This window comes from Diaphorina citri, unplaced genomic scaffold, assembly GCF_000475195.1.
Source record: "Diaphorina citri unplaced genomic scaffold, Diaci psyllid genome assembly version 1.1 scaffold894, whole genome shotgun sequence".
NCBI classification, from domain to species: Eukaryota; Metazoa; Arthropoda; class Insecta; order Hemiptera; family Psyllidae; genus Diaphorina; species Diaphorina citri.
The window spans coordinates 1-71444 of record NW_007378325.1 but is presented as its reverse complement, the minus strand read 5'-3'; the positions used below and the strand labels follow the sequence as shown (position 1 = coordinate 71444).

The window sequence follows — 71444 nt, the reverse complement described above, 5'->3', positions numbered from 1 at the left end:
TGGATGCTACTAAAGACTTGCTAATGTCCTGATCCACACTTCGAGATGAAAGTTAGTGTGTCCCCGAGCATAAGCAATTCACATCTCATAGAATTACTTAGCATTTTTATTACCGTTCTGAATTTTTACCTCCACCTAGGCAAATGCTGAATCTCTGTAGCAAATACTTTGCAGGTTTTGCTTGTCTTCCTGTGGAATAGAACCGAAATAGCAAAGTATTTACTACAGAGACTAATAATAAGCAATGCACATCTCATAGAATTACTTAGCATTTTTATTACCGTTCTGAATTTTTACCTCCACCTAGGCAAATGCTGAATCTCTGTAGCAAATACTTTGCAGGTTTTGCTTGTCTTCCTGTGGAATAGAACCGAAAAAGCAAAGTATTTACTACAGAGACTAATGTTGTTATAATTAAACATGTCATAAACTTCTAGGTTTGTTGTGTAGTGTTGTAAAGCCACATTCAAGCAAAGTATTTACTACAGAGACTAATGTTGTTATAATTAAACATGTCATAAACTTCTAGGTTTGTTGTGTAGTGTTGTAAAGCCACTTTCTCACGGTTTAACTTTTTGTTAAACAAACTCATATCTTTAAGTTTGTATTATAATTTTAATATGGTGTATTTTAAATTAATAAAATACCTTGAATTGTCTCGTATTGATTCAAAAACAATTTACACATAGGCCCACTTCTATTTTATCTGAACATAGATATTCTCTTTTTATAGCTCTTCCGTGGACAATGTTTACCAAGCACATAATTGTAGATAAAGGCTGCGGGGTCATTGACCTCAAGATAACGAATGGGCTGTTGCACGGATTTCAATCGAGAGCCTGAAAGGAAAGGATCCATTTTTTCATAGTTACCCTATTATGTGTCAGCTCCCATGGCGTAGTGGTCACTGCGCTCGCCTCGCACGCAGGATTGGACCCGGGTTCGATTCCCGGCGGGGTCAAGAAATTTGTATCATCCAAATGATTGATTCCGTGACTGGCTGTTGCGGGGCCACTCGATGGCGGGGTCAAGAAATTTGTATCATGCAAATGATTGATTCCGTGACTGGCTGTTGCGGGGCCCACTCAGCCTCGTGAAGAAAATGAGTTGCTATGACATATAAATGGACATAGCGACCGGTGCCAGCATGGTAGGTAAACATTGGTTGTTAGGATTATTGAGATGTTGCAATGTTGCAGTGTTGCAGTGAGCACCAAAGTTGTGATATAATAACACAACTGTCTGGCTAGGGGGCGTTAAACAGAGAGAAGACTAGCGTCTGGCTGTGGGACTATAAACAGGGAGGAGAACAGCTAACCCTAACCAGCCTAGCAAGCTGGCAGTTCCTCAAAGGGTTCTCTCTGCTTTTAAAGACCAAGCACAAGTCCTCACGATGGTTGACTGCGGTTCAGGACAGACAGTTGATAATTACCAGAGTCAATACATGTCCTGTATGCTACTTGTGCTGCTTGTATGTCTCTGGTTTGTTCCCGGTCAGGTTCTGCCTCCAAGATTTCTGAAATTAAAACAAAACCTTATTAGTTTTTTTTTTCTTCTAATTTTGATAAAGGTTTGATTGTTTTAATTTTGTTATGAATTTGATATAGGAAAGTCGTTTGTTATCAAAATTATTCAAACTACATACCCTCATACAATGTGGGTAAGTTTGGTTAACTGGGAATCCATGAATACTCGTATGAAGATACTAAAGTGTAGGAACACTACTTGTGCTGCTTGTACTGGTAGAGGATCACTAGGGTCAGGTTCTGCCTCCAAGATTTCTGAAATTAAAACAAAACCTTATTAGTTTTTTTTCTTCTAATTTTGATATAGGTTTGATTGTTTTATTTAGTTATGAATTTGATATAGGAAAGTCTTTTGTTATCAAAATTATTCAAACTACATACCCTCATACAATGTGGGTAAGTTTGGTTGACTGCGAATCCATGAATACTCATATGAAGATACTAAAGTGTAGGAACACTACAAAACAGTTCCAAGGGTGAAAGATATTTATAAACATAAGAAAATTGGCTTTGAGATTAAGGTGTAGTACATACGAGTATATGTGGTTTTTCATCGTATATTCTATTCTACGTGACTCTACGTCCCTTTATCCAGTGATTTTCCCTGGGAAGCATTATCCATTCCCCCTTCAGCCCTATTCGTTTAGAAAAAACACTCTTACCTTTCAACTGTTGTTTGAGTTTCTTCGAGACCAATAAAAACTGGGTCGTGATGTCCTCTTGATTAGTGTTGATCCAACCTCCACATGCAAACTCGTAGAAATCTTCACACGGGTCTACAGACTGATTCAGGTTAGATCGGACAATAAGGCCTAGAATTAATAATGGAACCATTGTAGGAATGTTCCGTGTTTTACTCTGATGGTAAGGTTATGTAACTACAGACTGATTCAGGTTAGATCGGACAATAAGGCCTAGAATTAATAATGGAACCATTGTAGGAATGTTCCGTGTTTTACTCTGATGTTACCTTACGGTTATGTAGGAAAAATTAAAATCTTACTCAGGGAAGAATATACGAAATAATACGCGGAGGCTTGTGGCTCGTTTACACGCCCGAGCCATTTGCACAATCTGGCTTGCGCATGCCGGTTTTTTCGGTTTGCACAAATTTGTGAGAGGGACCTAGAACCAGATTTTCTGGCTTGTGCAAACTTCAAGCCTGCGTTCACACGCTACGATTCAATTGTGCAAACCATTTTTCGCAAGCAAGTTTGTGCAAATGGCTTGAGCGTGTAAACGGGTCGTTAGGTACACAAATCATAAAGACCTGGTTGCAGAATATACTTGGTTGGATCACTGTATCCTTCCTATACCCGGTCTTGAGTTTCACTAATTCATTGCAATTTAAAACGAAACCAGTAGGTATATTTACGTATTTTCACCGCGATTTTTTTACACCTTCAGTACCAAAATATGTACAAGCTAGGTTATCCGCGTCAGAATACAGGATACTGAATTACTGATCACAAACATTACATTATCAGAACATCAATGAATGGTCCACAGTACCAAAATATGTACAAGCTAGGTTATCCGCGTCAGAATACAGGATACTGAATTACTGATCACAAACATTACATTATCAGAACATCGAAATGAATGGTCCATTGAGTACACTGTGACATATTGATGTCAAATAACATGTGCAACGGAAGTACAGCGTGAAGATCATTTAATAAAATAACTGCGCAGATTTTTTTTTCCCAATCTTTTTGTTTACCTATTTTTATATTTCCATTATTTTTCCGTGTTAGAAGCAGACCTTTAACTACCAAGGTCTATTGTAATTGGGTGTATAAATATATGTCTTGCATTTTTGATGGGTTTTCAATTTCAATCAACTGTCTTCACGAGGCTGAGAGCACCCCGGAACAGCCAGCAGCACGGTCACCTGTCAAGATACCAACCACCTTATCTTCAGCGATCCATTGGGAACTATCGTACCTACATACGTAGAACGTACTATTGTAATTCAAAATGGACATTATTTGTAGAGGAAAATTGGCGGCCCTACACCTGTGCTATTGGGAACTATCGTACCTACATACGTAGAACGTACTATTGTAATTCAAAATGGACATTATTTGTAGAGGAAAATTGGTTTTCACTCACCTGTGCTTGGTACTGGGCTTTGAACGCGGCCTTCATCGCTGCCAGCCGCCCCTGACCGGGCCCCATCTTGCTCATGTTGCCCAATGAGCCCATCACATCCCCCGAGGCCGCCCCTGATGAGCCCCTACTGCTTGGTTCCTCTATATCGTCACTGCCCAGCCCTGGTCTATCCCGTTCCCGGAATCCGAACCCCTTACCCCCTAATGGTCCATTGAGTACACTGTGACATATTGATGTCAAATAACATGTGCAACGGAAGTACCGCGTGAAGATCATTTATCAAACTCCATTTATTATTGGGCGTTAACTTGATTTGTAAAGATCACAATACAAGTATTATAATGATTTTCTGTTAGTTAATTATTTATCATTACATATTATTATTAGCTCAAACCATTAAAATACACAAGTGGCCTGTGGCAGATCATTTATCAAACTCCATTTATTATTGGGCGTTAACTTGATTTGTAAAGATCACAATACAAGTATTATAATGATTTTCTGTTAGTTAGGTAATTATTTTATATTATTACATATTATTATTAGCTCAAACCATTAAAATACACAAGTGGCCTGTGGCCCCTTACCCCCTGTATTGGCGGACTTGCCCTTACCTCCCTTGAACCGGGACTTACGGAACCAGGAACTCTGCAAACACACACAGGCCATATAACATTATAGCTATCCTATTGAATATGATTCGAATTGGTCACTAAAAACGTGCAGCACACTTACAGCCTGTGGCAGCAAGTGTGGACGTCCAAAGCGGAATCTCTGGTGGAATCAAAAGTAGCATAATGCAATACAGCTTAACTTACCAGCTTCAATGCACTGCTTCGTTTTACACACATTCTTCGCCGGGTACTTTACTTTGAACGGAAACTTGGCCCTTGTTTTCATGTCCACTTCAGTTTCGTACGGATTTTTCTCAATTTCTCCAACCTTGTTCAAATATTTCTTTCCAATAGGGAACCAAGATTTTAGCAACTGGTTGTCCTTCACCTGAGGGTCTTTCTTCTTTTCGAGAGCTTCGAAGATGTCTTTGATTTCGTCATGCCGACGGTGGTGCTTCATTTCCAACTGGGCCTGACACTGTCCAACACTGAACGCTAAACAGAGTAAACTGAAATCGGCGCTAATGAGCAGTGTTTTCGTTTCTATCTTAGGCCGACCAGTCAAGTTCAGTTTTGCCTGTGACAGACATAAGCCTGTCGGGAAAAACTGTCATGCATAACCTGATGTGTGTGGCCGGCTTTAGAAATACAGTGAGAAAATACTGTATGTAAAGAAAATGTCATAAGGAGAGCGGTAGCACTCCGCCCCGCCAAGTCACGAAAGTTTGACCGCGCTACTAGAGATATTATACGCCACAGAGAAAGTAGCCGTTTCATAGTTCATACTACCTCCTGTCTTGGTATCTTGATAATAAATAGTTGAAGCGCTCGCCTGGTAAGTAAGCAGAGGGGCGCGGGTTCGAATCCCAACGAGGCATGAAATTCTATCCTTATTTATTTCAGGAGTTTACCTTAATTAACAGTAGTAGATTTTACTACATACTACTGTAAGCTGAACCAACAGAACCGGCAAAAGAGAATTTATTGTTTCGAGTTTAAAAAATGAGCAGAAATACTGGAATAGATTTATAATATACGTACCCAACAAGATAAATGAAAAACATTGTTCCGGGAAGATGTAAACAGAGACTAGATTCAAACCCTGACTTACCCCCTGTATTGGCGGACTTGCCCTTACCTCCCTTGAACCGGGACTTACGGAACCAGGAACTCTGCAAACACACACAGGCCATAAAACATTATAGCTATCCTATTGAATATGATTCGAATTGTTCACTAGAAACGTGCAGCACACTTACAATACCTCGGTACATTAAGAAAAGTTACAGTATCTCGGCACCGCTTTTGCATTACTTCTACATTTACTTCTACATCCATGCTTATCCAAGAACGGAAAATTTTGGTTAGAAAATTTCCGCTCTGGTTGGATTTCGAACCTAGCACCTCCAGGTCGAGAGGTAGTGCTTTTGACCACTTGGCCACAGAGGTGGGCAAAAAAAAAGAACATGATTGAAAATTTGTAGGGTAATTCAATAAGAAGCCTCCGGTGCTCTCAACTACTTGTATATTACTTGCTCATTCTTTGGACGCATCTTTCACAATGAACTGCACATAGTTCCGCATGAAATGACACACTTTCTTCGGCTTATCTGACAAGTCCCGCGTTCTTGTCCGATGTCTCTTCAGCAAATCTCTGGCCGTAGCACTTTTCTGGCCTTTGCAGCCATTGGCCTTCGTTTCCTCCAGTCGATCGCTGGGTGCTGTATTCATTTTTCTCAGCATCATTCGTTTTTTCACCACAAAGGAACTTGTGTGTTTGTCTATCTCGGACTTTTTCCCTTTGGGTTTATTTCGCATGAGCATCGAGTTGGTTGTAATACTGGCTCGCTTCACGGTTTTCGTCGACCCGTTTACTTTCATTGCATTGTTCGGTTTACTCATAGGAAGATTCCCGCTCTTCTTGAGATTACTTACGAGAATTTGGTTTTGTTTTGCCGCCAAATGAGGCGATGTTTCTTCAACTACTGTGTTTATGTCGTCGCAGATGCCATTTTCTTTACTTTTGTCGTGAGTATTTATAATGTCATTTTTTTCATTATTGATATTAGCCAAGACTTGTGAATTCTTCTCCCCACCCATCATACTTGTAGTGTTATTTATACTTTCGTTACCGGTGACGCTAATAGTAGTATTGATGAAGTTGTCATTCAATTTACCACCCGTGTTAGCCCTCTTTATAGTTTTGTCAGAATCCTGACTCATAGCACAACTAGTACAAACATCAGTTTCCTTCAAATCACAATGATCAATAGCTTCATCAATATGTTCACTAACATCTCTAATGCTTTCATCAGGCTTCACGTTATCTCGCTCAGTTTTACAAGCACGCACTTTAAAAAAAGACGATGGTATGTCGTCATTGGAGATTGCTGTGGAGAACTCTTCTTCAGAGCTACTTTCAAGAATATCATCACGTTATCTCGCTCAGTTTTACAAGCACGCACTTTAAAAAAAGACGATGGTATGTCGTCATTGGAGATTGCTGTGGAGAACTCTTCCTCAGAGCTACTTTCAAGAATATCGGATTCTTTGCCACGGATATGCTCTTTATTCAGCGAACATTGAACACCAGAATGTTGACAGGGTGCTCTGAGTTTATTCTCTATTCTAGCAGACACAGCTTGATCTATTCGTAATGGTTGATTCCCAGAATATTCGTTGGCTCCATGATTCCCGGAATATTCATTGGCTCCATTATTCCCGGAACATTCATTGACGCCATGATTCCCGGCACATTCATTGCCTCCACGATTCCCGCCACAATATCTGCCCTCATAATTCTTGGAACATTCATTGCGGCCACGATTTCCGGTACATTTATTGCTTCTATAATTCCCGGAATATTCATTGGGTTCATAATTCCAGGTATATTCATTGCCTCGATAATTCCAGGTACATTTATTGCCTCCACAATTCCCGGCACATTCTCTGCTTCTATAATTCCCGGCACATTCATTGGCTCCACGATTCCTGGGAAAATCAAAGACTGCACAATTCCCGGCACATTCATTGACTAAACGATTCCTGGCACATTCGTCGACTCCACAATTCCCGGCACATTCATTGCTTTCATAATTCCCGGCACATTCATTGCTTTCATAATTCCCGGCACATTCATTGACTCCGTAATTCCCCGCAATTCCCGGCACATTCATTGACTAAACGATTCCTGGCACATTCGTCGACTCCACAATTCCCGGCACATTCATTGCTTTCATAATTCCTGGCACATTCATTGCTTTCATAATTCCCGGCACATTCATTGACTCCGTAATTCCCCATCTTTGTCCTTGTCAGTGACCAGAGTGTAAGCTACTCCTTTGTTACCGGCTCGACCTGAGAAATGAAAATCAATCAATTATGAATTGTAAGGTAGAGAGGCTTTTCATAAGTTTTGCAGATATCATAGTATTAATAAGTGCCTCCTCTGCATTACTAAGTGCCTCGTGAGTTGGCAGATCTCAGCACTTTACCTTTAGCCTCAGGATTCTCAATTTTTGCAGAGAGGTTCGGAGGCTTTTCATAAGTTTTGCAGATATCATAGTATTAATAAGTGCCTCCTCTGCATTACTAAGTGCCTCGTGAGTTGGCAGATCTCAGGACTTTACCTTTAGCCTCAGGCTTCTCAATTTTTGCAGAGAGGTTCGATAAATAATTTATGTAGATCAAAAGTGTCCCTTGGCCGGGACTCGAGAGATGAACGGTTCGACCGCTACGGCCGTTATTCAAGGCCATAATTCCGCTATTTATTAGGCCTACTCGAGGAAAAGGCTCAAACGGTTCGAGGCCATTTTTTTTCCCCCCCGACCAAATTAAATCAAAAGTTGTATAAGTGTTCAAGACTTAACAAACAATGAAGAAAACCGGGAAAACAAATACAAAATCGCCCAGTTAAAACAGACCTCACTTTCTCCCTGGATTCTCACACAAGTGAGCTTTTCCTTTTCCACCCAACCCGTGAAGAAAACCGGGAAAACAAATACAATATCGCCCAGTTAAAACAGACCTCACTTTCTCCCTGGATTCTCACACAAGTGAGCTTTTCCACCCAACCCATCTACACTCGGTTCGGTTTAAATATTCTCTTACCAGTTCGTCCTATCCTATGCGTGTGAGTGTCAATGTCGCGGGCCAAGTCATAATTGACCACGGTCCGAATGTGAGGGATGTCCAAACCGCGGGCCGCTACGTCCGTGGCCACCAGAATGCGACACTCTTGTCGTTTGAACTTGGTGATGACTGAGTTACGTTCCGACTGATCCATGTCTCCATGCAGGAGCAAAACGTCGTACTCTTTCACCGTCAGACTGTTAGCGAGCTCCTCCGCGTTTAACTGCGCAGACGGGACGATAGGTCAGTTTGCCTCAGCAATCAAAGTTCGCAAAAGATAGAAGGGATTAAAGAGGAAGAAGGGAGGAAAAAGATACTCATCGATTCTGACGTGACTTTGTGAAGATTAATCTTGAAAAGAAGAACACAAGTAACTTTTACTCATCACAGGTAGTGAAGGGTAAAAGTTACTTATGTTCCTCTTTTGAAGGACGGGAAGATAGGTCAGTTTGCCTCAGCAATCAAAGTTCGCAAAAGATAGAAGGGATTAAAGAGGAAGAAGGGAGGAAAAAGATACTCATCGATTCTGACGTGACTTTGTGAAGATTAATCTTGAAAAGAAGAACACAAGTAACTTTTACTCATCACACGTAGTGAAGGGTGAAAGTTACTTATGTTCCTCTTTTGAAAGACGGGAAGATAGGTCAGTTTGCCTCAGCAATCAAAGTTCGCAAAAGATAGAAGGGATTAAAGAGGAAGAAGGGAGGAAAAAGATACTGACCGATTCTGACGTGACTTTGTGAAGATTATCTTGAAAAGAAGAACATAAGTAACTTTTACTCATCACAGGTAGTGAAGGGTAAAAGTTACTTATGTTCCTCTTTTGAAGGAAAAAGAGGTAATAGTCATTAAGTGGGAATAATTTTTCATAGTCGACGAAATTTTCATGCTTCTGAAGAGACATGCTAAGGGACGAGCATGCTATGACAAATACTCGTAATGACAAATATGTATAGCAGAAAGAGCTGAATCATTACATCAACAGATTGAATGTTCACACGAGGTTTGAAGATTGGTTTCTTCTTAACATGGTTCTTCAATATTGCCGTCTGTTTATGTAACTTTTCTGACTTGCCAGGTTCTGTATGTTGTTCTTTTGGTAGTGTTGTAACATGTTTTGTGTTCCCGAGTACCTGTGGTAAAACTAGAGAATGATCGAGCACCATTCTGCTAGTACCTGGGCCCTGTATTTTATGTATGAAAAATTTTAGTGTGAGAAATACAAACACTATTACACTGAAAATTTTAATTTCATCGAATAGATTTTCCATTTGGCTTAATCCTTGGAATGTAACTGTCACATTCCGCCTTCCTCTATGCAGCCAATGTGGGTATTTCCATTTACCACTGAATCGAGGTTTTCATATTAAATTACCTAAGTACTTGATAACAAACCGAAATTTTACAAAAATAAGAGGATACTTAATAAGGTGCAAAATCTGGACTCATGTTTAAATTTAGTCTAGATCTAAATATGAGACAACCTATACCATTCAACCTCAATATTCTTACCTGCATAGCTAAGTTCATCAAAGCAGGGGGCACCTCCTGATTAGCGCCTTCTAGATTTCGAACCAAATGTCCGGCGAATTCTTTGTCCTTGTCAGTGACCAGAGTGTAAGCTACTCCTTTGTTACCGGCTCGACCTGAGAAATGAAAATCAATCAATTATGAATTGTAAGGTAGAGAGGCTTTTCATAAGTTTTGCAGATATCATAGTATTAATAAGTGCCTCCTCTGCATTACTAAGTGCCTCGTGAGTTGGCAGATCTCAGGACTTTACCTTTAGCCTCAGGCTTCTCAATTTTTGCAGAGAGGTTCGATAAATAATTTATGTAGATCAAAAGTGTCCCTTGGCCGGGACTCGAGAGATGAACGGTTCGACCGCTACGGCCGTTATTCAAGGCCATAATTCCGCTATTGATTAGGCCTAAGGCTCAAACGGTTCGAGGCCTTTTTTTCCACTCAATTTTGATTCAACCATTGCAGGTACTTTGATGAAGAAGATGAACCTTCCTCAATGTCCAAGCTGGAATACATCCCTGCCCCAGGTAGTCCTTCCTATAAAGGCAACAATGCCTCGGCTGACACTGATTCTGATGAAGATCCACTAGATGCCTTCATGAAAGGAATCGACAAAGAGGTAAGTTCAGCCCTCCCTTTCCCCCCATTTGAAGGGACTAACTTTTCACCATCTGTATGTACCTATGGGGTTTATTTTATTTGACATTTGGTCTGACATGCAAGATGAAGTATATGACCTGTCACTGTACATAAAAAAAGTAACAGGAACTAACTAGGTTCTATTGGGAACTGTTAAAGGTAGAGAAAAATTGGAATTGGGCAGAAGAGTTAGTGCTAAAGAAAGATGTAGGTATTGATTTACATACTTGTTTATTTTGGTGATTTCAGGTGAAACAAGAGGCCAAAGGAGTGAAAACAAAGAAAATAGAAGAAGTGAAAGGGATTCGAGATGACATTGACCATGAGGATGATGAGGAGTCATACTACAGGTGAGACATGCTATGACATACCTAAATGGGTCATGCTATCAAAAAAAAGAAAAAAAAAAAAACAAGATTTCCCCCCCATAAAACCACATTAAAATGAATAATTGTTTAGATTTGTTTTGGGCTATAACCTGAATATGTCCAAGACTATATGCTCATTGTATCTTAGAATCCAATGAAATGAGAATAACAAATAAATTTAAAAAGCAGTGCTCCCCTTTCGAGTTTTCTGCTGCCATCCTACATTGTGAAGAAACTTGATGATAGAGGTTGGGTTGGGGGCCACAAAGCAAGTTTAAACTCTGTTTAAGTTTAATCCGAGAGTTAAACTTAAACCAAGTTTAAACTTGCTTTGCCCCTGGCCTGAATTAGCAAAATCCTAAATGTATTTGATTCTACTGGAACAGGTACATGGAAGAGAATCCTAATGCAGGACTTCAAGATAACGACTCCGATGTAGACTTGGAATATGATGAAGATGGAAACCCAATTGCACCTAAGAAGTCCAAGGTAAGAAAATCGAGTTCCAGGTTTTTTTTAGAAGTTTGATAGAGGGAACTGTGACTACTGAGGTCTTATTGCCCCGAAATCGTAGAAAGAATTAGGACAAGTTATAAGAAAACCGGCCGTTCCGAGAACGAACCTAATCTGTTTAGGATATAGTCCGCCCCGGGCGTTATTCAAACGCTAACTAGGCTGTTCACTTTTTACAGATCTCTAATTGATCATACATTTTACGAATATTAACCCCCTCTTGTCCTATGTTCCAGTACATCGACCCTCTCCCTCCCATCGATCACTCGACCATCGTCTATGAAGAAGTGGAGAAAAACTTCTACCAACCTCACGAGGACATAGCGCGCCTAACTCCCCAAGAAGCGCAAGAGTTACGCGCCAAGTCAGGAATCACAGTGTCCGGGGCAGATCCTCCTTATCCGGTGTCTAGTTTTGGACATTTTGGGTTTGATGAGGTCCTGATGAAGGCATTAAGGAAATGCGAATACACCTCACCCACTCCTATTCAAGCACAGGCTGTGCCCGCTGCTCTGTCTGGTCGAGATATTATAGGTAAGAGAATCTATTTTTTGATATTCTATCTAGTTTTCAAGTTTTGATAGAGGAAACTGTAACAGCAAAGGTCTTATCGTTTGGTAATCGAAGAGTGAAGGAGGGCAGGATAGTAGAAAGCTTGCCGTTCCGAGAACGAACTTATGTGTTGAGGATAAAGTTCGCCCCGGGTGGGAATCAAACCCGCGACCTAGTGCTTACAAGACAAGAGCTAGTGCGGAATTTTGGCCCTGAATAACGGCCGTTCCTCTTCAAGCCAACTAGACTGGCCTTATACATAAGAGGAAACTGATAGTGACCAAACGATATCGTTTGGGAATCGAAGAGTGAAGGAGGGCAGGATAGTAGAAAGCTTGTCCTTCCGAGAACGAACCTATGTGTTGAGGATAAAGTTCGCCCCGGGTGGGAATCAAACCCGCGACCTAGTGCTTACAAGACAAGACAAGAGCTAGTGCGGAATTTTGGCCCTGAATAACGGTCGTTTCTCTTCAAGCCAACTAGACTGGCCTTATACATAAGTTCACAAGTTCACTTATTTCCTCAGATCTTCAGGTGACTAGGCTAGCCAGGTGCTAAAGTTTAGCTCGTTATAATGTTGTTTTAATTGTTTCAGGGGTGGCCAAAACGGGTAGTGGCAAGACAGGGGCGTTTATTTGGCCCATGCTGGTTCACATTATGGACCAGAAGGAATTGGAGCCAGGGGATGGACCTATGGGTCTCATACTGGCACCTACCCGCGAATTATCACAACAGGTAAGTGAATTATGTGTAGTTAGCGACGATTCACCACTCCCCAATGGATTTGTGTTATTATATCACAACTTTGGTGCTCACCACAGCATTGTAGGATTTTACTTTTCTTTTTCCTCTCGTTTCCTCACGAGGCTGAGTGGGCCCCGCAACAGCCAGTGACGGAATCAATCATTTGCATGATACAATTTTTTTCACTCCGCCGGGAATCGAACCCGGGTCTCCCGCGTGCAAGGTGAGCGCAGTGACCACTACACCATGGGAGCTGACTTATGGGATTAAAGCATAGTACATATAACATACTTACTGGAATGAGACTAATGATAGGTATTAAGTAATGTAGTGTCAATATTCCCCTCCCCCAGATTTACAACGAGGCCAAGCGGTTTGGTAAAGGCTACAACTCAACAGGTAAGTGAATTATGTGTAGTTAGCGACGATTCACCACTCCCCAATGGATTTGTGTTATTATATCACAACTTTGGTGCTCACCGCAGCATTGTAGGATTTTACTTTTCTTTTTCCTCTCGTTTCCTCACGAGGGGCTGAGTGGGCCCCGCAACAGCCAGTGACGGAATCAGTCATTTGCATGATGCAAATTTTTTCACTCCGCCGGGAATCGAACGCGGGTCTCCCGCGTCCAAGGCGAGCGCAGTGACCACTACACCATGGGAGCTGACTTATGGGATTAAAGCATAGTACATATAATATACTTACTGGAATGAGACTAATGATAGGTATTAAGTAATGTAGTGTCAATATTCCCTTCCCCCAGATTTACAACGAGGCTAAGCGGTTCGGTAAAGGCTACAACCTGAGTGTGGTATGTTGCTATGGAGGAGGCAGCAAGTGGGATCAATCGAAAGCTTTGGAGCTGGGGGCTGAAATCGTTGTGGGTACGCCAGGTAGAATTATAGACATGGTGAAGATGGGAGCCACCAAACTCAATAGGGTAACCTTCCTAGTGCTGGATGAAGCTGATCGGATGTTCGATATGGGATTTGGTAAGCAAGCATTTTGTTATCTACCTATCTACTTCATTATTTTTCGTTATTATATTTTTTTAAAAGAGGTTTGACAGAGGGAATTGGTTCTTATCGTCCCGAAATCGAAGGGAGAAGGAAGACAGGATAGGAGAAAGCCAGCTGTTCCGAGAACCAAACTTATCTGTGTAATATAAAACCCACTCCAGGTAGTATTTTAATGGAATTCGTGACCTAGAGCTTACAAGGAGCTCTACCCTTGAAGCTAACTACTCTAATTAGGCTGGATACTTTCATTCTTTATTATTAAATGAATAAAAGCTATCAGTGGAAACATGATACCCTAATGTTACCTACATGAAAGTCGAGGAACCTCTGGATTGCTAAGGTAGACGATTGGTGAGTTCCTACTTTGGTTTTAGTTTTAGGCATTATTTAGACCAAAAATGAGACCAACTAAAGGATGACACAAAGTTTTGTTAGACATGATCCACGGCTGTAAAACCAAGTTAAAATCTTTACAAGGCCAAAGCAGAGTGGAGTTGATGGCATAGAGCTTCTTGCTCTCAGCTTTATGCAGTTTGAATTTGTTGCTTCCGTCAGTTGTCACGTCCCTCTCTGTGCTTGATGTCCTATGTGTTATTCCCTGCTTAACCTCTTACAAATGTTCAATACAAGTGTATTAGCTATCTGATTTTGATATGCTTTTACTCTTTTACAAAAGTGCCAATGCATGTAAAACACCCAAGTATTGAGTTAAGAAGTCAACATGAGACCATTAGCTTGGGGACTAGTGAATACATCCAAATGGTGCCTTCTTTAATCATAACTTTATATTGAAAAGGTGTACCTAGAGTAAACGTTCAACGTCAATTTAACAGAATAGCTGCAAGATTTAGGGTTCCCTAGAGAAAAGGACTCATCAGTTGGCATATCCCTTTGCGAAATCGATACCAATTCAACTTTAAAAAAGCAGAGAAAAAAGTATGTAATCGAACTTTTCCTCTTTATTATCATCTCTTTGGTTTTCTCCAGGTAGTTTATCCTTAACTTTCTATGATTAGTATACGTATACCATCACCTGATGAGTGTTTAGCCTTAACTATGTATGATGAGGATACATCCCTGATGAGTTCTCATATCCTAGGGTACTTTTGCACATTGGTTGTTTCGTTGTAAGTCTGTAAGGCAGTCTTTTTAATACATATTTCCCCACTTCTTGTAGTTAGTACAATTTTCACTTCCGACCAAGTTCCATTCTCAAAGAATTGAAATATGTACTTTATAATCATGTATATTTATGTCTACTCTCCCAGTCCTAGATTACATACATTTTAATCTTAAAATGGGTGATGATAGATTACCTATTATAAGTATGATAGATTACCTATTATAAGTACCGAACTCTCAGGACTAAAGTTTATCTTTTACTCCATTTCTGAGTCTTCTTTTAAGCCTTAGTTTCACCCAGACTTAGTGTTTAGAATGAAATGGAACTTGGTCTTACTAATATTTAAATTTACAACGCATGTCACCGATTTTGGGGAGTGTTGTTTTTTTATACGTTTATCTTTTACTCCATTTCTGAGTCTTCTTTTAAGCCTTAGTTTCACCCAGACTTAGTGTTTAGAATGAAATGGAACTTGGTCTTAATAATATTTAAATTTACAACGCATGTCACCGATTTTGGGGAGTGTTGTTTTTTTATACTTAATTCCCCGCACAATCATAAACCTCCGGGTATTCGTCAACCACGTCCTTCTGTGTTACACTGAGAAACAACTTGATGTGATTCTTTCTATTTGGGTCTTCCTCGGTGTCGTCATTATTTCCATCTGTTTCAGACGTGACTTGTGCTGACTCGGGCGTAACTTGTGCTGATTCGGGTAAGACTTGGGCTGAATGATGCGTAACTTTTACAGACTGAGGCGTAACTTGGGCTGACTGATGTGTGAATTGTGCTGACTCGGGCGTAACCTGGCATGACTCGGGCGTAACTATTACTGATTCGGGCGTAATTTGGGCTGAATGATGCGTGACTCTTGCTGAATGATGTGTGACTTGTACTGGCTGATATGTGACTTGTTCTGACTCAAGCGTAACTTGTGCTGACTGAGTTGTTAACTCTGTTGACTCAGACATGACTTGTGCTGATTCAGACGGGGCTTGTGCCGGTTCATAAGGATGTTCAGGTTCTGTTCTACATTCCACTACATCACTGTTATCCACCACATCTTCAGCATGGTGATCATGCGTCAGCATCAAGTGTCTTGCTGAATGCACGGTGAATGCTGATAGGTCACCCCCTGCCTCTTCATCGCCCGGTACATCGTAGGGACTTCGTACTAGCAGTGAAGGGGGTTCTATGCCACTACTGTCGTCTATTTGGACCGAATCTATTTCGCTCACATCACCAGCACCTGTTGGTCAAATGTGTATCGGTCTTAGTAAATTAGAAAGTTTCGTTCATTGTGTGGTCTAAGAGTCTAAGTGGTTTGTGTCCGACGATGTGTTAGATATCTAGAGACTAGGGGTTGCCTCTTCTAATATAAATATGTATCCCAAAAGGTAATAGTGTAAAAATCATGAGAGTAAACATGTACTAAAATTGTCCTATCAGCCTGAGAAAATTTTCAACGTAAGCAAGGGATTTTTCCTTTCTTAAACACGAACAATCTGATTAAAATTCAATAAAAACCTCCCAAGTCCCGTGATTCTTTCAGAAACGTCCCCAGTCCTGTGATTGTACCTGAAGTTTCAGTCGTATTGAACAGTTCAATCAGCCACCTAGGAAAGAAGAATTGGACTTGATCGCGTTCTTCAATGCGAAGCAGACTGGCTGTAGACATAACACTGGGGGTGTTATCCAGACACGTATTTCCCTCGTAGAGAACTGTCAGACTGTCCGCCGTGGAAGTTTGAACTGAAGAGAAACGGCGGAAAACCCGCAACTTTAACTTTAATAGCAGGCGAAACCCCAAACTTTTACTTTAATAGAAGACGAAATCTCCAAACTTTTACTTTAATAAAACAGAATATACAATTATACATTGTTTGTACTGTAGTCTAGATCCCGATGTATCTAGTTTGTTTCTCATAAGATTTCTAAAGCCTTTTATGGATCAAAATGTTGGTCAGTTAGTTGACCTCCTCAACAAGTGGTTCTGTGAACTGTAGACCTCACTCAGATTCTTTTGCCTAAGCTGAGACTTTAACAATAACGTCCTTTCATATCGACAATATTGTTGTTTAACTTGGTACCTATTTGAATTTTGGACAAATTTACGATTTAGAAAAATCTCCTGCTTTGAAAAAATGTCTTCTGGGTACTGACCTCCTTAAAAAAAAAAAAAAAATTCTTAGTTGGACTTGGAAAAAAAAGGTTCGGCTTCTATCATAGTAAAAGATTTTTATGGATTAATAGAAGTAAGACTCAATTTCAAACTCAGCTGTATATCTATGTGTTTGTGTAGTCTACATAGGAAAAGACATCATATTATATGGAACAAAGTTCGCATTATGAGGACCAAACATTTTTAGCCTTATATCACTTTGTCTCTCTCTTCTTTCACTCTCACCTGTGTTATCAAGTTCAGATGAACTGGTGGAGCCAGGGATTGAAACAGAGTCTACATTTGATGAGTCTACATTTGATGAGTCTACATTTGATGTTTCATTACCACTATCATCCACTATTTCACTCTCACCTGTGTTATCAAGTTCAGATGAACTGGTGGAGCCAGGGATTGAAACAGAGTCTACATTTGATGAGTCTACATTTGATGTTTCATTACCACTATCATCCACTGTAAACATTCTGTTCCATGCTTCCTGGCTTTCCTTACAACGCGCACAGGCTTCTTCATTTCTCTCGCCATCCACCTCATAAGTTAGTGTTAAATTCTTATATTTCCTGTTAATAGAATCCATCTTCACCTCAGCTTTATCTTCTTCCTTTTTTTCAACTTCATCAGAAATCCTTTTTTCCTGATGCTTCGTGAACATGATTTTAACATTTCGAAGTCCTTCTTCAAACGCCAAAGTACTTTTGAGGCCAGGTTTGATTGGTTGTCGATTAACAATGCGAACATCTGTGCTCGCAATACATTCTTCTACAACTTTGGTTGCCAAGGGTAGATGGATGCTTGAATGACAACCAGATGTTGAATCATTTATTTTTGAATCAGAACTTGTTTCGTTAACGATTGAATCATAGCTAGGTTTATCAGTTTTAGCTCCGTCAGTTCTGAAATCAGGATTGATTCCTTCATCTGGTGTACAAATGGTTTCGTCAGTGTTTGAATTAAATCTGGTTTCACCCGTCTTCGTTTCATCGGGATTCGTGCTAGTTTCTTCATCTTTATAGTCAGGACTTGGCTTTTCATAAGTTTTTGAACCAGTCGGTTTCAAAGGTGGGTCACTACTAGGTTTTAATAGTTTATCTTTATATTTTTCCATATCTGTTCCATTATCATTGACAATCTCATCGTTCTCCTTCTTTGCATTCATTACACTACTAGGTTTTAATAGTTTATCTTTATATTTTTCCATATCTGTTCCATTATCATTGACAATCTCATCGTTCTCCTTCTTTGCATTTATTACATCTTTCTTAAATGAAGAGAATTCTACTTTGGACGAGCTCTCTTCTTTTTCTTTTACTTTCTCAGCAATATCTATTAGTTTCTCCTGTAGTTGAGCAATGAATGAATCTCTCGGGTTTGGTATGAGCGTTTTTTCTGAACTTTGTGTTCCGATAGACACCGTAGTATGTTCAGATAAGTTGTGTGTTATTCCTGTGCAATTCGTTTGGTCACTATCATTCATGACTGCTCGATTTCCATCAAGAGGTGGAAATTGTTTACGATCAATGCCAGATCCTTTTGGCTTTGGAGTGACTACTTTTCTCAAACGCTTGTACACGGGGGTTTTCCATTTTTTCTTCACAGGAGAACATTTCTTCGGTTTGTTTACTTTCACATCAAGTTGCTCATCTTGATGATTATTCTGAGCTTGTTGACTCATCGTATTCATTAAGTTAGCTCTACTTGCATTAGGTGTGTCTTTGACAGTTGAGAAAGCAACAACCATAAAGTTCGGATTATTGAGTGGTTCTGTCGGAGGTATACTCCGAGCGATTGCTTTGAACACAGGTATATTACTCTGAACTTCTGAAGAGCGGCGGCTTGTTTTACTCTTTGTTTTATTTCTGGACAGTACTTTAAGAAGCTTCTTGCCTTTCTGTTTAGTGAGCGATGGTTTCTGCAAAGCATGATTAGGTTTGGCATTAGATTTAAGTACTTTAAGAAGCTTCTTGCCTTTCTGTTTAGTGAGCGATGGTTTCTGCAAAGCATGATTAGGTTTGGCATTAGATTTATGTTGTTGTTCTTCTTCGTCATGTGGAACACATTGCTTCTCCAAGGTTCGATATAATTTGGAATATTCTTTCACAGTAGAACTTTGGGTTTCAGATTCTATAATCGAGATGGAAGCCTCTTGCTTTTTAGTACTTCTCGACTGACAAGGTAATTTACTGCACACTCTTCGGACGAGTTCGATTTTTTCTGTCGTTTTATTTGATGTGATGTTTCCATTTTGGGTATCTCTGTGTGGTGGTTCTGGTGGAAGGACTTTTGTTACTTTAGGTTTCACTTCATTTATATCAACAGATTGAATGTTCACACGAGGTTTGAAGATTGGTTTCTTCTTAACATGGTTCTTCAATATTGCCGTCTGTTTATGTAACTTTTCTGACTTGCCAGGTTCTGTATGTTGTTCTTTTGGTAGTGTTGTAACATGTTTTGTGTTCCCGAGTACCTGTGGTAAAACTAGAGAATGATCGAGCACCATTCTGCTAGTACCTGGGCCCTGTATTTTATGTATGAAAAATTTTAGTGTGAGAAATACAAACACTATTACACTGAAAATTTTAATTTCATCGAATAGATTTTCCATTTGGCTTAATCCTTGGAATGTAACTGTCACATTCCGCCGTCTACATCAGAGTCGTTATCTTGAAGTCCTGCATTAGGATTCTCTTCCATGTACCTGTTCAAGTAGAATCAAATACATTTAGGATTTTGCTAATTCAGGCCAGGGGCAAAGTGAGTTTAAACTTGGTTTAAGTTTAACTTCCGGATTAAACTTAAACAGAGTTTAAACTTGCTTTGTGGCCCCCAACCTCTATCATCAAGTTTCTTCACAATGTAGGATGGCAGCAGAAAACATTCCGCCTTCCTCTATGCAGCCAATGTGGGTATTTCCATTTACCACTGAATCGAGGTTTTCATATTAAATTACCTAAGTACTTGATAACAAACCGAAATTTTACAAAAATAAGAGGATACTGCATATAGTTTTGGACATATTCAGGTTATAGCCCAAAACAAATCTAACAATTATTCATTTTAATGTGGTTTTATGGGGGGAAAATCTTGTTTTTTTTTTCTTTTTTTTGATAGCATGACCCATTTAGGTATGTCATAGCATGTCTCACCTGTAGTATGACTCCTCATCATCCTCATGGTCAATGTCATCTCGAATCCCTTTCACTTCTTCTATTTTCTTTGTTTTCACTCCTTTGGCCTCTTGTTTCACCTGAAATCACCAAAATAAACAAGTATGTAAATCAATACATCTTTCTTTAGCACTAACTCTTCTGCCCAATTCCACTTTTTCCTGTTACTTTTTTTTATGTACAGTGACAGGTCATATACTTCATCTTGCATGTCAGGCCGAATGTCAAATAAAATAAAATAAACCCGGTAGGTACATACAGATAGTGAAAAGTTTGTCCCTTCAAATGGGGGGGAAAGGTAGGGCTGAACTTACCTCCTTGTCTATTCCTTTCATGAAGGCATCTAGCGGATCTTCATCAGAATCAGTGTCAGCCGAGGCATTGTTGCCTTTATAGGAAGGACTGCCTGGGGCAGGGATGTATTCCAGCTTGGACATTGAGGAAGGTTCATCTTCTTCATCAAAGTACCTGCAATGGTTGAATCAAAATTGAGATGTCAGGTGGATAGAAAAGGATGGGGATTTTTTTTTGTTTTGTTTTTTGTTTTTTTGACATTCCCATACCTTCACACAGAGAAAGGGACCATCTAGGCCACAGAATTAAAAGATAATTACCTATCAGACCAAATAAACCATACAGAGAATGAGAAGCAGTGATTTCCAAGAACAGGGCCCTAATAAAATTAACACAATGTCAATTTCTGAGAAAGGAAACTTGGTTTCTCCCCCCTGAGTACATGTAACTTACTCTTCCTCAGTCCTTGTGACCGAATACCTATCAGACCAAATAAACCATACAGAGAATGAGAAGCAGTGATTTCCAAGAACAGGGCCCTAATAAAATTAACACAATATCAACTTCTGAGAAAGGAAACTTGTTTTCTCCCCCCTGAGTACATGTAACTTACTCTTCCTCAGTCCTTGTTCGTTTCTTTGGAATACCCCAGGATGCTGACAGTGCATTCTGAGTGATGGCTGTCATGGTAGAGTAGCCTTGCTTGCTTACTCCCACATTGGGTGGAGGAGGGGGGATAGCAGCACCTCGGGAGCCACTTCCAGCATTTTTGAAGGAGAACCCGGAAAAATTTAATCCACTGCCTCCTCGTTTGCTCATGGTGTCACTATCTTGAACCTGGGGAATGAGAATAGGTAATCATTGAAAAATAAATCTGTATATTTATGTACTTACAAGGATACTGAAATCTGATAATATGAAAATTAATGTAACTATGATTTCTACACTGTCTCTAGGTACACCTTTTCAATATAAAGTTATGATTAAAGAAGGCACCATTTGGATGTATACACTAGTCCCCAAGCTAATGGTCTCATGTTGACTTCATAACTCAATACTTGGGTGTTTTATACATTGGCACTTTTGTAAAAGAGTAAAAGCCTATCAAAATCAGATAGCTAATACACTTGTATTGAACATTTGTAAGAGGTTAAGCAGGGAATATAACACATAGGACATCAAGCACAGAGAGGGACGTGACAACTGACGGAAGCAACAAATTCAAACTGTATAAAGCTGAGAGCAAGAAGCTCTATGCCATCAACTCCTCTGCTTTGGCCTTCTAAAGATTTTAACTTGGTTTTACAGCCGTGGAACATGTCTAACAAAACTTTGTGTCATCCTCTAGTACTTTAGTTGGTCTCATTTTTGGTCTAAATAATGCCTAAAACCAAAACCAAAGTAGGAACTCAGAACTCACCAATCGTCTACCTTAGCAATCCAGAGGTTCCTCGACTTTTATGTAGGTAAGATTAGGGTATCATAGTGACAACTGACGGAAGCAACAAATTCAAACTGCATAAAGCTGAGAGCAAGAAGCTCTATGCCATCAACTCCACTCTGCTTTGGCCTTATAAAGATTTTAACTTGGTTTTACAGCCGTGGAAGTGACAACTGACGGAAGCAACAAATTCAAACTGCATAAAGCTGAGAGCAAGAAGCTCTATGCCATCAACTCCACTCTGCTTTGGCCTTGTAAAGATTTTAACTTGGTTTTACAGCCGTGGATCATGTCTAACAAAACTTTGTGTCATCCTTTAGTTGGTCTCATTTTTGGTCTAAATAATGCCTAAAACTAAAACCAAAGTAGGAACTCACCAATCGTCTACCTTAGCAATCCAGAGGTTCCTCGACTTTCATGTAGGTAACATTAGGGTATCATGTTTCCACTGATAGCTTTTCAACTGTCAGAATCCAAACTGATAACTTGTACGCACTATGCAGGGATACTGGAATAAGGTTCTCCTCACTATTTCACTGATGGCTAGAGAGAATACAGCTTTAAAAGCTTATTTTTTAAAGGAAACACCTGCAACCAAAAGCGCAGGGATACTGGAATAAGGTTCTCCTCACTATTTCACTGATGGCTAGAGAGAATACAGCTTTAAAAGCTTATTTTTTAAAGGAAACAAACACCTGCAACCAAAAGTTCTTCAGGAAAAGTTTTCCATTTCTTGAAAATTTTGCGGCTTTTGATTTTTGACAAAAAGCTCAGGCAGTGTTGCCAGTTGCCTCAACTGTGGCACACGAAAATCCGTACAAAAAATTACCGTACGTCCGTACCGTATTTCCTCCCTATAGGCCGGGGCTTACCATTTCGATCTAGAATCTCTGTAGAGGAGATTGTAGATGTATTTTATCGCGGATTTATGTCTCTGTTGGGATTCGAACCCGTGTCTACCTCTTTGTTGTACACCGGTTAAGAACGCAAGAGTTAACTAACATCGGGCATGGCGTAAAGTTGGATGAGTGGCTGAGCTCATTTTCTAGTGCCGGCGACTGTTCAACAAAAATAAATGGAAAGTAAAAAGACACAAACTAAGTATCTTGAAAATTTTGCGGCTTTTGATTTTTGACAAAAAGCTCAGGCAGTGTTGCCAGTTGCCTCAACTGTGGCACACGAAAATCCGTACCTACAAAAAATTACCGCACGTCCGTACCGTATTTCCTCCCTATAGGCCGGGGCTTACCATTTCGATCTAGAATCTATGTAGAGGAGATTGTAGATGTATTTTATCGCGGATTTATGTCTCTGTTGGGATTCGAACCCGTGTCTACCTTTGTTGTACATCGGTTAAGAACGCAAGAGTTAACTAACATCGGGCATGGCGTATAGTTGGATGAGTGATATTCGAACCCGTGTCTACCTTTGTTGTACATCGGTTAAGAACGCAAGAGTTAACTAACATCGGGCATGGCGTATAGTTGGATGAGTGACAAGTATAGGTACTGTAGTGAAAATAATAGATGACCAAGTTTTATTGTTCGTTAATTAACTTTACAATTATTTATAATTCACCAAATCATCATATGGTTCAAAGAAAGCTTAAATTGAACATGTCAACCTTACTGCTCGAAGAAATAGGGTGAATGCACCAGTTCTGACACACTAGATTTGTAGAAGCTTAACCCATCCTTAAGGCTGTTTGCCCCTACATCTAAGCCTCGGAGTGGGCTTTTTATGTATGAAACTTTTAACACACTACTCTATTATCCATTGACAAAGACGGGAAAAATAGATTGAGTTGAAGCCTCCAGTTTAGTAGCACTACGAGGTTAATTCCAAGTCGCACGTCTACGCTTGCAATGTGCGACAAACCTCGAGGGGAAACCTATGTTTCTTCTAGTCACGCTACCAGAAGTCTCCTTCCGACACTTACAATATGCGAGGTTAGTCGCGCGACTAGGTAGTACACAGTAAAACCAAGTAGCGCTACTAAAAGTCGCTGGTCTACGCGACGACCCTGCGAGAGAGACCTCATTCCTCAAATACTTAGGTATTTGGAGCTTGTGGCTTGCAGAGAAACGACGAACACATACCCGCCCATTTATTAGTACTTATTAGGTATGTCTTTAAGAACACGGGATTATTATAGCTCATTTCTTTTTCCTAAACGGGATGCTCCTTTTAATCAGCGCTCATACGTCCCGTTTCCGTCCCGACTAGGTTGTTTCAAATTAATCATGCTTCCATCTCGATTCGGAAACGGACTGCATACGTTCTGTATCAGTGTTTGCCTATTCGCTCGTGTATTTGATCAAATGATAAGTAGGTAATAAACCTACCTAGTCGGGACGGAAATGGCCCTAAACTAGACTTAGACGGGACGGAGATTTGGGACACATGAGTATGCCCACTGCTTGAATAAGCCAATAATTCTTAGCGATCAGGTTGACAAGTTCAAAACACTAGAAAACACATAAGTCAAAAAATATCCAAGTTTGTTTTTCATATGTAAAAAAAATGTCAAAAAATATCCTCACCTTCTTTTTCTGTTCTCGCGAAAATTGAGACAGGATGAGGGGGCCTTAGAATCGACAGCAGAGTACAGACTTGAAACTTAACATCTAATAAAAGCAAAGCCCCAAACCACAGTTACTGTACTGCTCAAGCAAAGTTACAAAGTTGTTCAAATGAAACATCCCTCATTGATCGAGGAACTCTAACAAAGGAGGTCTTACCGTCTTGAAATCCTCGCGAAAATTGAGACAGGATGAGGGGGCCTTAGAATCGACAGCAGAGTACAGACTTGAAACTTAACATCTAATAAAAGCAAAGCCCGAAACCACAGTTACTGTACTGCTAAAGATTAGTTGTTCAAATAAAACATACCTCATTGATCGAGGAACTATAACAACGGAGTGTTATCGTCCCAAAATCGAAGAGGATAGGATAGGAGAAAGCCAGCCGTTCCGAGAACGAACCTTATTTGTTCAGGATAAAGTTCACCCCAGGCAGGAATCGAACCCGCGAACCAGCGCCCACAAGGTGCTACGTTCCAAGCTAACTAGGCTGGCCTCCTTTCATTTGAACCTACATAAAATAGTAATAATAATAATAGTGCTTACTTATTTATACTGCTCGCATAGGACTGAAAAGTCCCTTTATTCCAGCAGCACTACTATTATTGTGGTCAAATTCTCAAATTATATTGAGGATAAAATTCCATACCTCGGCTAGGATTGAACCCACGCCTTCCTGTTTACCAGGCGAGCGCCTTGACCACTACACCACCGAGGCAGTAATACTGTGCTCCCGGACCTTTACAACCCGAATAACTTAAATTCCGTAAACTTTAAGGCAAACTCTTGTAAATATGTAGAAAGTTTCAAAGCCGTGCAATGTGCAAAGTCATGCAAAGTGTCAGACACCACCGAGGCAGGCTGCAAGCTAAGAGCTATCATTTTGTACTACACCAACTAGACTACAGTCGCTACACTATTCAGTAAATCAGTACCAAACTCTTGTAAATATGTAGAAAGTTTCAAAGCCGTGCAATGTGCAAAGTCATGCAAAGTGTCAGGCGTAGCATAAATTACAGCGTGAAGGAAAATGCGACAGGTAGGATAAAAGCGATTCAAATATAGGCAGTGGAACCAAAGAAACGCAAAGGCTTCTTCAAAAAAGTAAAATGATTAGATAGGTAATATTGCAAACATAATATTTTAATTAATAATTCAGAGAGGATTGAGTGATCACCTGATCACACTAGAAACCAGAGGATAAAATAGGGGTTGATCTTTAACCACGAATTTTAACTAGCTTGAGTTAAGGCGTGAGGTTCTTCACTAAACCTGTAGCTTGACATGCTTATCAGGAGAAATGTCAAAACCAATTTTAATTCGTAACAACCTTAAGACTAGAAACTAGAAATACAAATTATGATGTCCGTAAAAATGGTCGTAGATCACAACCGAAACAAAGTTCGCGAAAAATTTGATATAGGTATAGGTAGACAATCAAGCACCCTATGAAAACCTGTTAGGTATGTAGGTACCTAGTTCCTAAAAAACTTACGGTTTTGGGTCTTTCATAGCTTCCATTTATTCTTGAAGACAGGAGACATGCTAAGGGACGAGCATGCTATGACAAATACTCGTAATGACAAATATGTATAGCAGAAAGAGCTGAATCATTACAGAATAAAAAAGTCAATGAAACCCTAACCCTAAATCCTTTAAAATGAAATAACAAAATGAAAATAAATAAATAGAACATGACAGACACCGAGGCGAATACAATAGTCCGTCCCTTATACCTTTTTATTACTATTGTAATAGTAAAGGGAGGACGGACTAAAAAGTCAATGAAACCCTAAATCCTTTAAAATGAAATAACAAAATGAAAATAAATAAATAGAACAAAAAACCTCACCTTTTTGGTAACAAAAATGAGCAAGCTTCCCGTCGAAAGAAACTCAACCAGGTTGTGAGTGAGCCAAGTCAATTTTTGAGTCTGGGGTAGATTGATCACGACCTGCGTTATGTCTGTATTGGCCTCGCCTATATCGCCCTGAACTATTTTGATCGGATCAGTTAGCACATCTCGTGCCAACTTCTCGATTCGTTTTTTGAACGTGGCGGAAAACAGAAGGGTTTGACGGTTCGGCCGCACGTGATCACAGATCGATCTGACTTGAGGTTCTGTAGGAAAAATCAGAAATAATATAAGGAATTTTAATTGTGCTAAGTGTTGTTCCTCGCTAAATACAATATCGCAGGGGAATGGTGCAAGTATTCTTGGAGCTCTTCCCTCAGAGGGAAACCTTGATTCAGTTTTTAATCAGTTTTTTTAAATAAAGTTTATTAGCTTCCTTTTTACATGATTTTTTATTTTGTAATATGCTAAATTTTATGACTTGGACTTGAACCACCAACCTCCAGAAAGTCGACCGCGCTAACCAGTACACCACTGAGGTTGGATATTACAATCGAATATGCCTTCTTCAAACGGACAGCACAGGGCTGAAAGGTGTCTAAACAAGCATGAATAGTTGTCACAAATGTCGTTTCTCAAGGCATACACTGGGCTAATTTTTGTGACTTGACTTGTGCTCGAACCACCAACTTTTAGATCAAAAAAATAATAATAATAATAATAAAAATCCACCCCTGTAACCAATGTAACTACTACACAATCAAGGTTGGCAATTATTCATTGAATAATAAAGAATGAAAGTATCCAGCCTAATTAGAGTAGTTACCTTCAAGGGTAGAGCTCCTTGTAAGCTCTCGGTCACGAATTCCATTAAAATACTACCTGGAGCGGGTTTTATATTACACAGATAAGTTTGGTTCTCGAAACAGCTGGCTTTCTCCTATCCTGTCTTCCTTCTCCCTTCGATTTCGGGACGATAAGAACTTAGCAAATACAATTCCCTCTATCAAACCTCTTTGAAAAAATTATAATAATGAAAAATAGATGAGTGATTGAGCTCATTTTCTAGTGCCGGCGATTTTGGAGCATCAGCTAGGCAGGAGAGGGTAACGGTTTAGCAATACCTAAATACCTACCTGCTAGCACGTTACAATATTGAAACACCTCTGCCAAATTGAGACCGATCCATTCACCGGAATCCTAGGAAGGTATACCTAATAGCCTAATACGAAACAAAACGTGTTCCCACGGTCCCACCCCACTGTTCAACAAAAATAAACGGAAAGTAAAAAGACACAAACTAAGTAGGTACTGTAGTGAAAATAATAGATGACCAAGTTTTATTGTTCGTTAATTAACTTTACAATTATTTATAATTCACCAAATCACCTCTTGGTTAAATGAAAGCTTAAATAATTGAAAATGTCAACCTTACTGCTCGAAGAGATGGGGTGAATGCACCAGTTTCTGACACACTAGAGTCGTAGAAGCTTAACCCATCCTTAAGGCTGTTTGCCCCTACATCTAAGCCTCGGAGTGGGCTTTTTATGTATGAAACGTTTAACACACTATACTCTATTATCCATTGCCAAAGACGGGAAAAATAGATTGAGTTGAAGCCTCCAATTTAGTAGCACTACTAGGTTATTACCAACTTGCGCGTTTATGATTGCAAATGTACAACAAACCTCGAGAGGAAACCTATGTTTCTTCAAATGGCGCTACCAGAAGTCGCCTTCCGAAGCCCTAAAAGTACACATAAAGAAAAACTGTAAAGGAAATTCTGAATGTTAACAATAAATTTATAATTATTAGGTATATAAAAATAAATATGCGGGGTCAGTCGCGCGACTATGTAGTAGGTACGTATGTACATAGTACAACCAAGTAGTGTGACTAGAAGTTGCGTCACTTCCACTATGTGGGATACCACTATTCTTTAAATAGGTATTTGGAACTTGCGAATTGCAGAAAAAATACATAGCCACCCCATCTATTAGTACTTATTAGGTATGTCTTTAAGAACACGGGATTATTATCGCTCATTTCTTTTTCCTAAACGGGATGCTCCTTTTAATCAGCGCTCATACATCCCGTTTCCGTCCCGACTAGGTTGTTTCAAATTAATCATGCTTCCATCTCGATTCGGAAACGGACTGCATACGTTCTTTATCAGTGTTCGCCTATTCGCTCGTGTATTTGATCAAATGATAAGTAGGTAATACACCTACCTAGTCGGGATGGAAATGGCCCCCCTAAACTAGACTAGACGGGACGGAGATTTGGGACGCATGAGTATGCCCACTGCTTGAATAAGCCAATAATTCTTAGCGATCAGGTTGACAAGTTCAAAACACTAGAAAACACATGAGTAAAAAAATATCCAAGTTTGTTTTTAATATGTAAAAAAATTGTCAAAAAATATCCTCACCTTCCTTTTAAACACAAAACAAATAGAGGTTCCTAACAACCTACGGTATAAAATTCCGAAAGCTAAACATTTCAAAAATGTTGACGTTTGTCTTGAAATAAATAGGTGAACTTTTTCCAATTCGATAAGGAATCACCAGGCTTTTTGAAAAAAATTAGATAACAAATTTTCATACATCTCTGGGATTTGAACCCATGTTTTTCCGCTGTCTAATTAATAGGTGGCGCGCGGCGTTTGGATTAAGTACACCTAGAAGTTCATAGACTCTGTTAAAAAATATTAAAGCAGTGATATGCATTACAAACTTTTGCAAAAGCGACGAAATAGATATAAAAGGGGGGAAAATTTTGAGATTCCAAATCTGAGAATCTAACAAAAGACGTGTGTCAACAATAATTCAACTTCAACACATTTATGTTTACATAGTACATGAGCAGATATTTAGGATTTACCATTTTTTTTTCTTTCATTAAATGTAGATCTTGTGCAAGATTCCAAGTTGCAAAAAATTAACTTCACACTTTGCAAGTTCCTAATACTGGCCTACCTCGAACAATAGATATTGTTTTCTTTCCTAATTAGTCCTAATACAATTAGTATGAAGGTGTGACAATATCTGGAATGTATACAGGGGTAAACAAAATATATAAAATATATATTCAAGTGCAAATAAACAAGAGTAAAAATAAGCAAAAATATGTACAGTACAAAATAGAGGCTACCTAAAAATACTTGTCTTCATTTAATAATTCATAGGCTGATTACCTAGGAGTCAAAGACAAAATACTACTCAATTCTCTTTTTGAGGACGAAATCATTTAATTTTAGGCATCGAATTTACTTTTTTTGTTTTCAAAAAGGTCGAAATTTAGTCATTTAAAATTTGATTAAAATTGAAAAATTCAGCATTGACACCTAAAATAAATTCATGTCCTCAAAAAGACAAAAAGATTCACTATCTTCTGGGCTCCGATAAACACTTTCAGTGCATACAAAATTAAATAGTAAAAATATTTACAGTCGATAAGGAATACAAAAAAAAAAAAATCTATGTAAAAATAATGAGATTAATCATACCTATAACTAGTTATTTTATCACTAAACATACAATAAATAAGATGTCGAATTTGAGTGAGCATTGCTAAGTTTGTACTCACGAGAGTGACGGAAAACTCCGTAGAAAACATACCAAGTGGTAGAGTCGATATTCTTGAAGTATTATTGTGGTCAAATTCTCAAATTATATTGAGGATAAAATTCCATACCTCGGCTAGGATTGAACCCACGCCTTCCTGTTTACCAGGCGAGCGCCTTGACCACTACACCACCGAGGCAGTAATACTGTGCTCCCGGACCTTTACAACCCGAATAACTTAAATTCCGTAAACTTTAAGGCAAACTCTTGTAAATATGTAGAAAGTTTCAAAGCCGTGCAATGTGCAAAGTCATGCAAAGTGTCAGGCGTAGCATAAATTACAGCGTGGAGAAAAATGCGACAGGTAGGATAAAAGCGATTGAAATATAGGCAGTGGAACCAAAGAAACGAAAGGCTTCTTCAAAAAAGTAAAATGATTAGATAGGTAATATTGCAAACACAATATTTTAATTAATAATTCAGAGAGGATTGAGTGATCACTTGATCACACTAGAAACCAGAGGATAAAATAGGGGTTGATCTTTAACCATGAATTTTAACTAGCTTGAGTTGAGGCGTGAGGTTCTTCACTAAACCTGTAGCTTGACATGCTTATCAGGAGAAATGTGAAAGCTAATTTAATTTTTAACAATCTTAAGACTCCGCGAATACCGCGAACAATCCGCGAATACCGCGAACAAATCGCGGATACCGCGAACAAATCGCGGATACCGCGAACAATCCGCGAATACCGCGAGCCAACCGGGAATAGGTGACTTATCACAAAAGAATCGATGATGACCTTCCACTTATGAAAATGAAGGGGAAATGAGTAAATTAAGTCCAAACTTCAAACCTATGGTCAAAATGTAGGAGAAGACTAGAAACTAGAAATACAAATTATGATGTCAGTAAAAATGGTCGTAGATCACAACCGAAACAAAGTTCGCGAAAAATTTGATATGGGTATAGGGAGACAATCAAGCACCCTATGAAAACCTGTTAGGTATGTAGGTACCTAGTTCCTAAAAAACTTGCGGTTTTGGGTCTTTCATAGCTTTCATTTATTCTTGAAGACAGTTAACATCTTGGTAACAATTCCATATCGAAATGAAAATCAAAATTTGAAAGAAAAAAAAAACAACAAGGGGCAACAACTTGTCCTTAAAAGCAGGATAAAACGAAGCAAAATAGAGAATCTAACAAAAGACGTGTGTCAACAATAATTCAACTTCAACACATTTATGTTTACATAGTACATGAGCAGATATTTAGGATTTAACATGTTTTTCTTTCATTAAAAAATGTAGATCTTGTGCAAGATTCCAAGTTGCAAAAAATTAACTTCACACTTTGCAAGTTCCTAATACTGGCCTACCTCGAACAATAGATACTGTTTTCTTTCCTAATTAGTCCTAATACAATTAGTATGAAGGTGTGACAATATCTGGAATGTATACAGGGGTAAACAAAATATATAAAATATATATTCAAGTGCAAATAAACAAGAGTAAAAATAAGCAAAAATATGTACAGTACAAAATAGAGGCTACCTAAAAATACTTGTCTTCATTTAATAATTCATAGGCTGATTACCTAGGAGTCAAAGACAAAATACTACTCAATTCTCTTTTTGAGGACGAAATCATTTAATTTTAGGCATCGAATTTACTTTTTTTGTTTTCAAAAAGGTCGAAATTTAGTCATTTAAAATTTGATTAAAATTGAAAAATTCAGCATTGACACCTAAAATAAATTCATGTCCTCAAAAAGACAAAAAGATTCACTATCTTCTGGGCTCCGATAAACACTTTCAGTGCATACAAAATTAAATAGTAAAAATATTTACAGTCGATAAGGAATACAAAAAAAAAAAAATCTATGTAAAAATAATGAGATTAATCATACCTATAACTAGTTATTTTATCACTAAACATACAATAAATAAGATGTCGAATTTGAGTGAGCATTGCTAAGTTTGTACTCACGAGAGTGACGGAAAACTCCGTAGAAAACATACCAAGTGGTAGAGTCGATATTCTTGAAGGCTATATCAACTTTATGTAGCACGAAAAAAAATCGTATAGCCTTATTAAAAGTTTTTTTTTTATTATTATACCACATATTCGAGAAAATACGTCTAACTAATGTGCATATGCTAGAAATACTGAGATTTGTATAACAAATTGCACTAAAATTACATTCATTCAGTGATAGTACATAATAAAATTGATCGACTTCGAGAAGGAAGACAGGATAGGAGAAAGCCAGACGTTCTGAGAACGAACATTATCCCTTCAGGATAAAATCCGGCCAGGGTGGAAATCGAACTCGCGGACTAGCGCCTACAAGCAGACGTACTACCAACTAAGCTAACTAGGCTGGCAATGTGATTTTTTTATTTCTCAATTCGTTTTTAATATTGAGGTATCGATAGTAGATTAACGTTCAAAACACTACAATATCTTATACATGGACACACTTTAATACTTACTTGTAAACTTAAAAACATATTTGAGACTGAGTGGGCCCTCAATTTCAAACAAAGCTTACACTTACTAGCTGAAAGTAAATTGCGTACCTAATTATCCCACTCAGACTGACTAAACAATATATCATTCCATTCCTAATTTTTCTTAGAATAGGCAATTCGTTTTGAGACTGTGAGACTCAAAAACTAAGCAGAGGATGTCCCAAAGAAAGAATGAGGCCTCTATAAGAGTTTCTTGAAATTTCAAAGAGAAAATAAGGCCCCAACAAGAGATTCGTGAAATTCCAAAGAAAAACTAAGGCCCCTATGAGAGCCATTTTGGGACACCCTCTTTTTAAGCAAAGACAAAAATAATGGAAAGGAAATAGGCGACAGAACAGAACTCAAGGAATATTAGTGGATAGGTTTAGCACAACGTTATCTCGTTTCACAATTTCAACCCGAGTACACAGAAGAAAACGTATTAGAAATCAGCGTGATTGTATTTTTGCAAGGTCGAATTTTGCTAAAACTATCCAACTAATGTTTTGAAAGTGAAAAGTCAATAAGTACGGAGATACTCTCTAAATCACAGATGAACATTTTTTTTTTTTTTTTTAGCCTTCGTAGACTAATATGAGCAGACCACAAAATGTGACGTTCTATTCGACAAAGAAATCCAAGTGTTACATTACGTTTGAGAGTAAATTAAGTCATGTTATTCAAATAGTCACACTTGGGTTAGAGAATTCTTTCTTCTACTCTTAAATGAAAATCACTCGATATACTGAAGAGGCAAAAACTAGCAAAACAGCTGCGTACAATTCCAGATACAAGTAGCTGGGCCCTATTCCATGACTCTGCACTCCCCACTATTTACTCCAAGCACAGAAAAAACGTCGCTGAGTTCGTCAATATTTTCTGGGCGTGGAGTAAAAGTTCAGGATTGTGGAGTCGTTTTTTGGAACAGGTCCCTAGAATTATTTCTGTATTATGGTAGGCAAGTAAGTAGATATCATAAGGCCCACCAGCCACTCACTATCAGGACCTGACAGATACACCTGTCAGGTCTACCTGATCCTGATGAGCACACACACTATCAGGGAGACCTGACAAGTACACCTGATCAGGTCAGCCTGTCAGGTCTACCTGATAGTGAGTGGCTGAGAAAGTTAAGGATAAACTACCTGGAGAAAACCAAAGAGATGATAATAAAGAGGAAAAGTTCGATTACATACTTTTTTCTCTGCTTTTCTAAAGTTGAATTGGTATCGCAAAGGGATATGCCAACTGATGAGTCCTTTTCTCTAGGGAACCCTAAATCTTGCAGCTATTCTGTTAAATTGACGTTGAACGTTTACTTCACTAAAGGGTCCGGGTTTGATTCTTAACTCCATCAAGTTATTTTTTAACTCAATCAAGTAAGTTTACTGTCACGTTGTCATTTTGAATCAATCGGAGAAAAAAGGAAATTTTCATGTCTGTAAGTATACAGGACGTAAAAGCACATTTCAATCCCACTTTGAGTCAATCAAGTGACACAATAGTTCAATACAGCCATCAGTACACATTTTGAAAGTCGATCACCCTTAGAAATATCCAATAATGCCCAAGCTATGCCACTGACGGTCAACGGAGCTTTGCGTATTCCCCAGCGTTTTAGTGAAGCAAACGCTCACGTTGTGATCAAAATAATGCCCAAGCTATGCCACTGACGGTCAACGGAGCTTTGCGTATTCCCCAGCGTTTTAGTGAAGCAAACGCTCACATTGTGATCAAAATAAACTCAGCAAATGATAATAATTTCAAGCAATAACAAAAACAAGATCAACACAATTCTCAGTCAAATTTCCAAGCAAAGAAAACAACAACACAAAACAAATAGAGGTTCCTAACAACCTACGGTATAAAATTCCGAAAGCTAAACATTTCAAAAATGTTGACGTTTGTCTTGAAACAAATAGGTGAACTTTTTCCAATTCGATAAGCACCAGGCTATTTGAAAAATTTAGATAACAAATTTTCATACACCTCTGGGATTTGAACCCATGTTTTTCCGCTGTCTAATTAATAGGTGGCGCGCGGCGTTTGGATTAAGTATTGATGAGTCCTTTTCTCTAGGGAACCCTAAATCTTGCAGCTATTCTGTTAAATTGACGTTGAACGTTTACTTCACTAAAGGGTCCGGGATCGATTCTTATCTCCATCATGTTATTTTGTGTTACTGTCACTACGTTGTGTCATTTTCAATCAAACGGGAAAAAAGGGAAATTTTCATGTCTGTGAAGAAAATTTTCATACAGGACGTAAAAGCATATTTCCATCCTACTTTGAGTCGATCAAGTGACACAATAATTTAATACAGGCTGAAACAATTAAAACAACATTATAACGAGCTAAACTTTAGCACCTGGCTAGCCTAGTCACCTGAAGATCTGATGAAATAAGTGAACTGTATAAGGCCAGTCTAGTTGGCTTGAAGAGTAACGGCCGTTATTCAGGGCCAAAATTCCGCACTAGCTCTTGTCTTGTAAGCACTAGGTCGTGGGTTTTTATAAGCACTAGGTCGTGGGTTTTTATAAGCACTAGGACGTGGGTTTTTATAAGCACTAGGTCGTGGGTTTGATTCCCAAAAAACTAGATAGAATATCATAAAAATAGATTCTCTTACCTATAATATCTCGACCAGACAGAGCAGCGGGCACAGCCTGTGCTTGAATAGGAGTGGGTGAGGTGTATTCGCATTTCCTTAATGCCTTCATCAGGACCTCATCAAACCCAAAATGTCCAAAACTAGACACCGGATAAGGAGGATCTGCCCCGGACACTGTGATTCCTGACTTGGCGCGTAACTCTTGCGCTTCTTGGGGAGTTAGGCGCGCTATGTCCTCGTGAGGTTGGTAGAAGTTTTTCTCCACTTCTTCATAGACGATGGTCGAGTGATCGATGGGAGGGAGAGGGTCGATGTACTGGAACATAGGACAAGAGGGGGGTTAATATTCGTAAAATATATGATCAACTAGAGATCTGTAAAAAGTGAACAGCCTAGTTAGCGTTCGATTAACGCCCGGGGCGGACTATATCCTAAAGAGATGAGGTTCGTTCTCGGAACGGCTGGTTTTCTTCTAACTTGTCCTAACTCTTTCTACGATTTCGGGGCAATAAGACCTCAGTAGTCACAGTTCCCTCTATCAAACTTCTAAAAAAATAAAAAAAGAAAAAAAAAATAAAAAAAAAACTGGAGCTCGATTTTCTTACCTTGGACTTCTTAGGTGCAATTGGGTTTCCATCTTCATCATATTCCAAGTCTACATCGGAGTCGTTATCTTGAAGTCCTGCATTAGGATTCTCTTCCATGTACCTGTTCCAGTAGAATCAAATACATTTAGGATTTTGCTAATTCAGGCCAGGGGCAAAGCAAGTTTAAACTTGGTTTAAGTTTAACTCTCGGATTAAACTTAAACAGAGTTTAAACTTGCTTTGTGGCCCCCAACCCAACCTCTATCATCAAGTTTCTTCACAATGTAGGATGGCAGCAGTTTTTTTTTTTTTATACCACATATTCGAGAAAATACGTCTAACTAATGTGCATATGCTAGAAATACTGAGATTTGTATAACAAATTGCACTAAAATTACATTCATTCAGTGATAGTACATAATAAAATTGATCGACACTCGAATCTTACAATTTATGTATGCCATACAAATTAGTTTATAGTGAGAAAAAGGTTCGTCTATTTACAGGCTTCTTAAGAGCTAATAGATTCAACATTGTTAATCAATGTTTCCAGTTAATTATTTACACAGTATGTTATACAGATGAGATTCTCATTTCGTCCCTAAAATTACTCATGAAGAAAATGTCAACACAGCTGATTTTTCTTATACCTACACTAATATTTTTTCAGAGTAAAAAAGTGAGGAGGGAAAGTACGTTTGGATTGTTTAGAATGAGACTCGAATTCTGGTGAGATTTTTCACGGTTTGTGCACTAGAAATATTTTCACATTGTAAAAAGTATCAAATAGATTAAAAAGGGGGAATGAGAAAAAAAAGGCAGTGTGAAAAGCTAAATTAACAACAAAAAGTGGCAATGTAGACATAGCTGTACACGTAGGTCGCAATTGCGGACATGTTCTGAGGAGTCTACACGTAGGTCGCAATTGCGGACATGTTCTGAGCCCCAGGTGGAGGGAGGGCGGGGGGAGATTGCGTCTTTTTCTTCCCCCCTGTACCGTACAGTCCAATGAACGAGCCATCTTCCGTGAATTGAGCTGAAAATAGAACATTCCAAGGGTTAATGCAGGGTGTCTACCAAAATGGAAAAATAAAATTCCCTGACTTTTCTCGGTTTTCCAGTCCATTTTTTTCCAAATTTCTAGTCTACTTTTTCAAGATTTTAAAATAAAATTCCCTGACTTTTCTCGGTTTTCCAGTCCATTTTTTCCAAATTTCCAGTCTACTTTTTCAAGATTTTCCCCCCTATTCCCACTGCGTCACAACAGATTTTTTTTTTTCTTCAAGTAATGTTCCCAAGCCTGTTCAACATTAATTCTCCAATCTTTTTTCATCCTACTAGGGTAAGGGCTTAACTTAAGTCCTCCATTTGCACATGAAATAACTGCGCCGCATTTTTTTTCTTCTTCAAAAAAGTAAAATGATTAGATAGGTAATATTGCAAACATAATATTTTAATTAATAATTCAGAGAGGATTGAGTGATCACCTGATCACACTAGAAACCAGAGGATAAAATAGGGGTTGATCTTTAACCACGAATTTTAACTAGCTTGAGTTAAGGCGTGAGGTTCTTCACTAAACCTGTAGCTTGACATGCTTATCAGGAGAAATGTCAAAACCAATTTTAATTCGTAACAACCTTAAGACTAGAAACTAGAAATACAAATTATGATGTCAGTAAAAATGGTCGTAGATCACAACCGAAACAAAGTTCGCGAAAAATTTGATATAGGTATAGGTAGACAATCAAGCACCCTATGAAAACCTGTTAGGTATGTAGGTACCTAGTTCCTAAAAAACTTACGGTTTTGGGTCTTTCATAGCTTCCATTTATTCTTGAAGACAGTGTAACATCTTGGTAACAATTCCATATTGAAATGAAAATCAAAATTTGAAAAAAAAAAAAAAAAAAAAAACAACAAGGGGCAACAACTTGTCCTTAAAAGCAGGATAAAACGAAGCAAAATAAAATAACAACAGCGTCAAATAATGAGAAAAAATGTAATATTTTTCACACATTTTTCGTGATAAATGTTCTTTTTTATTTTTTACAAAATATATTTACGGAATCTTGTATTTTGTCATGTAGATATAAATCCTACAAAGCATGCAATACAAGATATACGCTTACAACCTAGGGATACAAGCTATATTTTGGGAGCTATCCATGATCGCAGTGGACTTTTTATTGAGACAAAACTTAAGGGGTCTCGTTCTGGATTATTTCTAAAGATTTTTCTCTATCCTAACGAAGGACTCCTACGAAATAGAGCGAGCTAACATGTAAGTATATTTGCGGTCTAAACAAAATCATGTTTTCTCTAGGAAAGGGCAAAGCGCAAATGAAGAGTCAGAAAACAAGCATTCTGTAAATATTACAAAAAAATCATCTCTTCGAAAGTTATATTTACTTTTTTTACACCAATAATTTACGACATACAGCCTGATTTCCTCGAATTTGCCATCAAAAAATCGGTGTACATGTAAGGGTTCTAGGAATGATGGTTCACGAAATATGCGCTTGTAACAAGCCAATATCAAAAAATTTCGAAAGTTATATTTACTTTTTTTACACCAATAATTTACGACATACAGCCTGATTTCCTCGAATTTGCCATCAAAAATTTTGTCAAAAGAGAAAGAATGTGCCATCAAATTCATGTTAATGAGATATTGAGGTAATGGTGGATTTCACCAATGACTTAATGCGAGATATTACTAATGGGAGAATTTTTAATAATCCAAAAATGAGTTTTAAATTATCCAAGAAGGAGTTTTTAGTGATCTAAAAAACCAATAAAAAATATTTCCACAGGACATTTTTTGGTGTAATAAAATCGGATAAAACTTCCAGACCCGTCAAAAGAGAAAGAATGTGCCATCAAATTCATGTTAATGAGATATTGAGGTAATGGTGGATTTCACCAATGACTTAATGCGAGATATGTATTACTAATGGGAGAATTTTTAATAATCCAATAAGGAGTTTTAAATTATCCAAGAAGGAGTTTTTAGTGATCTAAAAAACCAATAAAAAATATTTCCACAGGGCATTTTTTGGTGTAATAAAATCGGATAAAACTTCCAGACCAAATTTATTTCACTGAGCCAAGACGAACAAATTTGTATAACCCTTTCATGCTTGCGCCTAATCGATTACCTATATCCTAACCAAAAACACATCTTTCTCACATGTTTGGTTCCCTTAGGACTTTTTTTCAACAGAGTTCTACACTCATGTTTCGAGTTAATACCAAATGACTAAAAAAAAAAGCAAAAAATAAACGGAAAAAGCTAAAAAGTAAAACATACATGCAATCGACTCACTATGACAATACTTACATATTGGGACAATCTAACTTTTACGAGGGAGGGATGGTCAGGGGGGTAGGGTTGTGGGGGGAGGGTCACTATACCGTAGTGGCAAACCCTCCCGAGGCAGTCTCTCCTCTCTTCTTGCCGTACAGACCAATGAACGAGCCATCCTCATTCATGCCCTCTGGCACACCAGGATGAGAACCAGAATGAGGAAGGCAATGGCCAGGAGCATACCGATGAACCAGCCCGCCGTGGCTACAGTGTCTGAGGGCATGATAGAGACACCGTCTAAAAGGAGGGGCAGAAATCAGGTGTCGGGGTCAGTCGCGTTAGAGGAATGAGATTGAAGAAATATTTGTTTTTCTACGTTCTACGGTTCTACGTTACATGGTCTACGGTTAATTCAACCGTAGATTTTATTACATTATGAAGACGAGTACGTTTTAAACAGGTTATGTGGCTACAGTGTCTGAGGGCATGATAGAGACACCGTTTAAAAGGAGGGGCAGAAATAAGCGGGGGTCAATGGTGTTAGTTGAATGAGATTGATTAATAGTGGGTTTCACCAAGCTTCTTTTCAGCCTCTAACAGTCTGTTAGCTTAACCCTGTTAAGCCTATACAAATCAAATGGAACTTAACAGGCTGTTAGCTTAAAAGGAGTTCTAAGGACTGAAGAAATATAGGTGAAATCCACCCAAAATGTTTGTGTTCTACTCATAAAAAAAAGAAGAAAAAAATACAAGGGAACTAAATATGGTTGTTAATTAAACTGATCATTTGAACCTAAACCAAAGATCCATATTCCAAGTTCAATATGTATGTAAATCTACATCTATGTACGTGTATGTAATAATAAGATAAGACCATAAACTGCAAATATCATCAAAGAAAAAAAATTGTAACAACTTGCTTTTGAAAAAAAAAAGGAATATTTCTAGGTAGGTACCTAAGGAAAGTAAAAATTCAAGTTTAATTGCCAACTTACCTGACCTAGAAACGTCAATAAAAAAATCTGAATTTAATTTCCAACTTACCTGAACTATAAACGTCAATCTCCTGGGTATCGGATTCAGTGAAGTTGAGCCCGTCCACACTGACCACTCTAAACTCGTAGGTTTCACTAGGTCTGAGGGCTCGAATAGTAGTGTGCACTTCTTCCATCTCTGGACTTGACTCTCGGAACATCGTCTCCCCTTTGATCCTGAGATAACACACATAATAGGCTCATTAAAACCTGATAGCGTTATTAGGAGCGTCAATTTCCTGGGTATCGGATTCAGTGAAGTTGAGCCCGTCCACACTGACCACTCTAAACTCGTAGGTTTCACTAGGTCTGAGGGCACGAATAGTAGTGTGCACTTCTTCCATCTCTGGACTTGATTCTCGGAACATCGTCTCCCCTTTGATCCTGAGATAACACACATAATAGGCTCATTATAACCTGATAGCGTTATTAGGAAAGTATAAAATCCGGCTCGGGTGGGAATCGAACCCGCGACCTAGCGCTTACAACACTTTACAAGGCAGATGCTCTACCATCCAAAACCAAGCTAACTAGGTAGGTACGTACGTAGTAAGAAGAAAATGGGTACCTAATTTGTATGAACGCCGTAAAACTATTTGAGTATGCAATGTGCTAAGCATAACGAATTAGTGGATGTGTCGGATTTCCTTTTCAATTTTTTTCCGTATCGAATATAAATTTCACTGCCAGATGCCAGCTTTGCCTGTCTCGTGTGTCCTAGTTCGCAGGTTCGATCCTCTCCCTTGGTGAAACTGAGAGCCTGTTGTTGTTGTTGTAGCAGCTTTAGCTTGAAAGCCAGCCGTTCCGAGAACGAACATTATCCCATCAGGATAAAATCCGCCCCGGGCGGGAATCGAACCCGCGGCTAATAAATATTTAATAATAAATAAATGAAACTTGTAGGGCCGTCAAACTACAAGGCCCAACAGCAGATGGACACAGGAAAGAAAGGCAGATCATTGTTCTACGATGAAGTTATATTGGCTCAAAAGGAATAAGAACGATAAGAAGTAAAGAACTTCGAGGTCTCTCTCTCTCTCTCTCTCTCAAAAAATCCCTTTCTAAAGAAGAAAAAGAAGAATTGAATTGAAAACATGTTGCTTTTATTTTTAACAATATACAATACATAGTACATCTCCTAAGCTAACTGAGTGTAACTTCTGGGGAGATGGATTCTCCTTTTTCAATTTACTTTTTGTTCACTCTTGTAAATAAATAGGTACAATAAACAATGGGTACAATAAAATTGACAATAATTTGTGTAAATATAGGTAGGTATATACGTAAGTATACATAGGTATTATAACAAATTTTACTTTTTTTTTCTATTCAAGTTCCTCTGTTAATTGTAATATTAACTTGGTTTTTTAATGCAAGATAAGCGTTAAGAATGAATCTCATCCGTTTCAGAAAAAGTTCGCCCCAGGCGGGAATCGAACCGCAACCTAGCGCAGGTGTTTCTAGTTCTCACAGAAGAGTACTTACCTCCAATAGAACTCCTAGGACGGCCAAACCGTCAGGTTGACCAGCAGCCTCTCCGAATGTGGAATACTTGTCCGAATTCCAATGGACCAAGTGTAACTGTGAACAAATTAGAAAAAAATGTACTGAATTGTACCTATGTGTACTGAATAGTGTACCAAAATGTACTGAACTGTGGACAAATTGGAAACCAAAAATGTACTCAATTGTGTATGAAATTGAACTGAAAATAAATAAATGTACTAAATTAGTACGAACAAATGTACGAAATTGATAACCTTTCTTCTATTTTCCATTCTCTTTTCTCCTCTTTTCTTCCATTCTCTTTAATATTCTATTCTACTCTCTTCATTTTTATTCTCTCTTCACTTCGATTATTGTTATTATTAATCGTATGAACGTATATTTTAACATCATATAGGAAAGTTGAACATGAACAATGGAAAAAGAAAAACAGTAGGTATTGAAAAGGACAGTAAATCAGAGTCGGATATCGAGAGTCTCTATGTATGTGACAGCACTGTCACTGCCCACTGTCACTGATAGCACTGTCACTGTCACTTCGATTCCTATTACTTTTATTTCTATTTTTCTCTTCTCTTTGATTCTGATCATCTTCCTTTTTCTTTTCGTTTAATTTTAGTTGAATATAATTCGCTTAGCTTCTTTTCTCGTCTCGTCTCTTTTCTTCTAGTTCTCTCTTTTTTTTCTTTTCAAAACAACAACAACAACAACATACTTCTTGTAAATTTACTAGTCCATACTTTCGTGGAACGGGCTACTGAGGTTAATTTTTAGTACCTAAGTTTACAATAAACAAATAAAAACAAAGCAATCTATCTCATACTTAGGACGAGCAGAACTTACCGGTATCCCCATCCCCATACTCTGCCATGGAGTCTGTGTCGCTCTCTACCGGATGTTTCTCACTTGACATCGAACTCCGAGTCCTCGGCTTACCATCCAGTCTGAAAACCATCGGAAACAAAAATCTTTATTGATAACGATGATAATATTGTTCAAACGGACTACATTCGTAGATTCGTATAAGCTTAACCCATCCCTTGGGGCAATGACCCCAACATCTAAGCCTCGGAGTGAGCTTTTTGTATATGGAGTTAAGCTCAAAGTCAAATATCCTCCCTCCCTGAAGATGGCTTGAAGGGTCCTTATGGACTACATTACATTGACTCACTATCAGGTAGACCTGACAGGTAAACCTCATCATTATCCCAGCAGTAGGCTACCATAGTATGTAGGTAGTCGAATTCCAAAATTTAAAATATGTTGATGAAATTCCATACCGCAGCTGGGGATTAACCCACGCCCTCCTGATTACCAGGCAAGCGTTTTACCCATTACACCATCGAAGCCGGTTGTGCAAACATAATAAAAAACACATTTATAGTGTTTGCGTTTACACAACAAAAGTTTTGATTAAGCTAACTTGCGCAATTTTCATTATCAGTTGATTCTTAGCCCAGTCAAACACAATGTAAATAAGAAAATAAGCAAGGGTGGGTTTCATCAATATTTTTTAGTCCTTATACCACAAAAGTTTTGATTAAGCTAACTTGCGCAATTTTCATTATCAGTTGATTCTTAGCCCAGTCAAACACAATGTAAATAAGAAAATAAGTAAGGGTGGGTTTCATCAATATTTTTTAGTCCTTATAAGACCTGTTACGCTAACAGCCCGTTTAGTTCGATTTTATTTGTACAGGCTTAACAGGGCTGTTAAGCTAACAGGCTATTAGGGGCTAAAAAGTAGGTAAGTAGGTTGGTACAACCCACCCTAAGAAAAGTTCCTTTAAGCCGGGAGTGCAAACAAGGTCTTAGTCTTATGTATTTGATTGGTAATGGTTCACCGCTAACAGCCCGTTTAGTTCCATTTTATTTGTACAGGCTTAACAGGGCTGTTAAGCTAACAGGCTATTAGGGGCTAAAAAGTAGGTACTTAAGTAGGTTGGTAAAACCCACCCTAAGAAAAGTTCCTTTAAGCCGGGAGTGCAAACAAGGTCTTAGTCTTATGTATTTGATTGGTAAGTTTTAATTGTTAACATTTTTCAAGGTGTGTCCAAACAGTCGACCAGCCATCGATCGACGAAGTAAATTTAAGCTGTCCAGGCAGTGAGGACGGTTCAGTCGACATCGGTCGACTAATTGTGGACACGCCTTTAACAGGCTTAACAGGGCTGTTACCTCGCCTGGTAAACAGGAGGGCGTGGGTTCAATCCCAGCCGAGGTATGGAATTTTACACTCAATATAATTTGAGAATGAAGAATTTTCTTAGTCCCGGAATAGTAAATATGAACATGTTTTTCAAGTAAAATAAAGTAAATAAGCCAGTCTAGTTAGCTTGGAAGCTAGCGCGTCTGTCTTGTAATCGCAAAGTCGTGAGCTCGATTCCCGCCAGAGAACTTTATCATAAACAAATAATATTCGTTCTCGGAACGGCTGATGTATCCCTTCAGGATAAAATCCGGCCAGGGTGGAAATCGAACTCGCGGACTAGCGCCTACAAGCAGACGTACTACCAACTAAGCTAACTAGGCTGGCAATGTGATCGCTAACAGCCCGTTTAGTTCCATTTTATTTGTACAGGCTTAACAGGGCTGTTAAGCTAACAGGCTATTAGGGGCTAAAAAGTAGGTAAGTAGGTTGGTAAAACCCACCCTAAGAAAAGTTCCTTTAAGCCGGGAGTGCAAACAAGGTCTTAGTCTTATGTATTTGATTGGTAATGGTTCACATTTGTACACAGTTTTAATTGTTAACATTTTTCAAGGTGTGTCCAAACAGTCGACCGGCCATCGATCGACAAAGTAAATTTAAACTGTCGAGGCAGTGAGGACGGTTCAGTCGACATCGGTCAACTAATTGTGGACACGCCTTTAACAGGCTTAACAGGGCTGTTACCTCGCCTGGTAAACAGGAGGGCGTGGGTTCAATCCCAGCCGCGGTATGGAATTTTACACTCAATATAATTTGAGAAATTGACCACAATAATAGTAGTAGCCTACTGCTGGAGTAAAGGAACTTTTCATTCCTATGCGAGCAGTATAAATAAGCACTATTATTAATTATTCATATTAACGATAAGAAGTACGGCTCTCGATACTTACGGCTGCGAGTACTCGTTGAAGCCCGGTTCCTCGGGGTAGTCGTGCCGCCCATGGGCCGCCTCTCGCTCGTGCACCGCATATTTGCCGCCCCTGTTTCTCTTGATGAGGCACACCAGGATGAGAACCAGAATGAGGAAGGCAATGGCCAGGAGCATACCGATGAACCAGCCCGCCGTGGCTACAGTGTCTGAGGGCATTATAGAGACACCGTCTAAAAGGAGGGGCAGAAATCAGGTGTCGGGGTCAGTGTGTTAGAGAAATGAGATTGAAGAAAAAAATACAAGGGAACTAAATATAGTTGTATACAAATCAAATAGAACTTAACGGGCTGTTAGCTTAAAAGGAGTTCTAAGGACTGAAGAAATATAGGTGAAATCCACCAAAAATGTTTGTGTTTCTACGTTCCACTCGAACCAGCCCGCCGTGGCTACAGTGTCTGAGGGCATTATAGAGACACCGTCTAAAAGGAGGGGCAGAAATCAGGTGTCGGGGTCAGTGACGTTAGAGGAATGAGATTGAAGAAATATTTGTTTTTCTACGTTCTACGTTACATGGTCTACGGTTAATTCAATTCAATTTTGAATTAAATTGAATTAACCGTAGATTTTATTACATTATGAAGACGAGTACGTTTTAAACAGGTTATGTGGCTACAATGTCTGAGGGCATGATAGAGACATATCTACTAGGCGATACCTTTAGGTTCGGAGTCAGTATTTTGCCTTGGCAAAAACCAACAAGCTTCAATGCGAGGTAATACAAACGTGTGAATAAATGTGATTTTATTTTTTATAAGAGGCTTGAGAGAGGGAACTTTAACTGCTAAGGTCTTACTGTCCCGAAACGGAAGAGAGAAGGAAGACAGGATAGGAGAAAGCCAGACGTTCTGAGAACGAACATTATCCCTTCAGGATAAAATCCGGCCAGGGTGGAAATCGAACTCGCGGACTAGCGCCTACAAGCAGACGTACTACCAACTAAGCTAACTTAAACTAGGCTGGCAATGTGATTTTTTATTTCTCAATTCGTTTTTAATATTGAGGTATCGATAGTAGATTAACGTTCAAAACACTACAATATCTTATACATGGACACACTTTAATACTTACTTGTAAACTTAAAAACATATTTGAGACTGAGTGGGCCCTCAATTTCAAACAAAGCTTACACTTACTAGCTGAAAGTAAATTGCGTACCTAATTATCCCACTCAGACTGACTAAACAATATATCATTCCATTCCTAATTTTTCTTAGAATAGGCAATTCGTTTTGAGACTGTGAGACTCAAAAACTAAGCAGAGGATGTCCCAAAGAAAGAATGAGGCCTCTATAAGAGTTTCTTGAAATTTCAAAGAGAAAATAAGGCCCCAACAAGAGATTCGTGAAATTCCAAAGAAAAACTAAGGCCCCTATGAGAGCCATTTTGGGACACCCTCTTTTTAAGCAAAGACAAAAATAATGGAAAGGAAAGAATTTTCTTAGTCCCGGAATAGTAAATATGAACATGTTTTTCAAGTAAAATAAAGTAAATAAGCCAGTCTAGTTAGCTTGGAAGCGAGCGCGTCTGTCTTGTAAGCGTAAGGTCGTGAGCTCGATTCCCGCCAGAGAACTTTATCATAAACAAATAATATTCGTTCTCGGAACGGCTGATTTTCTATTATCCTGTCCTAATTCTTTCTTCGGGATTTCGGGACGATAAGACCTTCGTATACAATTATAATTTTGATTTTTGATAATTTTGTTGTTCCCATGGAAAGGAAATAGGCGACAGAACAGAACTCAAGGAATATTAGTGGATAGGTTTAGCACAACGTTATCTCGTTTCACAATTTCAACCTGAGTACACAGAGGAAAACCTATTAGAAATCAGCGTGATTGTATTTTTGCAAGGTCGAATTTTGCTAAAACTATCCAACTAATGTTTTGAAAGTGAAAAGTCAATAAGTACGGAGATACTCTCTACTCTAAATCACAGATGAACATTTTTTTTTTAAGCCTTCGTAGACTAATATGAGCAGACCACAAAATGTGACGTTCTTTTCGACAAAGAAATCCAAGTGTTACATTACGTTTGAGAGTAAATTAAGTCATGTTATTCAAATAGTCACACTTGGGTTAGAGAATTCTTTCTTCTACTCTCAAATGAAAATCACTCGATATACTGAAGAATGGAAAGGAAATAGGCGACAGAACAGAACTCAAGGAATATTAGTGGATAGGTTTAGCACAACGTTATCTCGTTTCACAATTTCAACCCGAGTACACAGAAGAAAACGTATTAGAAATCAGCGTGATTGTATTTTTGCAAGGTCGAATTTTGCTAAAACTATCCAACTAATGTTTTGAAATTGAAAACTCAATAAGTACGGAGATACTCTCTAAATCACAGATGAACATTTTTTTTTTTTTTTAAGCCTTCGTAGACTAATATGAGCAGACCACAAAATGTGACGTTCTTTTCGACTATGAAATCCAAGTGTTACATTACGTTTTAGAGTAAATTAAGTCATGTTATTCAAATAGTCACACTTGGGTTAGAGAATTCTTTCTTTTACTCTCAAATCAAAATCACTCGATATAATGAAGCGGCAAAAACTAGCAGAACAGCTGCGTACAATTCTAGATACAAGTAGCTGGGCCCTATTCCATGACTCTGCACTCCCCACTATTTACTCCAAGCACAGAAAAAACGTCGCTGAGTTCGTCAATATTTTCTGGGCGTGGAGTAAATGTTCAGGATTGTGGAGTCGTTTTTGGAACAGGTCCCTAGAATTATTTCTGTGTTATGGTACGCAAGTGAGTATATAATTGATACAGGAACATACTAAACAGACCCTGAAAAAATTCAGTAGCCTATTCAACGAAAGTATGGACTAGTGAAAATTACTAGTGTAGGGCAGCCATCTTGTAAACAAAAGTACCCTACCTAGCGTTAACTACATACACAAAAAGCCCACTCCAAGGCTTAGGTGTAGGGGCAAACAGCCTTAAAGGCTGGGTTAAGCTTCTACGAATCTAACCTACCTTGTGTAATTTATGATCACTGTTATACTTCTTATAGTAGGAAATGGCCTAATGGTCAAAATGCCAGACATTTGTAAACAACAACATTCAGATCTCAGTCAGCCAACATAGCCATCTGTACTATTAGGATTCATCGAGTAGGTACCGACCCGACCCGACCTATCAAACCTCTTGAAAATACCAAAATGAGTTTTCATAGCGAATAGCTTCCAAGTGACCCAAAAAACACAACCCCGACCCAAAATTGTGCCTTTCGTTAGAAATGAATAGTTCATCCCTAAAGGGGATTTACCTGAAAAAGTCAACTCCTTGAAATTACAAAGTGAAGAAATAAAATTGTCTCAAGCTTACCTATATTTGACAAAGAAGTGAGATCCGGGACGTTCTGGGTTAGGTTCCCAAATGACCTTGAACGCTCCATAGCCATTCTCCGTACCGCTACGGACCAGCTTGAAGTTAGGTTTGCCCGGAGCCACGTTGTCTGTGCCGCGGGTCCGGTGTTCGATGAAATAGCTGGCAAGAAAAATGAACACCAAATTAATTCGTATGAAATCCCCAAAAGAACAGGAAGATAAAGCGGCATCGCCTTGAACGCTCCATAGCCATTCTCCGTACCGCTACGGACCAGCTTGAAGTTAGGTTTGCCCGGAGCCACGTTGTCTGTGCCGCGGGTTCGGTGTTCGATAAAATAGCTGGCAAGAAAATAAATCTCAGATTAATTCGTATGAAATCCCCAAAGAACAGGAAGATAAAGCGGCATCAGGTATGGTTTGTGCCTGAACGGGTGACCTATTTGTTTAAAAAGGTTGTTGGTCCCTTCTTATAAACTGTATGTACTCGTATAAGATATAATGAGGAGATATTTCCAATAATTTCCTTTATTTGCTGAAGGAGCGTACGAAATTTCATCACAAATGAACCGTTCGATGGCTATGGTGGAAGAGACAAACTAAATAGCCAGCCTAGTTAGCCAGGTTAGCCGCGTCTGCCTCGGAAGCGCTAGGTCGCTTTCGGGTTCGATTCCCGTCCGGGGCGGATTTTTTACTGAACGGATAGGGTTTGTTCTCGCAATGGCTGGCTTTCTCCTATCCTGTCTTCCTTCTCTCTTTGATTTCGGAACGATAAGACCTTGACAGTTGCAGTTCCCTCTATCAAACCTCTTGAGAAAAATAAAATAAATACTTAGACCTTGGCAGTTACAGTTCCCTCTATCAAACCTCTTGAGAAAAATAAAATAAATACTTAGACCTTGGCAGTTACAGTTCACTCTATCAAACCTCTTAGGAAAAAATAAATACTTACTCTGCTCCATCCCCTGCCTTGGTATAACCCGCCAGATGGATTCTATACTTGGTCGAGGGTTCGAGTCCCGCCAGCTTAGCTGAAGTTGTCGTGGGGTCCGAAATGTACGGGAGACGTTCCAATAACGGCCCCACCTTGGTACCCTTCACGGACTGGTATTTGATTTTGTAGCCCATCAGGACCCCGTTGGGCTGTTCGGGTTTGACCCACTTGAGATAGAAGGCTGACGAGCCCAATGGTATTGCCTCGAGAGACTGGACAGTGCCCGGGACTGAAATTAGAGAGAGGTTTTTTTTTAGGACATACGTACCAGAAGATGTAGGGCAAATTTCCAAATCTTACATTGTTAATGTACCTTTGTACTACTTTCGCATTACTTCAAGGCATATTCTTTTATATCCATGCCTATCCAGGAACGTAAAATTTTGGTCAGAAATTTCCGCCCAGGCCGGGATTTGAACCCAGCGCCTCCAGGTTGAGAGTCAGCCACAGAGGTGGACTTAGGTACATTGTATTAAAATCACCTAATCCTGTACTCCTTCTCTCTTCGATTTCGGGACGATAAAACTTCTGTAGTAACAGTTACAGTTCCCTCTATCAAAGCTTTTAAAAAAATCAACGTGCTACAGCCGCTGACTAAAAAAACAAAACCTTATACACCTACCTCCCTCAGGCGTAACAAAACTGATGATTTCACTAGGGGGTCCGTTGTACGCGCCATTGAATGCTAGTACCTTGGTTGGTAGAGCGTCTGCCTTGTAAGCGCTAGGCCTCGGGTTCGATTTCTGCCCGGGCCGATTTTATCGTGAACGGATACTGTTCGTTCTCGGAAAGGCTGGCTTTCTCCTATCCTGTCTTTGGTTTCGAGACAATAGGACTTTAGCAGTTACAATTGCCTCTATCAAACCTCTTGAAAATAAAAGTCCCGAGTGCTTACCGTCCAGCTGATAACCAAATTGTTAGGCGTACTACCACGACCTTCTACATTGTCCGGGTTCTTGAAGGGTACTTTAGGTTGAGTAGTACATACTGACGAGTGATCTCTTTCAGACTGCCCCTCAATTGCAATAAGTTACTAGTGCTATTATAATCCTACAAATAAAAGTCATGAGTGCTTACCGTCCAGCTGATAACCAAATTGTTAGGCGTACTACCACGACCTTCTACATTGTCCGGGTTCTTGAAGGGTACATGTAGCCCATCAGGACCCCGTTGGGCTGTTCGGGTTTGACCCACTTGAGATAGAAGGCTGACGAGCCCAATGGTATTGCCTCGAGAGATTGGACAGTGCCCGGGACTGAAATTGGAGAGAGGTTTTTTTTTTTAGGACATACGTACCAGAAGATGTAGGGCAAATTTCCAAATCTTACATTGTTAATGTACCTTTGTACTACTTTCGCATTACTTCAAGGCATATTCTTTTATATCCATGCGAAGGGTACGTCAGGTTGAGTAGTACATACTGACGAGTGTTCGGAGGGGAGGGATTTGCCGATCTTGTTCGAGGCGATCACCCGGAATGTGAAGTTAGCCCACGGACTCATCGGTACCTGGAGAAAGAAAAACATTATAGCCCATTGTAATGAAAAGCTGGAGAAAGAAAACATAGCCCATGTTAATGAAAAGATATTAACTATTGATAATGTTTATCCATTCGAATAGATTTTCTTTTGGTGAGAGGGAGAGGGAAAGGGAGGGAGGGGAGAGTTGATATCATGGGTAATAAATAGGAGATTCGGGTTCCGAGGGAAGGCATCATGGGGATACCAATTTAAGTAAGGATGAATTCAGGAACAGGGAATAGAATACGACTATAATATATCTTGTTTACACAGCTAGGATTTAATAATAAATTTCAATGATTTCATCACTGGTTTTATTTAAAAACTAATCTGACAACCTCCTGGACTTGGGACTGGAATGAAAAGTCACGTGCCATTCGAGGTACAGTAACGAGAATAAATAAACTTGGCAATCGCACCTAAGTGATTAAATTATTTCCCTGAACAGATCATCACTGTACCTGGCAATTCCCGCACCATACAGGTTGTCTATTCTAGTTCATCCCTGTTTCATCACTAAGGCGCTCGCCTGCTAAATAGCAAGGCGTGGGTTCAATCCCGGCCGAGGTAAGGAACATTGTCCCAACATTATTCAAATTTAAGAATTCGTGCACAATAATAGTTAGTACTTAGGGTAAAGGAATTTTTTAGTCCTGTTCAAACCGTTTAAAAGGGACCCTTTCTTCCAGGATAAAAGGGATTCAGTCCTATTCAATCAGTATAGTAGCCTACAAATGAGGTAAAGAGACTCTTCAGTCCTATTTGAGCAGTATAAAAAAATAAGCACTATTAATATTCTCTCCCTACTCACCTCCAAATATACAGAACAGCTCCACCTTCTTATTCCTCAGTGCCACTTCCTTCTTCCGTGGAGAGGCAGGGAGGGAGAGAGGGAAAAAGAGGGAGGAAGGGAAAGAATGAAAACAAACACACCCATATTTCATGAGATGATTTTTTTTAAACTGTAGGCGTAATACATAGAAGATATCGGTTCGGAGGGAGGGTGAGAAGAGAGAGAAGGGAAAGGGATTGTTGATGAAATACCAAGTTTAATTTGATTCGGCAGGAGAAGATGGGATCAAGGCGCATGTCGGTTCTGAGAGGCTGAAATCCCCGTAGCTATCACATTGAGAAGGATACGGTTTCCTATCTTGTATTCACTCCTGTGGGGAAAATAAAGGGAAGATTCATGATTGGTGATACGTAACGCATGTCGGTTCTGAGAGGCTGAAATCCCCGTAGCTATCACATTGAGAAGGATACGGTTTCCTATCTTGTATTCACTCCTGTGGGAAAATAAAGGGAAGATTCATGATTAGTGATATGTATCGATGAGACTGAATTTCTGAAGATTTTAGACCAAAATGTTCAAAAATTTCGCCTGCGGCGCTGTTATTATATTCTATATTGTTATTATTTTTTTTAAAAAAATGCCAGTTCACTTTTAGTAAATACCTATTAGGGGCCCAAAGCCAGATCAAAGGGAAATGGCTGTAGTAGTCTTGAGGTCATTATCTTGGTCAAAGGTCATTTATCTTGAAAAATTTTGGCCTGCGGCGCAGTTATTTCATGGTGCAAATGGAGGACTCAAGACCTTACCCTAGTCGGATGAAAAAAGTATGCACAAAACATGGTATGAGGGTAGCTATTTCTCAGTTCATCTTATCCCCCCACTCTTCAAAATTTGGAAAAATCAAATTTCATTTCATTTTCTTGATAATTACAACAAAAGATTTTTCCTAAATGGAGGAAAATTGTATTCCGCTCCAACGAAGCTGAATTGAAGGGAGGCTTTTAGTGAAATGTTAATTCAATTCCAATGCACTTTTCCATCGAATGCCATTCCCACCTAAAATGTCACCAACTTCTACCGTGCATTCTCATTACTCTCTTCCGCTCCAACGAAGCTGAATTGAAGGGAGGCTTTTAGTGAAATGTTAATTCAATTCCAATTCACTTTTCCATCGAATGCCATTCCCACCTAAAATGTCACCAACTTCTACCGTGCATTCTCATTACTCTTGTGGAAAATCTTGGAAAAGTAGACTGGAAATTTTGAAAAATTGGACTGGAAAACCGGGAAAAGTCAGGGAATTTTATTTTTCCATTTTAGTAGACACCCTGCTCTCATTATTAGCATTGAAAGATTCTACGAACGCGTTATCTTCCCGTTTTCTTGTTTATGCATCTGAACAACACTTGAACAAAATTGAAAACCTTTGTCACAAAGTTTATGTGCCTCAAGTGCATACTTACACTTCTAGTGGGTGTAGGGGAAAGCGGGGGCAAGTGAGTCATACAGCTCCCTTCCCCTCTATGCCCTTTGTCGAGTTTACCCTCACTCCATCCACCCTTTCCCCTTCTTTTCCTACCTCTTATCCCTTCCTCCATTCAAACAACCTTTCCCCTTCTCCTCCTTTTCGTACCACTTCTCTCTAGTATTTCCAACCTCCCCTCCTTTGCCTATCTCCTTTCCACCCTTCTCCTCCCACCCATCTCTCCTTTCATTTCTTGTTTATGCATCTGAACAACACTTGAACAAAATTGAAAACCTTTGTCACAAAGTTTATGTGCCTCAAGTGCATACTTACACTTCCAGTGGGTGTAGGGGAAAACGGGGGGAAGTGAGTCATACAGCTCCCTTCCCCTCTGTGCCCTTTGTCGAGTTTACCCTCACTCCATCCATCCTTTCCCCTTCTTTTCCTACCTCTTCTCCCTTCCTCCATTCCAACCACCCTTTCCCCTTCTCCTCCTTTTCGTTCCACTTCTCTCCAGTATTTCCAACCTCCCCTCCTTTGCCTATCTCCTTTCCACCCTTCTCCTCCCACCCATCTCTCCTTTCGTATCTCTTCTTCTTCTTCCTCTTCTTCTTCTTAGTCTTCTTCTTCTCCTCTTCCTCCTCCTCCTCTTCCTCTTCTTCCTCCTCCTCCTCCTCTTCTTCTTCTTCTTCTTCCTTCTACAATGCACTCCATCAATTTCTTCCCCTACTGTTTTTTTGTTTTTCTTGCTGAGGACAGATTTTCACGATACAGCATGATCTCATCATGATGCATCGTATTTTGTGTGTTTTTATGGATCATATCTATTCATCGTAGTCTTGGGGGTCGTCCAAGACTACCTTCCATTTCCAGATGAAAAATTCTTGAAGGAATACATATGTATTGGGGGAGAAAAAGAAGGAAATGAAAATAGCCCGTGGTCATCTCTCCAGAATTCCAGATAGATAATTGGAGGACATGGTTAGCCCAGTGGTAACGCGCTTGTTATGCAGAAGGTCCCGGGTTCGATGTCCACCATCAACAAAAATTTGCACTCGTTTTTGATTGCAAATATTTCAACAAGTTACTTTCTGGTGTTCTCATGTTGATCCAGCACCTAAAAGGGAAGTATTGGGTCTCTTCTCGCCCGTCTGATGAGAAGCATACTACGGGATGGGCATGCTCCGACACAGACCACACGAGTCTAATATAGCAGTTGTCGGCTTTACCTGTAGAGTGAAGTGGCAGAGCACGCATAGTAGAAGTCCTCACTGGCATCTTGTCTCGTCACATTGGAAAACCACAGGTTACCTTCCGGGTCAATTGTCATACGGGAATTGTTGATACTCTTAATACTGCCTGAAGCTTCCTGTAAAGGAAAACATAGTAATCAATGTCACTGTTATATCTAGAACCTTTTTGAGTAGATTGGATAGACCATAATCATATGCCTTTTCCTGATACTAGGATCAATCAAAGTTCACAAAGTCCTAGCCGCTAGTCCTCACTGGCATCTTGTCTCGTCACATTGGAAAACCACAGGTTACCTTCCGGGTCAATTGTCATACGGGAATTGTTGATACTCTTGATACTGCCTGAAGCTTCCTGTAAAGGAAAATAGTCATCATCATCATCATCATCATCATCATCATCATCATCATCATCATCATCATCATCATCATCATCAATATCACAGTTATATGTATGTAGAATAATTTTGAGAAAATTGGCCATTTCCTGATACTAGGATCAATCAAAGTTCACAAAGTCCTAGGATCCCAAAAAACCCCCGTGTCGTTCAAGACTTGTCGATGACGGCTCAGATTTGCAATTTTGCTATCACGATCTTTATCTATGTACATTGTACATACAAGTGAGAATTGAACTCTTTAGCTGTGTCCACACATAGTCGACGGCGGTCTATCGATGTCGACTGAAACCGTCCACACTGCCTTGACAACATTGATTCATCTCGTCAATCGTGTCCATCGACGTCTGTCGACTATGTGTGGACTGGACACTGGACATAGCTTTAAGTAGATACCCAATCTGAAAGTTCCTTTTGAGGGGAGTAGGGATTTATCTAACCCAACGGAGGATGAACAATGAATGCAACCATGTTTAGCACAATCCACAGACAAGTTTGGTAATTTTGGTATCAGCTGCAAAAGAAGGAAACTGGAAACGCCATGTGATCTTTCAATCGTCTACTGGCAATCTGAAAGTTCCTTTTGAGGGGAGTAGGGATTTATCTAACCCAACGGAGGATGAACAATGAATGCAACCGTGTTTAGCACAATCCACAGACAAGTTTGGTAATTTTGGTATCAGCTGCAAAAAAAATAATGATACTGCCCGAAACCCATTTTACAAGCAAAGTCCTCAATAAATACAATAGTCCGTCCCTTATACCTTTTTATTACTATTGTAATAATAAAGGAAGGACGGACTAAAAATCGTTCCCTCAGGGTATCTCAATCCAACATCCCCTCTCTCAAATACTTCCTGTCTGCGTGCCTGACCTTAAAAAGCATTACCTCAGCAAATTGCTAACACCCAGGTACACCCATTACCCATTGTTATCAATAAGCATATTAGAGGAGCGATCGTTCCAGCCGATAACAGAGAAAGGAGAGGAAGTGCGGGCCCAAGATAAGATCTCAGATAAAAATACAGAGGACGTTGACACTTTTATACCTTAAGATACTTTATGCTTAGGAATCTTAGGATACTTAGGCATTACCTTAGTTATTTTATGCTTAGGATTCGTAAATTAGTAGAAGCTTAATTTTTTAGGGTTATCTAGGCCCTACACCCAAGCCTCAGATTGGGATTTTTGTGTATGGACTATGGAGTCAAGCTGTTATGCTTAGGATACTTTGGCCTTATCTTATTTTATGCTTACTTAGGTACTTTTGACATTCCCGGTGCTATCCTGTCTGAAACCTTAAATAATTCAGAAGCAAGCATCAGGCTGTCAGGATGTACATTGTACATAGGTACTTGTGTTACCTACTTACGAAAAATTTATTTTAATATCAATTTAAAATACAGTTTATGCATTTCCTTTTTAAATACTGTCACAGCGGGACGGGTTAAAAATGGCACACAGACGTATTTAAGTACATGGTCTCGTCAGGCATTAAACTAGTACACAGTGGTACTTGATGTACTTATTACATTTTATTCTCAATTTCAATAAAATTTGGCCATATTATATCAAAAGAGCTTTATCATGTACCAAAAGAGCTTTTTCCTTAAGGGTCAAGTCATCACAAATCACACAAGAAAATGCCCAAGGCTGCCAAGAGCTGAGATATTAATTTGACATTACCTTCTACTCAAGAGTTCACTACATCTAGATATTCTTATTGAGATCTACAAAACGTTATAAAGTTGTAACATTGCCATAGCACATCCTTTCCCCCTGGCATGTGCGGAATTGCAAATTGATTTTTGCTTTTATTGCAACAATAATGTCACGAGCAAAGCAAAATCGCGTTTGGAAAGGTTTACAGTTTGTTCTAATTTTAGCACATGGAAAAGTTTTTTTTTTCCAAGTTTCGCGAAGTTTTCCAGGCTGTGGCACCTTTGCTATTTCTTTAGCAAAGGGAAATATCAGGCTGGAATCCTCCCTGTTTAAAGTACCCCAGCCACACTAAGCTGGCCCACTCCCTGTTTAACGTCCCCCAGCCAGACTATTTAACGTACATTGATCTGGGTTCCAGCCAATGTCGATCGATAGCCATCCACTACGGTCGACTGTAGTGTAGTCACACTTTCAGGTAAGATTCACTCTAATGAAGGATACATCCTGTATTAGTATTTTACTATACCCCATACTTACATACAGTTATATAGCATGCCAAGTGGAACTGGCGTATAAAAAAGTTATTTCTATATCGATACTGGATCTATAGATTAGTCACACTTTCAGGTAAGATTCACTCTAATGAAGGATACATCCTGTATTAGTATTTTACTATACCCCATACTTACATACAGTTATAGCATGCCAAGTGGAACTGGCGTATAACAAAGTTATTTCTATATCGATACTGGATCTAGTCGATCGATAGCCATCCACTACGGTCGACTGTAGTGTAGTCACACTTTCAGGTAAGATTCACTCTAATGAAGGATACATCCTGTATTTTACTATACCCCATACTTACATACAGGTATAGCATGCCAAGTGGAACTGGCGTATAACAAAGTTATTTCTATATCGATACTGGATCTAGATATGTACGTAAATATCAGAGATGCTTGATACAGCATATGAAACCAATACCTTGTCTTTCAATAATGCATCAGCAAATGCAACACAACATCATTATTTACTGATAAATGTACATAGTAATATTTACTGTACACTTGAAGACCTATATTATTCCAAGCGGGCAAACATGTAAAATATACCTTCACATTATAGTTTTATACTTTTATCTTTATCAGATCAGAGAATTTTTCCCCGTAACCGAGATTCGAACCCAGGCCTCCCAAGCAGGGAAACTAACAAACTAAATAGTAAGTAAGTATCATTTCCGACTGGTTTTCATTTTTGCATGGCTTTATCCCCCTTCCCCCTCCAAATGGCACGAATAAAACTTGACCTATATTATTCCAAGCGGGCAAACATGTAAAATATACCTTCACATTATAGTTTTATACTTTTATCTTTATCAGATCAGATCATTTTTCCCCGTAACCGAGATTCGAACCCAGGCCTCCCAAGCAGGGAAACTAACAAACTAAATAGTAAGTAAGTAAGTATCATTTCCGACTAGTTTTCATTTTTGCATGGCTTTATCCCCCTTCCCCCTCCAAATGGCAAGAATTTATCAAATCATTTTTCTCCGGTACCGAGTTTCGAACCCCAGGCCTACGGACTGTACAATGGGACTTACTTGGGGGCAGGTTCACCCTCAGCTTCACACTCAATGAGGAAGGGTTTTTCGTTTTCATTCTGTTGGGTCACTACTTGGAAGAGAAGCTCTTCGGAGCTTGGCGGTTGCTTCACTATCCGGGGTGGTGATTGAACTGGGAACAGAAGATGGGGTAATGTAAGGTTAAAATAGGATTCTAATAAGAATAAGTATAATTCTGTACCTACATAATTGACAAACGAACATAATTGAGCAACCGAAGTAAGGTCAAACGTTCAAGATAGTTTCAATTCAAAAACTTTCGATTCGAGTCATACACGTAACGGAAAAAAAAGGAATATCACTTTACTTGGCCTGACCAAACACTACACATAACCACATTGAAGACGAAATTTAGAAGATAACGTGGACATTTTCGATACAAGCATCGAGCAATAAATAATCTTCTACGTTATCGAGAAAGCAATACGGAAGAAAATTAATAAAAGCCTGCGAGATATGAGGATGAGTTTGGGAAAATGTATGTCAACCTATTGGAGCGGAAGATTTTTCAAAACTCTCTTATCAGCAGAAAACATCTCACAGAAAATGTATGTCAACCTATTGGAGCGAAAGATTTTTCAAAACTCTCTTATCAGCAGAAAACATCTCACAGAGTAGAAAACATCTCACAGTAACATATTGGCTATCGTTTACAACCTGGGTCCTAGATATTCACACAAGAACTTTTGTCGAAAGGACTGAAAAGGAGGAGCCGAAAGGCGAAAGATCTCACAGACTCACAGTAACATATTGGCTATCGTTTACAACCTGGGTCCTATTAGATATTCACACAAGAACTTTTGTCGAAAGGACTGAAAAGGAGGAGCCGAAAGGCGAAAGGCTTTCCCACTGCAACCCAAAATGGTGTAAAACATGGTCCGAAGGGAACCATATTATTTTAGTCTTTAGAGGACCTATTATAAGAGATCCGAAGAAGGGTGTCGAAAATAGTCGGACATACAATATTTGCTCATAATGATACTGCCCGAAACCCATTTTACAAGCAAAGTCCTCAACAAAAAATCGTTCCCTCAGGGTATCTCAATCCAACATCCCCCCTCTCAAATACTTCCTGTCTGCGTGCCTGACCTTAAAAAGCATTACCTCAGCAAATTGCTAACATCCAGGTACACCCATTACCTATCCCAAAAAACCCCCGTGTCGTTCAAGACTTGTCGATGACGGCTCAGATTTGCAATTTTGCTATCACGATCTTTATCTATGTACATACAAGTGAGAATTAAACTCTTTAGGTGTGTCCACACAGTCGACGGCGGTCTATCGATGTCGACTGAAACCGTCCACACTGCCTTGACAGCATAGATTCATCTCGTCAATCGTGTCTGTCGACTATTAATGTGTGGACTGAACACCGGACATAGCTTTAGGTAGATATACAAAATTTCTTCCTATTTTGTTCCATACAGAGATAACTTCAGTATCATTTGTCAAACTCATTACATTACTCACTCCTCTGATTTCGCTGTGGAAGGGAGAATCGTTTTCCAGTTTCTACCCCTTGCATTCGACTTGAAGCTATAAAGACAACTTCCCTCCACAAGTGTACATACATAGGTACTTGTGTTACCTACTTACGAAAAATTTATTTTAATATCAATTTAAAATACAGTGGATACTTTGGCATTACCTTAGTTATTTTATGCTTAGGATTCGTAAATTAGTAGAAGCTTAATTCTTTAGGGTTATCTAGGCCCTACACCCAAGCCTCAGATTGGGATTTTTGTGTATGGACTATGGAGTCAAGCTGTTATGCTTAGGATACTTTGGCATTGCCTTATTTTATGCTTAGGTACTTTTGACATTCCCGGTGCTATCCTGTCTGAAACCTTAAACAATTCAGAAGCAAGCATCAGACTGTCAGGATGTACATACATGTTTTGTGTTCAATTGACATTCAAGATATTTTCCCTCTCTCTATTCAAGATACAGATGTAAGTTCCCCGCCGATCCCAAAAAACCCCCGTGTCGTTCAAGACTTGTCGATGACGGCTCAGATTTGCAATTTTGCTATCACGATCTTTATCTATGTACATATACAAGTGAGAATTAAACTCTTTAGGTGTGTCCACACATAGTCGACGGCGGTCTATCGATGTCGACTGAAACCGTCCACACTGCCTTGACAACATAGATTCATCTCGTCAATCGTGTCCATCGACGTCTGTCGTCTGTCGACTATGTGTGGACTGGACACTGGACATAGCTTTAGGTAGATATACAAAATTTCTTCCTATTTTGTTCCGAAAATACAGTTTATGCATTTCCTTTTTAAATACTGTCACAGCGGGACGGGTTAAAAATGGCACACAGACGTATTTAAGTACATGGTCTTGTCAGACATTAAACTAGTACACAGTGGTACTTGATGTACTTATTACAAGGACGTGGGTTTGATTCCGGTCGAGGCATGCATTTTATTCTCAATTTCAATAAAATTTGGCCATATTATATCAAAGGAGCTTTATCATGTATCAAAAGAGCTTTTTACTAAGGGTCAAGTCATCACAAATCACATAAGAAAATGCCCAAGGCTGCCAAGAGCTGAGATATTAATTTGACATTACCTTCTACTCAAGAGTTCACTAGATCTAAGTAGATAGTCTTATTGAGATCTACAAAACGTTATAAAGTTGTAACATTGCGATAACACATCCTTTCCCCCTAACATGTGCGGAATTGCAAATTGATTTGAGAACGAAATCGATTGGGTATAGGCTTTTGTTTAAAATGCGTGACACCTATAGGCGATACGTCATATCATACTTTTGGCCTGTGAGGGGGGAGCAACGTACTGTCGTAGTCTTGAACTCTAAAGTCAAGGTCTTTTTGCCTTTTTACTTCCGCTCACTTATCCGTTCTGATACGAACAAGAGGAAGAAAAACGAATGCCCCTTGAGATAAGACATGGCTGTATATGAAATGAGTATGCGGCTATTACATGTTGTTTTATGTAGTTGGTGTGCCAAACGGTTGAGATAAGACATGGCTGTAGATGAAATGAGTGTGCGGCTATTACATGTTGTTTTATGTAGTTGGTGTGCCAAACGGCCAAACCCCAAACCCCACAGGCAATGTCAGACTGTCGCTATATCGCTTTACCGCTTTTGATTAAAGGCATTGTCGCCTGAGGCAATCAATAATAAATGTTTTCAATGCACTTAATACGATTGTCCCCCATGCCAACTCATAAATTTAATATGCCTGTACAAAAGGTAGGTTACTTACTCAACCTTAGTTGTGTAGTCATTACCGTGATTGACTACAAATCAGAAGAATAGTGGTTTGAGTCCAGGTCAAGTTGAGAATATGTATATTGAGGGTAATAATCAAATACAATAAATTTCAGTGAAAAGAAATAATGTTAAACAAAATAAACATTGTAATAGGTTCCCTGTGTACATAATGTATGGTAAAATCCCCCTCCTCAATTCTAAAGATCATAACATTCAATTTTTCTGATAACAAAACAAATGGTAGGTAAACATTTTATATTCATGCATAAAAGGCCTCATATGAAAATGATACAAAAGACATCCCCAGTTCTCGAGCATGGAAATGGTGCACGTCTAGATAGTAGATAGGCAACCCGCATAAACACACACATCCAAAACACTAGCAAATGTTTGTTCAGCACAGCTTTATATGCCGGTTTGCCGGTTAACGTATAATTTGCACAAGAAATCAATAATACAAATAATAGGAGAACGAGTACCAATTTAATGCATAGTTAACACTGCGGATTCTACAGAATACGCTGAATATTATCCTGTGTTTTTAATATTTTCAGTTTGTATCACGCACATATCAAACCTGAGACGTGAGTTTTTTCTGACAGGTCATTTTCATAATGGTCCGATGTCATATAATATTTGTAGATTGTAGATACATACGAAACACATGTTTAATATATGTATATTGTATAAATATATATATGAAACATATTAAAAAATGTATACTCTCTGAAAGCGAGCGGTGATGTTTAAAGAAGAGCATTCCGAGTCGGTGAATTGTTCTTTGTTCCTATTTCAATTTAGCCATGCAACTTTTGGTAATCACGAGCAACTTTTGAGTCATCACCTTTCCCCTCATTGCACTCCTCTTTCCTCTAATCTCACTTCTGCTTCACTGCATTGGCGGCGTGCCATCAATTTAATTTTAAAGCATTGCACGCCGCCATGGTTTTCGAAATACTCGAAAACCATGTTCAAATCAGTTCGAATTCGGACAGTCATCGAGCATATTCAAAGGTCAGACCAATATTTCAACATGAGTTTATAGTCCCGGGCCTGATGTGTAATTCGTCGTATGTTCTTATCCATGTTATCCTAATAAGGCAACAAAGTTACAAATTACTTCTTTTTCTTGTAAACAAACATTCAGTAGCTTTTAATGTCTGTAAAAAACTTCAATTTATGACTACTGTTAGATAGACAGTACTTAGACACTGCAATACTGAAGGACGACCACAGGTAAAGTTAAATTGTTAAATCAATAGAAATGTGGTGGTCTGTGTAAATAAACCGTGAACATGGATTTCTACATGACATCAAATCAGTTGGAAGATGCACGACTAACAAGGTTTGTTTTTAGTTTTCCAGATGGCTCTATTTTCTATGAAAATATTGTTGATAATAACGAAATTCCATGGTTAATCTATCCCAAATCTGCATAGGAGTATGTATGGAATTACGGATAACGAATTAATGAATAACCCGTGTTGGAACTAACGTTAATGAGGTATAGAAAACTTTTCAATACGTAGGTAACGAGGCTCTGAGAAGTAAAGCACAACTTTTTTTATTGCATCTAGGTAACAAGGTAGGTACTTTGAACTTTGTATAAGCACAGGGTCTTTGGCTCCATTCATTACCATACATTTATACATCATTGTGGTACATCTCATTAAACATTGGATCCACTGTTGGATAATTGTATGGTGGAATATATCTGTGTATTTACACATATAGGTACACATACGTGAGAGAGCATCAAGTGATGCAATACAGGGTGGGAGACTATTCTAAAACATCGAAATCGCCGAAACCAGAGGCAAACGATGAACACTTTGCATCGCCCGAGAAGAACATTTTCAGATTACTTTTACTTTGGTACGTAGGTAGGTATACGTATAGGTGATAGGGAGAATTCGATTGTTTCACGGTATGCAACCATGAACTCCCGTTCTAATGCAGAAGGATCTGCTGTCAGTAGTTTCTTCAGATAATTGTGCAAAGTCATCGCAGATCTATGAACCTTTACTTCACGTCCAATCAATGGATAAAAAAACATGTATTATTCAGAGATAGAACTATTCGACGTTCTCGATTGAATACACAATGCAAAATCAATACCCGTCGCTCATGCTTGACAAGTAAACCTGTAGTGAGTTGTATGTTCTGTGATGCAAGGTTGACTCCAAGATACTAGAAGCAGAATCCGACAATCAACATAGTGAATTGTATCGCATCCAGCTATTACAAAGCTGCACGGATGGGGGCTTTGAAGCAATAAATTCTCATCAAGGACTCTTGACAATACACGAGTGGATTGGGAAAAGATTTCAAGAGCGTATCATGCTATACAATGTAGCATGAATACCTTCTCATCAAGGACTCTTGACAATACACGAGTGGATTGGGAAAAGATTTCAAGAGCGTATCATGCTATACAATGTAGCATGAATACCTATCGGTACGATTCTAGGTAATATTTAATAAGATTTAACGAAACTTGTAAAAATCCAACAAGAACTCCTGGGTAAGTATGCTAAAAATAAAATGATATAGGTAAATCACATCAGAAATAAATCACATCAGAAATGAAACCCTCAATTTCTGCTAATTTAGATACATAAATTTCTCCGGGCACTTGCTGAGGTCGAAACTGTGCCAAACGACACAATGGGATCAAGTTTAATTTCATTTATAATTTTATACCCCGGAGGTTTTTGGCTACACATGTACAGTGGAACCCCAACAGCTCAAGGCTACAAGGACTAAGCTGTGTCGAAGACTTATTCAGTAGTTCCGATTGTAATGATTGTTCGTATGTGAATATTGTAAACGATGTACTTCATTTGAGGTTTAGTATTTAATTACAGGATTAAATTTACTTTCTCTTGGCATCAAGCCATCAAGAATTCAAGACGAAGGAATGGGAGTTATTCAATTGATACACGTCAAATTCCTCATACTGCATGTGTTCCCACTCAAAACTACAGCTATAATTTACTGGTGTTTTTGTGGTCGGCCACTAACTCAAGATAATGATCAAATTAGTTCTCGAAGAAAAAAGAGTTTGGTCCATAAATCGCGTGAACGAAATTGATCGGTTTTAACCGTACAAAATGAAATGGAAATGGGTACAAGCACTGACTTCCTAATACCGAGGCAAGCTGGAAACAAAAACAAGAGGGGCTACGAAACACATGTTTAATATATGTATATTGTATAAATATATATATGAAACATATTAAAAAATGTATACTCTCTGAAAGCGAGCGGTGATGTTTAAAGAAGAGCATTCCGAGTCGGTGAATTGTTCTTTGTTCCTATTTCAATTTAGCCACGCAACTTTTGGTAATCACGAGCAACTTTTGAGTCATCACATGGATGATTTACATATTAACATATGAATCATGATTGCCGTTCAAAATTTTCGAGCCATGCGTGGATTGGAAGCTCTGTCTCTAAGACACGCACACAACCTAATGACGTAGAAAGAATCTTCTACGAAACACATGTTTAATATATGTATATTGTATAAATATATATATGAAACATATTAAAAAATGTATACTCTCTGAAAGCGAGCGGTGTTTAAAGAAGAGCATTCCGAGTCGGTGAATTGTTCTTTGTTCCTATTTCAATTTAGCCATGCAACTTTTGGTAATCACGAGCAACTTTTGAGTCATCACATGGATGATTTACATATTAACATATGAATCATGATTGCCGTTCAAAATTTTCGAGCCATGCGTGGATTCGAAGCTCTGTCTCTAAGACACGCACACAACCTAATGACGTAGAAAGAATCTTGTTTTTCAGTCTTTAATTATGAAATCCCGATCCATTTAACATGAAATGTTGAAGGGAATGGCTTCGTCATTTACTAGTTTGGAAGAAAGATGACACAAACCTGTCACACTTTCTGAAAGTATGCCTCCGATTTTAGGAAAACCTAATTTCATTTGTCAGGAGCCCAATTTTACATTTTGTAGAATAATTGGATTTTCTCTAATAAAAAGATGGCTTCGTCATTTACTAGTTTGGAAGAAAGATGACACAAACCTGTCACACTTTCTGAAAGTATGCCTCAGAATTTAGGAAAACCTAATTTCATTTGTCAGGAGCCAAGAATCTTGTTTTTCAGTCTTTAATTATGAAATCCCGATCCATTTAACATGAAATGTTGAAAGGAATGGCTTCGTCATTTACTAGTTTGGAAGAAAGATGACACAAACCTGTCACACTTTCTGAAAGTATGCCTCAGAATTTAGGAAAACCTATAATTTCATTTGTCAGGAGCCCACAATTTTACATTTTGTAGGACAATTGGATTTTCTCTAATAAAAAGAACATGGCATGTCCCCATAGCTCTAAGATTCTGCAACGAAATGATGGCAGAGAAATATTAAAATTTTCGTGAACCATCAACATTTTCTTCTTCTGCTTCTTCATTTCTTTACGAGAAAATTGGGCTCAAATTGACAGTATACACGAAATATTAGAAGGAAAAGATAGCTATCGAAAATTTGGAAACACATTATGATAAATGCCCATTAAATTTTACTATTTTTTCTGCTAGTCGTCTCTTGAGAGATTTGAAAGGCAAAAGCCTGCTATTCACGCAGCAGATTGATGTAATGGGTAGAAGATACCTACGTACCTTTGTAATATTCCCATGAAATATACTTTAAGTAATAGGTGACAGTGTACACGAAATATTAGAAGGAAAAGATAGCTATCGAAAATTTGGAAACACATTATGATAAATGCCCATTAAATTTTACTATCTTTTCTGCTAGTCGTCTCTTGAGAGATTTGAAAGGCAAAAGCCTGCTATTCACGCAGCAGATTGACGTAATGGGTAGAAGATACCTACCTACCTACCTTTGTAATATTCCCATGAAATATACTTTAAGTAATAGATTAAGGCTAATTCTTAGCATAATGTAAGAGCACATTAAAATGGACTATTCTAAAACATCGAAATCGCCGAAACCAGAGGCAAACGATTACTTTATAAAACATTGAAATCGCCGAAACCAGAGGCAAACGATGAACACTTTGCATCGCCCGAGAAGAACATTTTCAGATTACTTTGGTACGTATGTAGGTAGGTAACGTATATCTGATCGGTGATAGGGAGAATTCGATTGTTTCACGGTATGCAACCATGAACTCCCGTTCTAATGCAGAAGGATCTGCTGTCAGTAGTTTCTTCAGATAATTGTGCAAAGTCATCGCAGATCTATGAACCTTTACTTCACGTCCAATCAATGGATAAAAAACATGTATTATTCAGAGATAGAACTATTCGACGTTCTCGATTGAATACACAATGCAAAATCAATACCCATCGCTCATGCTTGACAAGTAAACCTGTACTAGTGAGTTGTATGTTCTGTGATGCAAGGTTGACTCCAAGATACTAGAAGCAGAATCCGACAATCAACCTATACATATACTGATGACAGAATGTAAAATACTCCTTAAGAGATATCATTGTTTTCACGTATCACGTGAAGATCTTGTAAGGAGTCCAACTAAGGTGCCGCTACGGGCGTAGGAAAACATTGTGACGTGTTTCAAAGTTGAGGTTCTTGTAACGTCGGAACTAAAGTACAGCACGCGAGATAAAGATTATACCTCCACAAAGTCGAAATATAAAATGAGTCATCCAGCCGATAACACAAGCTCAAAATGTGCGATAAAAAGGTCAGAGCTTTTCTGATCAAAGTTGGATAATGATTTGAAATGATTGAAAAAATATTATGCAGTGATTATGCAGGATAATGATTGAAGTAATTATGCAGGAAAATATTATGCAGGATAATGATTGAAAAAATATTATGCAGTAATTATGTATACGTATTGAGACAGAATAGACAGACAAATTCAGAGATAGAACTATTCGACGTTCTCGATTGAATACACAATGCAAAATCAATACCCATCGCTCATGCTTGACAAGTAAACCTGTAGTGAGTTGTAGGTTCTGTCTGTGATGCAAGGTTGACTCCAAGATACTAGAAGCAGAATCCGACAATCAACAAACATATAATGACAGAATGTAAAATACTCCTTAAGAGATATCATTGTTTTCACGTATCACGTGAAGATCTTGTAAGGAGTCCAACTAAGGTGCCGCTACGGGCGTAGGAAAACATTAAGTCCGAATCTCTTGAATACTGAATATTCCTTAAAAGAGAAGGGAGTAAAACAGAAATGGAAGACAGACAATCTTGCAACATATGTACAATAAACAGAGTAGACTAAATTGATCAGCAAACACTTACGAACCCATTATTATCAGAATCTCTCGAAAAACGTTTTGGATCATTTGGGCCGTAATTCCTGAAGGATATACATAAATGTAAAATGTAGAGTCTACACTGTAGACAAACGTCAGAAAGAGACTTGATATTAAAATATTCATAAATTGAAGATAACTTTCCATCTAAGTGTTTCAGAAGTACACATAAAAACATACCAGTTTGATGACAAGCAAGAGCGTTAACACCGGCAAACTGTGCTCTCAATGAGTTCAAAACAAATATAATACGTAGTAATACCTTTGGATTTAGAAGTTACTCTTCATGCATTGTACACAGAAATGGTAAAGGGAGATGAAAGCTATGTCCCCTAAACTTTCGTTGCAGTGAAACTTTTTGACCGTAAACAAAAGTTCCCTTCACTTCCGAAGTTTGCTCTGTCGTCTACAACTTCATACCTGTTTTCCCAAAATGCGAAAACCCGTCAAAAGCTTTTATTTGAATTTGAACAGATGGAACATTCTTTTCATCATCTTTCTTCTATTGTGTAATGTTTCGTGTATTTTTGTGCGACTTAATTTGTTCGCTTTCTTTGTTATAATTGAGCAACAATAAAGCATCAATTGACAGTGAAGAGAGTATCATGATTTTCAACACGATTTAACACATTGATTTCGTTAGCTGGGAGAGGGGGTTGAGGAAACAATCATTTTATTGCTGATAGAGATCATGAGGGACTGGAGAAATTGAATCTGAAATGAGAGCATTCCCTAATCACATGAAAGTGAAATAAAGTTGTTGTTTTAAACGACCTTTCCTACGATGGAAAGCTACTATGAGAGGATTTTCAGTAAAAATCTGCTGGACTCCAAGCTTCAGATCGTAAAATTTTATTTCTGATGGTAAAAGTTTCAAAATTATTACAGTGTGAAAAATCCATACCATATTTACTTAGTAACATGATTTCGTTAGTTAGAGAGGGGGTTGAGGAAACAATTATTTTATTGCTGATAGAGATCATGAGAGACTGGAGAAATTGAATCTGAAATGAAGAACATTCCCTAATCACATGAAAAAGAAATAAATAAGGTTTTATACGATCTTTCCTATGATGAAAAGCTACTATGAGAACCTTTTCAGTAAAAATCTGCTGGACTCCAAGCTTCAGATCGTAAAATTTAATTTCTGATGGTAAAAGTTTCAAAATTATTACAGTGTGAAAAATCTATACCATATTTAGTATGTTTACTTGTTTACACGGTGAACTCAATGTTCTTCTGGCTTTACAACTTTAGATGATGACTCACATACCCCACCTTAGGACATAAATATCGACTTTTTATAAGCTTTAGTGGTCATATTGGACATATTTACAAACCGGTTCAACGTTTACCAGATTTTACGATGTATCAGAAGTTGCAATTGCAAGCTCGCAACGCAGCCAAGAAGAATAAGTTTGCTCATTGATATAAAAAGTTCCACTTGGTATTGATAAGGAGCTATCGGCTATTTGAGACTCGGCGACCTGATTAGATTTTTTGTGACTTTTATCTTTTATCCAGTTGGAAATATTTAAAAGCTCTCTCTCGATATCTCTCTCAGTCTCTACTCATTCCAGCTTTATTTTTACAGAGCATAGGACGCAAAATTCGATAAGGAGACCAGAGGCTCATGTTGAATTTTATCTATCCGATATCTCCCTCAAAGGTCATATGATAATCTCAGTCTCTACTCATTCCAGCTTTATTTTTACAGAGAAATGTTACAAGAGACCACTGAGCTCCACTCAAAAGGATCTTCACGAGTATGTAATCCGGTATTCCAATTCAAAACATACATGTAATCTAATTCAAAACTACATGCAATCCAATTCAAAACGACAAATGCAAGTCACAGACATTTCTCGTCGCTCAGGTAGTCAGGTCTCAAGTGACTGAAATCTAATTCAATCCAGCACGAATGTCAAGCAAAGAAGTTCCAGTCTCCGTCACATAACTTTGAGTCTGTCAAAACGACAAATGCAAGTCACAGACATTTCTCGTCGCTCAGGTAGTCAGGTCTCAAGTGACTGAAATCTAATTCAATCCAGCACGAACAGCAAGAACTTCCAAGGGAAAGGAAATCTTTATCTTGAAAATTCTACTGCATGCTTATCTTGATATCTTGCTCTTATCTACGTGAAAATCTTGCATATTCTTCCATACGTGGGAAACTCAAATGACTCATGAAATTTACAGCAAAAACAACACCAATGCCAATAGACCAAATTAGAGGACAAGCCAAATGAACAGAATTTTTTGTTTACTGTACAGTCAGTTCAGAAAATACAGAACCTTTCCTAAACATGCGGTTGGTAGAAAACCAATGGTAGGGGGTAGGGGTTGGTCGAAAACCAACCATCATCCACAGTATGTCCCTATCCTGAAGAAATAAAATGCAACGGTTAAACACAAACAAAACTCCAATTTCCCTCTTCTATTTCCTGTCAGTGTCAGGTTAATAGAAGCTCAGGTGTACCAAGTCTAGCATAGCAATACCAGAACTAAAACCACCCCTATGCAATTCCTCTTGGCTTTATTTCCATTGTTATTACGAGCGTATAACGTATTGAACTCTCAGTAGCACAGTATTCAAAATGCTCCAAGTTCCTTAAGGTAACTTCGATAGAAATCTCACAGTACGGATACAGAATATCAAATGAACAACGTATTGAACTCTCAGTAGCACAGTATTCAAAATGCTCCAAGTTCCTTAAGGTAACTTCGATAGAAATCTCACAGTACGGATACAGAATATCAAATGAACAATTAAATATCATATTTTGTGGGCTATGTAGGTTTTGTTGAATCCTGGGTACTCTTTTTATTTGAATTTGAACAGATGGAACATTCTTTTCATCATCTTTCTTCTATTGTGTAATGTTTCGTGTATTTTTGTGCGACCTAATTTGTTCGCTTTCTTTGTTATAATTGAGCAACACTAAAGCATCAATTGAAGAAAAGTATCATGATTTTCAACACGATTTAACACATTGATTTCGTTAGCTGGGAGAGGGGGTTGAGGAAACAATCATTTCATTGCTGATAGGGATCATGAGGGACTGGAGAGATTGAATCTGAAATGAGAGCATTCCCTAATCACATGAAAATGAAATAAAGTTGTTGTTTTAAACGACCTTTCCTATGATGGAAAGCTACTATGAGAGGATTTTCAGTAAAAATCTGCTGGACTCCAATTTTCAGATAGTAGTAGGTATCAAATTTCTGATGGTTAAAGTGTAGAACTTGGCGTAAAAAATCTATACCATATTTAGTAGGTATGTTTACAACTTTACACGGTGAACTGAACTCAATGTTTTGGCTTTACAACTTTAGATGATGATGACTCACACACTCCACCTTAGGTTATAAATATCGACTTTTTATAAGCTTTAGTGGTCATGTGGTCATATTGGACATAATGTACGAACCGGTTCAACGTTTAGCAGAACTCACGATGTATCAGAAGTTGCAATTGCAAGCTTGTAAAGCAGCCAAGAAGAATAAGATTGCTCATTGATATAAAAAGTTCCACTTGGTATGTATTCATATAGGTAAAGGGGCTATCGGCTATTTAAGTCAAGCTTTAGTGGTCATATTGGACATATTTACAAACCGGTTCAACGTTTACCAGATTTTACGATGTATCAGAAGTTGCAATTGCAAGCTTGTAAAGCAGTGACTTTTATCTTTTATCCAGTTAGAAATACTTAAAAGCTCTAACACATAGGACGCAAAATTCGATAAGGAGACCAGAGGCTCATGTTGAATTTTATCTATCCGATATCTCCCTCAAAGGTCATATGATAATCTAACACCCATATTTATGAACAAAATGCTGGCTCTTAAGTTCGTGCTAAGCATAGTCTCAAGGCATTTGATTGGTTGGTCTACGGTTGTGATAAAGTTTTAGAGTACGAAAGAACGGAGGGAATGGTGTGAACATCACAAGATTTTTTGCAATAGAAAGTAGCGCTGGGTGACAAGTACCTATTCCATTGGTTTAATCTAAACTTCTACTGATATCCTATCAAAATTCAGAACTTTTTTTTTTTTATTTTGTAGTCAAACAGTAAAAAAAAATTCCCATACTAGTTATGTACTTACATCTAACTGGAATAACTTACCTAAGGCAGTGCTTGTGGCAATACTGAGCGCCAGAAAACACAAACTGAGCTGCTGCCCAATCATGTTGTCAAC

The 71444-nt window shown here is 38.6% G+C and overlaps 6 protein-coding genes across 6 annotated transcripts in view; 1 reads left to right on the top strand and 5 right to left on the bottom strand.

Annotated features, from left to right (window-relative positions):
• LOC103512868 (neprilysin-1-like) overlaps positions 1 to 5358 on the bottom strand; it is a 25770-nt gene extending 20412 nt beyond the window's left edge. The window contains exons 1-8 of the mRNA XM_026826223.1: positions 5297 to 5358; positions 4460 to 4764; positions 2189 to 2338; positions 1726 to 1781; positions 1433 to 1460; positions 756 to 839; positions 298 to 357; positions 130 to 189 (exon numbers count right to left, since the gene is read on the bottom strand). Of these exons, the coding sequence (XP_026682024.1) occupies positions 130 to 189; positions 298 to 357; positions 756 to 839; positions 1433 to 1460; positions 1726 to 1781; positions 2189 to 2338; positions 4460 to 4764; positions 5297 to 5319 (766 nt within the window). The 5' untranslated portion in view covers positions 5320 to 5358. The remainder of the gene's footprint in view (positions 1 to 129; positions 190 to 297; positions 358 to 755; positions 840 to 1432; positions 1461 to 1725; positions 1782 to 2188; positions 2339 to 4459; positions 4765 to 5296) is intronic.
• A 405-nt stretch (positions 5359 to 5763) lies between these two features.
• Positions 5764 to 7431, bottom strand: LOC103512865. The gene is made up of 2 exons (XM_026826222.1): positions 6738 to 7431; positions 5764 to 6624 (listed from the first exon to the last, which is right to left on the bottom strand). The coding sequence occupies exons 1-2, from the start codon at positions 7429 to 7431 to the stop codon at positions 5792 to 5794; spliced, it is 1527 nt and encodes a 508-aa protein (XP_026682023.1). The 3' UTR covers positions 5764 to 5791.
• Positions 7432 to 10381: 2950 nt separating this feature from the next.
• On the top strand, positions 10382 to 15019 carry LOC103512864 (ATP-dependent RNA helicase DDX42). The gene is made up of 7 exons (XM_026826221.1): positions 10382 to 10529; positions 10799 to 10899; positions 11304 to 11406; positions 11667 to 11964; positions 12578 to 12717; positions 13490 to 13726; positions 15014 to 15019. The coding sequence occupies exons 1-7, from the start codon at positions 10407 to 10409 to the stop codon at positions 15017 to 15019; spliced, it is 1008 nt and encodes a 335-aa protein (XP_026682022.1). The 5' UTR covers positions 10382 to 10406.
• A 4659-nt stretch (positions 15020 to 19678) lies between these two features.
• LOC103512861 (ATP-dependent RNA helicase DDX42-like) lies at positions 19679 to 22547 on the bottom strand. Its single transcript, XM_017445584.2, has 5 exons — positions 22327 to 22547; positions 21122 to 21345; positions 20529 to 20682; positions 20194 to 20294; positions 19679 to 19745 (listed from the first exon to the last, which is right to left on the bottom strand). The coding sequence occupies exons 2-5, from the start codon at positions 21325 to 21327 to the stop codon at positions 19679 to 19681; spliced, it is 528 nt and encodes a 175-aa protein (XP_017301073.1). The 5' UTR covers positions 21328 to 21345; positions 22327 to 22547.
• A 1768-nt stretch (positions 22548 to 24315) lies between these two features.
• LOC103512860 (ATP-dependent RNA helicase DDX42-like) lies at positions 24316 to 35822 on the bottom strand. The gene is made up of 5 exons (XM_026826220.1): positions 35681 to 35822; positions 35094 to 35391; positions 26384 to 26652; positions 25709 to 25717; positions 24316 to 24417 (listed from the first exon to the last, which is right to left on the bottom strand). The coding sequence occupies exons 1-5, from the start codon at positions 35777 to 35779 to the stop codon at positions 24316 to 24318; spliced, it is 777 nt and encodes a 258-aa protein (XP_026682021.1). The 5' UTR covers positions 35780 to 35822.
• Positions 35823 to 35961: 139 nt separating this feature from the next.
• Positions 35962 to 71438, bottom strand: LOC103512859 (neuroglian). Its single transcript, XM_026826219.1, has 13 exons — positions 71372 to 71438; positions 57669 to 57801; positions 53988 to 54134; positions 51588 to 51786; positions 50383 to 50575; positions 50054 to 50131; positions 49876 to 49967; positions 49603 to 49672; positions 48939 to 49209; positions 47988 to 48149; positions 44612 to 44839; positions 42356 to 42456; positions 35962 to 36698 (listed from the first exon to the last, which is right to left on the bottom strand). The coding sequence occupies exons 1-13, from the start codon at positions 71433 to 71435 to the stop codon at positions 36571 to 36573; spliced, it is 1866 nt and encodes a 621-aa protein (XP_026682020.1). The 5' UTR covers positions 71436 to 71438; the 3' UTR covers positions 35962 to 36570.
• Between the last annotated feature and the right edge of the window lie 6 nt (positions 71439 to 71444).

Coding starts and splice junctions, on each gene's coding strand:
- LOC103512865 (XM_026826222.1), bottom strand. CDS start 7,431: ATGAATGTGCCGGGAATTGCGGGGAATTACGGAGTCAATGAATGTGCC. Junction 6,625..6,737: donor AATCTCCAATGACGACATAC/CATCGTCTTTTT, acceptor ATGACGACATAC/CATCGTCTTTTTTTAAAGTG.
- LOC103512864 (XM_026826221.1), top strand. CDS start 10,407: ATGTCCAAGCTGGAATACATCCCTGCCCCAGGTAGTCCTTCCTATAAA. Junction 10,530..10,798: donor TGAAAGGAATCGACAAAGAG/GTAAGTTCAGCC, acceptor TGGTGATTTCAG/GTGAAACAAGAGGCCAAAGG. Junction 10,900..11,303: donor GATGAGGAGTCATACTACAG/GTGAGACATGCT, acceptor CTACTGGAACAG/GTACATGGAAGAGAATCCTA.
- LOC103512861 (XM_017445584.2), bottom strand. CDS start 21,327: ATGAGCAAACGAGGAGGCAGTGGATTAAATTTTTCCGGGTTCTCCTTC. Junction 20,683..21,121: donor CGAACAAGGACTGAGGAAGA/GTAAGTTACATG, acceptor CAACCATTGCAG/GTACTTTGATGAAGAAGATG. Junction 19,746..20,193: donor GATGAGGAGTCATACTACAG/GTGAGACATGCT, acceptor CTACTTGAACAG/GTACATGGAAGAGAATCCTA.
- LOC103512860 (XM_026826220.1), bottom strand. CDS start 35,779: ATGGAAGAGAATCCTAATGCAGGACTTCAAGATAACGACTCCGATGTA. Junction 35,392..35,680: donor TTGCACCTAAGAAGTCCAAG/GTAAGAAAATCG, acceptor CCTATGTTCCAG/TACATCGACCCTCTCCCTCC. Junction 26,653..35,093: donor GTCTGGTCGAGATATTATAG/GTAAGAGAATCT, acceptor TTTTTCCTACAG/AACCTCAAGTCAGATCGATC.
- LOC103512859 (XM_026826219.1), bottom strand. CDS start 71,435: ATGATTGGGCAGCAGCTCAGTTTGTGTTTTCTGGCGCTCAGTATTGCC. Junction 54,135..57,668: donor GAGGGTGAACCTGCCCCCAA/GTAAGTCCCATT, acceptor ACTATGTTTTCC/TTTACAGGAAGCTTCAGGCA. Junction 50,576..51,587: donor CAGCCTCTCAGAACCGACAT/GCGCCTTGATCC, acceptor TAAACATTATCA/ATAGTTAATATCTTTTCATT.